Consider the following 72089-nt stretch of genomic DNA (forward strand, 5'->3'; position numbering starts at 1 on the left):
AAACAAAAAACAAAAATATTCAATACTTACCTTAAACCCTTACTTATTCTTACTTATGTGACTACAAAATTTCACCTTAGGGTTTAATTCCCTCTACCACTTCACATTTAGGGTTTTTCATTTTAGACATTTTAGATTTAAGGGTTTGTATACTTCCTATATATAGGGAATTTGACATATAAAGTAGGGGGATCACTTATTGAATTACTTCAAAACCATGCCATCCCTGTCCAATTTTTTAAATGGATATATGCTTTGTAGTGCATTAATGTAATATAACACACTTTTGCACCCTATGTAATACAACACACCGATATATTATAACATTGTCGATTATGTCAAGTATGTTCAGCGGTGCTCCCGGAGTAACATAATGCACTGATACACCCCTGCCAAATAACATTGCTAAGTCATTGTAGTGTGTTTATTGTTACAAATCACACTATCATAATTTAATTTATTTTTTAAATACTTTTTGCTGACGGTGCTGAACAATTAAACTCCCAGTGTGTTTAATGGCATAAATGCATCGGTGCATTTATTCAATTAAGTGCACTAGTTATATTTGGGGTTTTGGATCAAACCACATAGCTACAGGATTGTAAATTGGATCTGGCTGGTGATCAAAATACAAAAGAGATTGACAAATTGGAACCATAGGTTGCTTTCCAGAGCCGAATGCCTAGTTCTCATCAAATCTATTATGGAGGCCACACTGGTGTACTAGATGTTGCTAGCCTGGATCCCTCAGGGAATTCTTACCCGTATCTAGAGGATTTGCAGCAAATACCTCTAGAACGGACAAAAAGAAGGAAAAGTATTTGCTTGGGTTGGTTGGAAAAATATTGCTTTACCAAAAAGATGGGGTGGTTGGGGTTTAAAGGATATGGATGTCTTTGCACAAGCACTAGCAGCAAAGATGGGCTGGACTCTCCTCACTGCACAGAACCTCTGGACCACTGTCACATACCACAAATATGTCTGGCCACAACAGCTAATGGATTGGGTCTGAATGCGAGTTTGGCCGCGCGCTGGAATTTCTATTGTTTGGAAGGTGATTCTGCAAACTATGCCTTTTATCAGAGCAGGCCTGGCATGGAGAATAAATGATGGAAATTAGGTGTGCATTGGTATGGATCCATTGATCGAGGGAGGCAACAAATATCAGCTCCCTCCCGACCTGATACACCATCTACATCAAAGAGACATCAAGGTGGTCACACAGATAGCAGACAGGGAACACAACTCTTTATTCGAGCAAGCATGGTTATTAGCTCACAATATTGGCATCCATGTATAGTGGCAACAATATTGGGGAGGATATTTAAATGCTCTGACCAAAGCGCATGTTCGTATTAAAGATGGACCAAACGAACTTGTTTGGACCCCGACGGAACATGGAAAAGACACCCCAAAAATTGGCTACCTCTCTCTCCTATCATATCGCAAACCATAGGAATTATAGGAAGGGTGGCATCATCTTTGGAAGTTGAAAGCACCTCCTTGGGCTTGTCTATTTATGTGGAGTGTACTTAGCAATAAAACACCCATGAGAGAATACCTCACCCACAGATCTATATATGGGCCGCACTGGTGTGTAATGTGTAAACAGGAATCTGAAACAAATGAGCATTTGTTCCTTCGTTGTCCTACTATTGATCTTCTGTGGCAACTAATTTTTCACTCTCTATCCATTCAGGGAAGGTGGCAGGGACCCTCTATCAAACAAGCTTGGAACTCCTTGTTTGCTACTCACCATGGCACTAAAAAATTATGCTTACCCCTCCTCCTGTGTTGGACCATTTGGCTTACCCGAAATAATATCATTTTCAATGGAGTTGTGGCTTGATGGCCTCTTATCATTGTGAAGGTAGTGGTAGCATACCATGAAATATCGGAGGTTGTCCATCCCCCCACTCGGCGCACTCTTTCCTCAGGACCGATCGACAAATCCCACCCTTGGTCATTTTTTGGTGGCGATGCCCAATATCATGGCTATGGAGGTGGTTCCATCTTGCATATATCAGAACAACATTCATATAAAGTCCAGCTCAGTTTGGGGGAGGGGACAAACAACTTCGCTGAACTAATTACCCTCAAACACCTTTTGCATTTTGCCTTAGCACATGCATGCACAACCATACAGATTTTTGGGGACTCTAAGCTCACTATAAATTGGTTCAACAACACAAATCTCTGTCATGCTCATACACTTAGAAACATATTGGATGAAGTTACCACCTTCAAAGCAAATTTTAACTCAATTTCATGTCAACACATTTACAGGGAATATAACGAAAGTGCTGACAGGCTTTCCAAGGAGGCCACGATATTACCCCGAGGCCTGTGGATGATCCAAGAGCAGGACGGTGCTGAACAGTACCAATATTATCATCGCCCATATATAGATCAAGCATATCATAGGGTGGACAGGCCCTAATTTTTTTTGGTTTCTACATGTCTATTTATTTCAGTTGTCTTTTTTGAAAATATATATATATATATATATATATATATATATATATATATATATATATATGGCTCATCAGACTGAACTAGCTTTGAAACACCCTGTGAGGTGATTTTTGTATAGTTATTTACTATTTTTCTGGAAATGGTGATCGCCAAAACTTATCTACTGATATGTATCTAGTACTGGCAATGGGCCAACAATTATGCATATTCCATGGGAATATACTATATGTAATTTTTCAACATAAATGAAAGATTACGATTTTTCCTTTGGAAAAAAAAATTAAGTGCACCAGCTACCAGGGCTCTTTTTGGTTGAAAATAATTTGATTTATGTATAAAATATATTTAATGATTTTTTGTATTGAATGATACAGGTTGTATATTGATAAAAATGTTTGAAAAGGTGTCAAGTAACAAAAATACTGATCAACACAATGATAGTAGGGGAGCACTTCTTGTATCAGATCTAAGCCTTGTCAACCCTGTCTGTTTTTTTTTTAAACCAATTGTGTTTATTGGTGTGCCATGTGTAATATAATGCACTGGTGCGCCTATGCCAAATAACAACATTAAGTCCAAGAAACTTGTATTTATTTTTTTATGTTTTCAATTTTATTGTGACGGCAATGATTTTATTGTTACATATCACACTGTCATGATTTAAAGTTATTTAGAAAAAATCATTGTTTATGCTCAACAATTAAATGGCCCAGTGCATTTACTAAATTAAACGCACTGGTGTGTTTATGCACATAACCACAATAGTTACCATATCTCTATTTGGCTAAACATTACATGATTTATCTATAAAATATATTTAATGACTTTTGTATTGAATAGTATAGGTTGTATATTAATAAACAAATGTGTGAGAAGTTGTCAAGTAACAAAAATATTGATTGGCACAATGATAACAGATCCAAAAAAGAAAAAAATGAAAGTTCTTTAAAAATTATTTACAAAATTATTATGTTTGAATTATATGTAAGTTTAACTGATATGTATTGGTTAGTGCGTGTCATGCAGAGCCACAAAATGAAGAAGGTTGATAAGATTATTTGTAATCTAAGTGCAGAAGAGCATAAATCCTCATTGAAAGATTATAAATGATGAATTAGGTGAATGATAAAATACCATTCAATATGAGTTTTGTTTTGAATTTTCATTAATAATATACTTAAGAATATTAGATAACATGTTTCAAACAATATATTAATTCATATATGTTTAATGTTCTACAAGGAGCAACAATGAAGGAAAAGACAAATGTCGTTCTAAGAAAAGAAAAATTATAAAACATGTAAATGACGATGAATTGGTCCTTAACTCATCTAGAGTGGTGTTGGAAGATAATCAAAGGGGGATTTTTTTTTACAAAATTATGAGGGATCTAGTGGAACGTACATATAGATATACTTTCCACTTACAATACAAAAATCAATCCAATGATTCCAAGAACCAAATTATATCGAAACTATAGGAAGCATTTCTAGAGAAATGGTCAAGGAGACATATCAGACTTGCAATAGAAAAAGCATACAACAACAAAAAATAATGATGAAAAAGGTAATATTCCTAATTAACATGATTTTTTAGAATTATATGTATATATTACTACAAACTATTCATTTATTAATATCAATCTTGTTATATTTAGTTTTCATATAACAATATAAAAATAGTTTATTACCTTTTTCAAGAACATTATGGAAATCTTGAATGATCAATGAGCTTATATGTGAAACATGCTAGTAGGAATGTCCAAAAAAGTGTACAAGGATATGGTCAAAGAAATGGACATAATTGCATGATAGGAGGAGCCATCTCAACAGCAACGTGCTTCAAATGTATGTAATCATGATTGAATTTGTACATATAAAAATAACAATTTTACATTAAATATTAATTTTCAAGTATTTTCCTATTAAAAAAAAAAACAAAATGGAACACATTCAACACATAAAATAGGACCACAAGGAAGAAAATGGTTGATATAAAAATTTGTGAGTAATTGTTAATATTTCCTTATAACAACTCAAGATTTCATTTTTGCATATTTTAAGTTGTTTTACAACAACCATCCTTGGATGTCCTCAACTAGGTGCTAACATACAAATAAGAGTCATCGGAAGAATTGATTGACATTGGGTTAAATATGGGTTGTGAGTATTTGTTGGCATATCAAAAATTAATTGTGGAATTTGTAAGTATCTATGTTGTTTTACTTCTATGAGTTTATAATTAATAGAACAAAAAAATCCTTTATATTAAATCTATGATTTATAATGGGATTTAAAACATGTAGGAAACAAAGTATGGAACCACGCCAATAGAAGATTTGTTGCAACAAGGTATGAGACTTGGTTTTGAAACCATGTGTATAATTTATGAGTCACTTCTTGCAATGGTACATTGCTATTCGATTTACTTTGACGTATATTATTTATTTCAATTTTCATTATTCTCACCAATGTAGATAAATTCATTACACTTTATTTTTATGTTTGTAGATGGAACAAGATCAAGAAGATGAAAACAAATCGATGCAATAAACAAAACATTTATCCAAGTAAGCCAAGTCATGGAAGTAGCTTGAACACCGAAAACAGTTCAAACGAAGAACGATGATCTATTTCGATATCAATACAACTTGTTGTATTTTTTGAAATAATTGTCTATGAAATTCAAGCATTTTGTTTAATGTAATGGACATAGTATCCCAATTCAAAGACAAGGGGTTATCAATAACAATGCCACTTTGTATGACAAAGAGACTCTTATTGATATATAATAAAATACATTTTAATTTATTTTATTGTGTTATCTAATGTTGCTATGTGAAATATGATAATATAATAAATTAGTCCAAACATCATATACAAATGCACTAATCAAATTTTAATTTATATAAATAATGTTATAAGATATATGTTTATTTTTTTATGAATAATGAATTTAAAAAATTATAATAATTATTGTCACAAGTTGATGTTTCCAAAAATAGAAAATCTCATACAAAAAACAAGTGCATCCATAACAAAAAAAAGCATCGCTATGTTATGTTATATAAAGTCACCGTCACGACATTTTTTTGCATGACCAGTGCCTTTTCAAAAAACGACAACACCAAGGCATTTAGTTCTTCAAGCCCCAATATTGTTTCCGATTAACACCCCGCTGCATTGTAATTCTTAACGCACCAGTGCTTTCATAGAACTAACGCCCTGATCTTACAAAATATTATTTCCATTAATGGTGAATTATTAAAATTAACAACACTAGTCATTTTATATCCTTAGCGCATCAGTGTCTTTCTACAAGCAATGCGCATCGACGATGTGAGTTTAAATAAAATCACCGGAACTGCTATATTTTCTTGTATGCCTCGGTGTCATTCCTTAAAAGAACACCCCTAGGGATTTTTTTTATATATACGCATGAGGGTAGTATACATTTCAGGCGCTGATGTTCTTTGCATTCAATGTCTCAGTGCTTTTAGTTATGGATTCAATGTCAATGCTTTTATATATGTAGCGCACTAATGCTACTTGTTCCATGAAGCACACCGCAAAAAAAACATCCACTAAAACTTCTAGTTGCCCATATTTTTCCAGTTGTGATGAAGTTTTATTATCATCTTTGCTAAAACATCCACTATCACGAATGAATGTTTTAGTGGATGTTTTTTTGACAATTTTTGTCAATTTTATAGCACTAAAAACCTCCATCATAACCTCTGATAAAAGATATTTTCCTTGTAGTGAAATTAATATTTAATATTTAACCCTTAACCCTTAATATTTATGTTATCTTCAAATATTATTTACTCAAAGTATTTATTTATTTATTAATAATAATTTAATATTATTATATTTAATTATTACATAACAACTTTATATTTTATTAACCCTAAATGTTTAATTATTTCTATTCTAATAGTTTAATTAGTATTATTAGCATATACTATTAACCCTCAAATTATTAACTTATACTACTGAATATTATTGATTTATTTATAAATAGTATTTAAATACTACTTATATTTAATCTCTAATATTAATATCCTAAATTTATATTCCTTGGACTTAGGATATTTAAGTATTTATTTAATATTATTTAATTATTACATATTTTACCCTTAATATTTATTTAATTTAGGATATATTATACCTTTACTATTATTATGATTTACTTATTATAATCAATTATAATAAATTATTTTCATATTTTATTTCATGATGGCTATTTTCTTTGACCTAATCAAGTTAGCTGGTAGGAATTCTCCCTTTTTTTATACCCTTGTTGGATTAGATTCTCTTCAACTAATCATCCTAAAGATGAACCACATTAGCTAGTTCGAGATGCATCACCATTAAAATATTTATGTAATGGATTTGGAAGAAAAAATTCAAGATCATCTTAGGTTTGAAAATCTCATTATTCATCTCCTCCATAGCTCCATTTTTCTCTTTGAATGACAAAACTAACAAAGTACATTCATATATAGTGGGTAGACCAAAAAAATTAATAGTATCTTCATCTAATGAATTTAGACAAGCAATTATATGGTCTACTTCCTTTAGAATTTCATCCACTATAGGAGATATGTTTCTCATAACAATATTTCCATTTGAAATAATGATTGTCTCACATTGCAAGAGGATATCTACATAAGGCCTTATCCCAAGGATCCTTTAGTTTATCATTTCCCATAATTTATTTTTCGCTTCAATAAACATGGATCTTCCCAATGTAATGCTTTCTATACATTTCCGCAAAGGCTATACTTCATTTTCATTTGATTTCAACATTGATTGAACTCCTTTAATGACTTCATCTTTCTATTTAATTTAATTTTTCTAATTCTACTCAAGTTGTTTCCTTTCTACTTTTCCCTTGAATTCAGTAATTTTAATTTCAAATAATTTTAGTTTTTCTGGATCGAAATTTTCTATTGCATCCAGTTGAAGAGAACTATCAACAGTTATCTTATATTCATCTATTTTACTCATATATTTCCTATATTTTTCTTCAAACTCCTTAATCTGCTTAGCATTTTTTTCCTTTAGGTATTTTAACTGAGCTTCCTTTATATTTAATGTTCTTTTTAATTCTTGCATTTTTTCTGTTTCTTCTTCTTTGCGTTGTTATGTTTCAACCAAATATATCACCTCATAGTCACATAGTTTTTAAAATTTCTTTTGAGACTTTGATTTCCTTATCTGTTTATTCCATTAATTTCATGGTAGTAATTCCATATTTTGAAAAACCTAACAAATTGATTATTCTATTTTTCAAATATCTTATCTTGTTTGCTTTACCTTTAGTAGGCACCTTGGAATTTTTTAAATATGCTTCAACCCTGGACAAAATAGGTTGTAATTTTTTATTACTAGCAGTAGACTCCATTAATATTTTGGGCCACCACTTCCCCTGTTTACTTGTGCCATTCCACCATATTTGTATCAGGTACTTAGCTCAAATCAAGGTTAATGGAAGTGGTTCTAGAGCTGATAAGATCTATTCCAACATTTATTTCAGGCTAGACAATGATTAAATTGAATAATTTTTTTTATCAAGATCAATGGTAGATGAGAACCTGGGACCTGTACTTGAAGTCATTCCTTCGCCTGTAATTTCTTCAGTAAATTCTTCTCCCTTTGGAATCATCATCATCTCCTTACTTTTAGCTTTTGTAACATTTTTTGACATTTATAGTAGTAACGATCATCACAGCTAGACCAATATGATTTATTGGTTGCATTTTCTTCAATACATCGTGTACCTCTTTAGATAGTTCCTCACTAGCCTTTTGGAAAGAAATATCCTCATCATCATCATTTTTTCCTTTAACCACGTGACCTGGCTCGTCACGATATATCTCAATTTCCATTCTTTTTAATGAAGATTGTTGAGGGCTTCTGCCCATAGAGGATATTTTTTTCATAGTATCTGGCATCTGTCCAGTAACTGGATCTACTTCTTTTGCTACTTGAGATGGATTATTTTTAACTAAGTTCATATCCATTTGCAATGCTTCGGATGTAATTTATTTTGACACCTAGAAACTTGTTTGTTTATTCATTGTTTTTAGGCCATGCGCCAGTATTAACCAAATTATCAATTTATGGATTAGACACATGTGCATAAGCTGATAAGCATATATTTTTGTTTAATTTAGATGTTATATGAAATAGATCATATTTCCAAGAAGAAGCTTTTTCTAAACCATATAACATCAAATATTTTTCAATAATTTCTAATGTGGGCCCTTTTTTTATCAACAAGGATAATATTTCAAAAGACATCGCAATTTTTATTTTTTTACTTTCTGAAAAGAAATGAACGTCATCAACATGAAATATTTGTCTTTGTACATCTAAAACAAAGTGCTAAGGTGTAACAAATTTAGAAAGACAGTAAGTGAAAACATGAATAACTATTTTCTAATTTAATTATATCAAGCATTCACTTGATCATATACTTTATTTGTTGGATAATGTGGTAAGAAAGGCTCAATTTGACCTTAGGCTTAGCCAAATTGAGTAAATCAAATTTCCACATTAGCAGGATAACTTGGAGGAAATTAACTAGTGTGAAATGGATCTTGTCACTCAGTTAGCTTAGTAAATTTGAGTTAGAGGCCTTGGAGTTTAGTTATGCATGTGTGATTGTTGAATTTTAGTAATCTAGTTTAGTTATTTTCAGTTGTATTAAGTTAAATGAGCTCTAAGTATTGTTGGAATCAATTGAAGGACATTTGTGCAATGAGACAACAGTCTAACTCAAAGACTTGTTAGTTGATTGATCAATCAACCCAAAATAGCTAATGCATGCATGAAACTCGAATTCCTCAGCTGAAGTGAAGATGAAAAGGCAGTGTAACAAGAGTTATGTACTAGTTCTCAGTGTACAAGTGTTGCATGTAGTCAATGATCAATACTTGGGAATTGCGCAAGCAATTAGGTGGAAACTCCTATCTTTTAGGGGCTAATTTCCTCAGGAATTACGTAAGGAAATAGGAGGATGGTGGAGGCATAAAGTGGCTAAGTGTTGGCTAGAGGTCCTTGGTCAGTAGGAGAACAATTATTCTTTTGTAGGTTGTGCTCAGAGATGGAGCAAGCAATTGTAATAGTTTCTCAATTCAGCTGATTAATTCAAAGAGGCTTGATGGGTTTTTCCCAATTGGGTTCCCCTAGAAGTCACTGTGTATTTGTGGTTTTTCCTATTGCATGTCCATGCATGTTTTTCTAAATTGTGATTTACATTCCACAAAATTGTAGAGTACAAATGTGTCTCTTGTTTTTCAGTTTAAAATATTGAGCAGTTGCAATTTCTATCAAATATCTTCATGGTAGAAAAGCCCTAAAATCACATTAGAACCAATATTTTAAAATTGTTTCTCAAGAATTTTGAGTGTAGGTAGCGCAAGTGCCGGTAGTGTGAGTGCAGACAACATGAGTGCAGGTAGAGTGAGTGCAAACAAAGCGAGTGTAGGCAAAGCAAGTGCAACATTTTTTCTTTAGATTTGGGAGGATGTCTTTCAATGGTCTAATATTGAGGTATGCCCTGGAGGGTAGCTCGAATTTCATAGCCTGGAAGGATTGAATGAAGGTCGTGTTTGATGAAAATGGTGTGTTAGAATATGTGAAAATTGATATTACAAAACCCCAACAGTTGGATGGAAAACAATTAGCCCAATGGAAGAAGGATGTTGCAAAGGCGAGAAGAATTATTTTGGAAGGTGTGAGAGATCACGTGGTCTCAAATCTCCATGGAAAAGAGACACCATTTTCCATTTGGAAGACATTGAATGAGATATTTGCAAATAGCAGTGACCATAGAAAATTGGGCTTGAAAGAAAAACTTTGAAACATCAGGATGCAGAAAAATGACACTATTCCGCAGTATCTCTCCCGGTTTACACAAGTTCGAGATGAGATTAGAGGGGTCGGGGTGAATGTAGCAGAATATGATATGGTGATCCTAGCTCTTCTAGGCCTTCCAAAATCCTAGCAAAACTACCAGGACTCTATGAATGGAAGGGAAAAATTATCGAACTAAAAACGATTATGGTCAAATTTGGTTCAAGATGAATTCAGAAGAAATGTTGGGGATGCAGTAACATCCAAAGAAGAGAAAGAGGAATTTTATATAGTTGGAAAAGAAATGAATGCCAAGGGAAAGAAGTCCTACGGTGAGGCTGAGTCTAGTCAGAACAATGGCAAGAAGAAGGATTTAAGTAAGATGAAAAAAAATAACTTCCATGAATGCAGACACTGTGCAACAAAGTGTCTACAAAGGAAATCTTGCAAGGAGCCTATAATAGTAGCAGGAGGAGATGCCTTGGCTTCTCAATTTGAGCTATATTTCACCCCTCTTGCTTGCTTTACCAACACAATAAGAGAGAGTGATTGGTACCTAGATTTTGGTGCCTCTTACCATATAACATGAAACACATAATTTTTTAGTACCTTGGAGGAGAAGCATCTCCAAACGCATATTGAATTGGGGGATGATGAGAGGTACAATTATACAACAATTGGTATTGTAACCCTTAATAGGGAGCCTAGCTCCCATATGCACTTCAAATATTTTATGTGTGTACTTAGGTTGAAGAAGAACTTGATCGTTGTAGCAGTATTGGAGGATAGAGGCTATGACGTTATTTTCAGTAAGGGGAAAGACTTCTTGAAAAATGTAGCTACTTAGAAAGTGAAGCAATATGGAGCGAGAGTGAGAAAAATATACAAGCTAGATGGATATTTTTATATTCATGCAGCTATAACTCCAGGATTGATGTGGGGTGATGTATATCCTTAGTCCCAAAGTTGCGGAAATTTGGGTAGGGACCATTGAGGTTTTCTCCTCATGGATCATTACCTTGATACAGGGGCCCACAATATTCAGTGGTAGGGGGATCAGTGGTAGTCATATAGCAAGGAGTGTAGAGCAGCATTGATAGCAAAGCAGGAGCCTCAATAACAGAGTCAGCAGTAGCACAATTTTCCCAGTAGACAGTTGCATACATAATGGAGTCGGTTTTTTTGGATGCTTCTTAGTTGTAGGTGTTGTAGTAGAAACAAAAATAGTGATAGGTAGTCATACAATCAATTCCACAGGTGTTGGATAGGGGTGGTGAAAATCCCTTTCTTACTAAGAGGGAGTGTTGAAAAAAGTAGCAAGAAAGGCTCGATTTGACTTTAGCTTTAGTCAAATTGAATAAATTGAATTTCCACATAAGCAGGACAACTTGGAGGAAGCTAACTAGTGTAACATGTATTTTTTCACTCATGATTTAGCTCACTAAATTCAAGTTACAGGGCTTGGAGTTTAGTTAATCATGTGTGATTTCTAAACTTTAGTAATCCAATTCAGTTATTTTCAGTTATATTTAGTTAACTAAACTCTAATTATTGTTGGAGTCAGTTGAAGGTCAGTTGTGTAGTGAGACAACATTATAAATCAAAGATCTGTTAGTTAACTGATCAGTCAGCCAAAAATAGCTAATTCATGCATGAAATTTTAATGCCTCACCTGAAGTGAATATGACAAGGCAGTGTAACAAGAGTTGTAACTAGTTCTGAGTGTAAAGGAGTTGCATGCAGTCAACGATCAATCGTTGGGAATTGTGCAAGCAATTAGGAGGAAATTCCTATCTCTTAGTGTTTTGGAGATCTAGCATATATGGATAAATAATAATTCACTAGACAAGTAGTTGTGCCTAGAACAACAGTTTAAAGTGTTTTAGACTTTCCCTATAAGCAATAGATATGAAGATAGGATAGAAGGCCTACCTGTAGTTCCACTTTCCCCTCGTCTCCCTTGTATCGATTTCATCACTCCTTCTGTACTTAATCTACTTGAAAAGTACCCTGTCAACACAATAGAAGACAAAAACCTATCACAACATATGATCCATTGAATATAAATGAAAAGAATCAGAAGCAATTCATACATTTAAGCATTATGAAATAACACATCATATGGAAAAGGTTCAAACACTTTATTAGATAGAAGAAGGAATTACAACCATCAGTGTCTGATTCAAAGTCATTCCTCCAGCTTGGATCCCATCCACATCACATCAAAAGCAAGACAAGATTGTGGCATCACATCATTTGCTCCAAAGTCAAGTCTCATAGCAGCATTATCTCCTTACAATTCAACATAACTATCTAGCCCTTGATCACTTAGATGAGTGGTCAATTTATAGGAGGATGAAGGAGATTTTGTCATAAATGGTGGCATTGAATGGCCTTCCATACTTAGAATTAGTTCCATGGAGGAAGGGATGAGAGGATAGGATGCACCTTAACTCATTCCTCATCCATTTTCGAGCTCATAGGAGTAGATAACTGAGGGAAGCTTCTAGATGACTCCAAGAGATAAGAATATTCCCCAAACCCCAATTGAATTTTGCTCAAATTCGCCCAGTTTAGCCTAAATAGGGCTTAGGTGCTCTGTAGAGCACCTTGACAGTGTATCTACCTACTCTGCAGAGCACCCTGCCAATGTATCTACCTGCACTGGTCCCTTTAGAGACCATTTCTGGATGTCTAAGGTCATGAAACTTTCTGGGAAGGAGGCATTCAAAAGGGTGACTTTCTTAGGGCATGTAGCAACTGAATTTAGGGTTTGATGAGCCTTAAAACACTGATATGAATGTTGGGATTTGATGTGCCCAAATGGATCTATAACAACTACCCCCTAAAGCATGAAGTCGGAAAAATGCCAATGTCAAATGAAATTCTTTATAATGTGATGAGGAGGTATCGAAGTGGAAGGTGACTTGCATCAATTACAATACATATATCATGATATTTGATATTACATGAATTTCTGAGGGAAGACATACCCATGCTTAGCTTATAAACTTTCATTACATGTACATAAACAGTCATCTACAGTTTTAGACCCATGATCGGAATGACTATCAATGTAAAGCCATTCTAAATATGATTTAGTACTCCTGATATTGCATCCTGGATGGATGAAACTAGATATGGGATCTTCAATCTCATTCAACTGTTCGCTCAAGTACGAGTCTAACCATGTGAATATGTGATCTGAAGTCGAACATGGGAAGGCACCATCTGATTACTAGCTGATGATGTAAGTTGTTAACATATGTGAGAGAAATCACCGATAATGATAATGATCCTCAAGGTACTGCAGTACATTCTGCATGGTGTGAATGGATGATTTGATGTCGAACACCATATAAAGTCTTTTGGTCGAAGGCCATTGATGTATGCCTATCGCCAAAAGTGAGAAACCTGTCATTGATGCATGCAAGTCTCAAGGTACTGAATAGGTGTTTCTAAGTCAACTTCTTGGATAATGAGTCAATGTCGACAAGAAGTGACTCGTCGCAGGAGGGCCTTGATGTATCCCACATCAACGACACAAAATGAGTGTAGTGATTTTTAGAGATGGAGTTTGACTGACGACACAAAGTTCAGGAATGGCGATCATGAAAATGAAGGTTTATAATATAACAAAAGATGGATTTTGACTGAATGACATCTCTTGAACATGTCAGCAACACTAAATTGAATCGGTAGCATTAACCCAAAACAAAGCAATGGATGGTATGATAGACAAATGGTGTGATAACAATCAAGCTAATAACCCAACCCAGATAGTCATGGTGGTGGAGTGAAAGTGTCATGTTCAAGAGCGACCTGCTACCATAAAGTGGTTTTCCCCTTTTCCCATTTTCCCCAATAATTGCTGACCAATACCTCTTTATTTTTATCAAGCTTGAGGAGGATAACATATGCTTGTTGTATAATTTCACCCTTCGGGCGCATCCATCGCTATTTGATGTTTTAACGAGTCTAGCAAAGGTGAAACTCGGTCTTGTCTAGATGGACAAGTTTGTCGCTATTTGATGTTTTTAACGAGTTTAACGACAAAGATAACTCGGTCCTTTTCATGTTTAGAGAGTTTTAAAAGGTACAAAAAGAAAAATCCACAAGTTCTTTTTCGTAAATTAATATCTCAAGCCTTAAAAGCATAAAATAATAAAAGAGAGATATCGCTTCCAATTCGTTAACGAGCTGGAAAGGACAAGTGCTAAACAATCTTTTCATATTTAGAGAGTCTGAAAAGAGCTTAAACAGGACTCCAATTTGAGGAACGAGTGGTGTCTAGGGTAGCAACTGGTTCCGGTGATGTTGGAACTTCAAAAAAAATGTTGATTTATGTGAAGAGGCTGGCTAATAAGACCACTCATGAGATGGTGGTGATGGAATGAAACAACCAAGGCTCATCTGATAGAAAAGGCTGATAGAATGGCAATCATAAGGGTTAAACTGAAGATGGGTTCATTTTTACACAAGCTTGAACCATAGGGAACTATGCTTGGATTCAGTTTCATTTTTACACAAGCTTGAAACGAACAACTATGCTTGGATTCAGTTTCATTTTTACACAAGCTTGAAATGAACAACTATGCTTGGATTCAGTTTCATTTTTACACAATCTTGAAATGAAAAACTATGCTTGAATTCATTTTCATTTTTACGCAAGCTTGAAATGAAGAACTATGCTTGAGATTGGTTTACATGCCCCTAACATGATGAAAGAGAGAGTCTCTTGTAACCAGATGGAAGTCGCTGCGGTGAAGCATGAGGTTATCCAACACCTTTTTGACTTCGTCCAGATAGGGAAAAAGGTGAATGGGGTGATTCCCTTCACATAACATGCAGGAAAACTTAACTTTACCATTAGGTGCATGCCCCCCAAGCTTCAAGTAGACTACTCGTGGCTATCAGGTGGATGGAATGAAGGTTCTTTTATGAGATCGAGTGAAAGACTCGACGGGTATTTTACAAGATCTACTCAAAGATTCAACTTGGAACTGTTCTCCAGGGAACCTTGTTTCATTTTTTAATGAGCTTGAAACAAGACAAGGAATTCTGCTCATATTCCTTGTTTCATTTTTTAACGAGCTTGACACAAGACAAGGAACTCTACTCATATTCCTTGTTTCATTTTTTAACAAGGTCGACACAAGACCAGGAACTATCCTCATATCCTTGGTTTCATTTTTTAACAAGGTTGATACAAGACAAGGAACTATCCTCATATTCCTTGTTTCATTTTTTAACGAGGTTGACACAAGACTAGGAAGTATCCTCATAGGCTTGTTTCATTTTTTAACGAGGTTGAAACAGTAAAAGAACTACCTAGGAACTATCCTCACGGGCCTGTTTCATTTTTTAATGAGGTTGATACAGTAAAAAAACTATCCTCGTGGGAACTGTTTCACTTTTTACTGAGGTTGAGACAGTAAAAGAACTATCCTCATCTTCCTTGTTTTCACGACCCATGATAGGAGGTCATGACTTCCAAGAGGTTCTCATCTGATGGGAGGACAATGCTTTGGAAAGATAGATCTGGTTCTAATTCCCCTAGTACATAATGTACAACATCATGGAATTGATCGTCTGTTGATGTAGGCAAGGAACGAGTTACCACATAATGAACCCATGGTGAGGATGATACCATTGGTACAAAAGGACCATTTACGGAAGATGGCTGACTGGGAGCCATGTTTGGACCGGGAAATGAAAGCTAGTCAACAGTAACAATTCTGCCTTCATGCGGGAAATAAATTACTCGAAAGAGTGTTGAAACAATAGCTCCCATGTCATAAAAATAGTCGCGCCCAAGAAGTAAATTGTAATATAAAGGGCCTTGGACTACCATCACATCTAGATAAACGATTTTTCCTCCCAAAGTAATAGGAAATTGAGGGAGGATCCCTAATTGTTGACTGGTTCCTTTGTTAAAACCCAACAGATTCTCGGTAACAGACACAAGTGGCGGTGAACCAAGTGCTTGCCAAGTAGTTGAGGAAAGGATACTCACAGATGCACCTTCATCTATAATTGTGCCAGATACAATCATATTACAAACCTATACTATGATCTAGAAAGGCACATAAGAAGGAAGACGAAATCCTGCGAGTCGATTCCAATCAAAGAAGTGACTAGACTACTTGGAGGGGGTACCATAGAAATGGGAGGATTAACCCCTTGAGTTACGAGAGTGGGATGATTTCCCTCCAATCTTGATGGAACAAGAGGATTTCCCCCAAACTCATTGGAATATGAAGAAAAAAAAGGAACTTGAGTGGTATCATACTCACTCTCTATGGGAAAGGTACGATTTATCGAAGGTGAAATCGGGTCAATTGTTACCTCAACCTGTTGATTTGGGTCGGGTATCGACTCATATGATTCACTTTCAGGGAGAGTGGGTTTGACCAACAGTTGATTTTGGTCAGTAAATTCATCAACTAGTGAAGGATTTAGGAAGAGTTTCTTGTAACCAGATGGAAGTCGCTGCGGTGAAGCAGGATGGTTATCCAACATTTTTTTGGCTTCATCTAGATAGCGACAAAGGTGAATCGGGTGATTCACTTCACATAACCTATAGGAAAACTTAACTTTACCCTTGCTTACATGAACTTTTCTACCACTAGTTGATGGTGTGTCACCAACATGATCTCCAGAAGTTGATGACACAAGATGATGTGAATGAGAAGACCATTCTTTTAAGATCTGAGGAATATTAGGACAATTTTGAAGAAGATGGTCTCTCGCACAAAGTTTGCATGGATATCGAACTTTTTGAGGCTTGATGTATGGTTTCTCATCAGATGTTGCATTCAAAGCAATGGTTGCTTGGTTTCCCCTCTGCTGAATTTTCTTCTTCTTGTTCTTCTTCCCTTTCTTATTCTTCTTAGCCACCTAGTTACTAGCACCAATACTTTCACTAGGAGAAGAGGAAGAAGGGGAGGAAGAAAAAACCGAGGAAGAAGGAAAAGGGTCAACTTTACAATCATCTGGAGGTTGATTTTGTCCAGTTGGAGGTGTACTCAGAGAAATCACGATATTTTGAACCAAGGAGGTTGAAAACAACCATACTAGCAAGCCAATGGTAAATCCCAGAAGGGACAATGTAGCCATATATGGAGCAACAATATTTCCAAAAGAAGGAAAAGGACTAGGATTCCCATCAAAAGGAATTCCTTGATCAATGGACTCTGGATTTGTCGCCATATGTTTCAACCTATGATCAAGTAAGGAGTGAGCGTGGAGGATGTTATCCACGGTAAATTAAATTTATTTTAATCAAAGTAACATAACAAAACAAAAGAGGGATAATCTAGGAAAAATGTTTACCAAGAAACTGTGAAATACAGAATACCTCCTGGCGAACCAAGAAGTACGGGCAAGCAATCTCCCCAAATATTGTGTTCAGTGTATCATAGTGTACAAGGTGGCTGACTCAGTTACCTAAGGATGGATAGCAACCTAGTGTTGTCCTCCAATATATAGCCGAAAGCACGTGGAGGCCCAATCTGTATAAGTGTTATCTAATGGAAAACCACACAGTGAAAGCATTCCCATATACTTTATGTACTGTAACACCGCCCTATATACTCGAAGGTACATGGACGAGCTATGATATAATCACATACATGGAATGAGGTATCACACTCGGGATGTATTCCAGACAAGTTAGCGACAACTGCTTTGTTTTACAATGTCAGAACACGTCTGTAGCCTAGAACCACTAAATGTTATCATTAATGAAAATGCTCCATTCAATAAAATGATGTTTATTTTAAGTTGATCTTGCTTAGGATTTTGCCTTTCAAGTTCACCACATGATGTATTATGAAATTCCTAGGAATGAAACTATCATGATAAGCATTCTTTCCATTCAATTTAACGATGAAAATCCTAGCCACTTAGGGATAGAGCAATCATATTTCTTTTTTATCAAAGAGCAAAGAGCACAATCTAAATGCAATTTCCCTACACTATTCCTATCAACACACACAAAATTTTTCAATGCAACATGCATGCATTTCTTTACGATTCCCTTAATGTGAATATGAAAAAAAAGGAAATATGCACATACAATCAATCAATCTTTCATATGAACAAAGACTTTTATGACAGTTCAAATTTGAAGGAAAAGAAGACTTTACGACACTTTATTTCAAATGAAGATTAATCAATTATATTCTAACTTTGACTATAGATTTATAATGACAAAGAAAACATTAAAGAAACATTAATCAATCAAATCAAAGTAGGGCTAGCAAAGGAGATAAAAAAAATTTCTCCGAGACATGACATTCATTGATCAATCTACAAGCAAACAAATAGGGAAAAGTTGGCAAAAACACTTTCCAAAGGTGGGAATTTGACCTAAGGTTGATCATCGCGGGTCAAAGAGGGCCTAACTGCACTGTAGAGTACCGTCTCTCAGCCAGGGATGATCTGCAGTGCACTGTGTCCCTCACAAGCCTGCGCTGGTGACAGTAAGCCATTTTAAGAGGCAATTTGACATAGTTTTGACCAATTATTCAATGTAAACAACTGAATTACAATCTATGAACACAAATAGAGTCTACAAGGATGTCTTAGGAGGTGGATAAGCTACTAGGAAAGAGGATTCTTCCCCAGTGGAGTCGCCAATTTGTTTTGGAGAATTTAGCATCTATGGATAAATATGAATTCACTAGACAAGTAGTTGTGTCTAAAACAACAATTTAAAGTGTTTTAGACTTTGCCTATAAGCAATAGATAAGAAGAGAAGATAGAAGGCCTACTTGTAGTTCCGTTTTCCCCTCGTCTCCCTTATATTGATTCCGTCACTCCTTCCCGTACTTAATCTGCTTAAAAAGTACCCTGTCAACACAACAGAAGATGAAAACTGATCAAAGCATATGATCCATTGAATATAAATGAAAAGAATCAGAACAAATTCATACATATAAGCATTATGAAATAACACATCATATGGAAAAAGGTTCAAACACTTTATTAGATAGAAGAAGGAATTACAACCATCAGTGTCTGATTAAAAGTCATTTCTCCAGCTTGGATTCCATCCACATCACATCAAAAGCAAGACAAGCTTGTGGCATCACATAATTTGCTCCAAAGTCAAGTCTCATAGTAGCATTATCTCACAATTCAACATAATCTAGGCAGACCTTGATCACTTAGATGAGTGGTCAATTTATAGGAGGATGAAGGAGGTGTTGTCATAAATGGTGGCATTGAATGGCTTTCCATACTTATAATTAGTTCCATGGAGGAAGGGATGAGAGGATAGGATGCACGTTAATTCATTCCTCATCCATTTTCGAGCTCATAGGAGTAGATAACTAAGGGAAGCTTCTATATGACTCCAAGAGATAAGAATATTCCCCAAACTGTTGTTGGGAAAAGTATCTATTCAGAACGCCCCTATCCCACTCTAAGGTGTGATAGTGCCTTAGCAACAAACAAGGAAAACTAATTGAGTATTCTTCTTCATGAAATGTAAATGAGGAGGAAGGATGTAACTAACCTGTGTCTTTCGCTAGTTTGTTGATCCAATTGCTCCTCTCTTCAATAGCTCCCAGCTCCCTACTCTCTTACCGGCCCAGCTTCACCGAATTCCTGCAAGATCACAAGAGAGAGAAACTACACGAAGATATAGATATACATTCATAAAAAGCTCAAGATCAGATTAAGCTAAACATGCAAATATAACAAAACATCATTGATACACAACATGTAGGAGAAACTCAAATAGTTTATTGATAGAATAAGAAAGTCCAAGAGGAGATACAACCAAGTGAGTTCTGATCCAACATCTACCTCCCAGCAAAGGAATCCCTTCCTCTCCTCCAACAAAGCATAAATCACCCAATGTACTAATATCAATCTCAAACCAACAACAATTCTCTGTAAAGTACAAAATTCCAACCTCTGGATCTCTGGGATGAGGGATCCATATATAGATGTAAGCAGAGAGGATGAGTCAGCTTATGTTTTGACTTGTGGCTTCTCTCTGTCAGTTCTTGCTTCCACTTGGAGGCTGAGAGCCTCTTACTCATCACTTGGTCGAATTCAGTGAGGCAAGTGTCATTGGAGAAGATTCTGGAAGCTTCCATGGTCTTTCCACCTCGTTGAATGACTTTGCCACTTGTCCTTTCCCGCTCAACGCACCTGGGTAGTGCATTCAAGTGCGTTGCAACGCACCTAGACAGTGCACTGGGGTGCTTTGCAATGCAGGCAGCTAGTGGAGCACTTGAATTGATCCTCAATTGACTGTTTCTGAGAGGTTTTTGGTGGAGAACTTCTGGGAGAAGCTGTCATTGGTTTACCTTGTTCCTTTAGGAGCTGTAACAACATCTTTAGGGACTTTGGATCCCTTGAATTATGGACATTTCATGCTTATAGCTGTAAGGCACAAAAATGTCTATAACAGTTGCCCCCTAAAGTATGAGGTCGTTTATCGGGTGAAATGCTTTATTAGGAGGATCCGAAGTTCATTCAATGCTGGGAGGAGACCTGTAATAAGATACAATACAATACATTATTTTTCATATTGTTTTCATGATCTAGCTGAGGCGGGCATTCCCATGCTCAGCTTTATAAATTCATTTTTATGTACATAGGACAGACAATCGTGCATGGTAGACTGATGATTCTGATGAAATCATCATCCTTTTGGTAGGATGATTATCTGTTCTGCAGTGCTGTACATGTCAATGTCTTTATTTTTCCTGAATATATATCGCAGCCCGGATGGATGAAACTAGATCCGGGGTCTTCAATCTCGTCCGATCTTCACTCTAAGTACAAGTCGATCCATGTGAGAAATGTTTTGAAGTCGAACATGGAAAGACATCGCTTGATTACCAGTCAATGATGTAAACTGTTAACAAGCGCGAGAGGAATCACCGATAACGATAATGACCCTCAAGGTACTGCAGTACAATTCATGTGGTGTGAATAAAGGACTTGGCGTCGAACACCACGCAAAATCTTTCGGTCGAAGGTCATTGATGTATACCTGTCGCCGGAAGTGAGAAACTTGCCATTGAAGCATGCAAGCTTCAAAGTACTGAAGGGGGTGTTCCTAGATCAACTTCTTGGATAATGAGCTGATGTCGACAAGAAGCGATCCATCAAAGGAGGGCCTTGATTTATCCCACATCAATGACATGGAACGGAGCAAATGATTTTGATGGAGGTGAAAACGATCTGATGATATATGGCTCAGGGTGGCAGTCATGAAAGAATGAAGTATAATGTATGGTAGTGGATGGGACACGGTTGACTTCTCTGGATGACTTCTCTTGAATATATCGGCGACACTTATATGATGGATTGGTAGCATTTACCCCAAAGATGGATGGTATGGCGAGACCATGGTGATGTGACCGGTGAATGAAACAACCCAACCCAACTCAGGCACGGAGTGGAAGTGTCATGTTCAAGAGCGACTTGCTACCAATAAAGGTTCTTTGAGTTTCTTCCCAATTTTTCCCCAGTCATTGCTGACCAGTACCTCTTTATTTTTGTCAAGCTTGAGGAGGATAACATATGCTTGTTCTATAATTTGCCCTTCGGGCAAACCCATCGCTATGTTTTAACGAGCCTATTGATTGTGAAACTCGTTCTCGTCTAAAGACAAGTTTGTCGCTATTAATGTTTTTAATGAGTCTAACGACAAAGATAACTCGGTCCTTTTCATTTTTAGAGAGTCTGAAAAGGTACGTAAAGTTAACTCCGAAAGTCCTTTTTCGTCATCTAATCCCTTAGGTCCGAAAAAGTATAAAACAATATAGAAGGGATGAATTTTCGATAGTTTTAACGAGCCGAACAAAACAAGCGCTTGATCTTTTTGTGCAATAATCCCTCAGGTCCAAAAAGATTAAAATCTAGAGGAGGGATAGCTCTTCCGGTCGCTTTAACGAGCTCGTAGACCAAAACTCGGCAATCTTTTCATATTTTACGAGTCAGATGAAAAGAGCTTAAAGAAGACTCGTCTTTTGAGGAACGAGTGATAAAATGGGTAGCAGTTGATTCCAGGTAAGGGTTGGAATTTTCCAAGCACGGCAGTGTCACAAGGATGGCTAGTGAAATCACTCTTCACAGCTGTTCCTCAAAATGGGTAAACAATCATATGGAGGTGAATGATCGGCCAATAGAAAAGTGGAGGTGACGGTGCAAACATGACCAAGGCTTTAATGGCTGACAATGTTACCTTCACGGTGGTTATTTACCGGAGGATAGTTCATTTTTTAACGAGCTTAAACGCGGGTTGAAACACTTGCTCGATCTTATGTTTATTTTTTAACGAGCATGAACTATGTGCTAAAACTGCTCGATTATCCAGTCATATGATAAGAATGTCTCATGTAAGATGCCATTTTTTATGGAGCTTGTGCCTTACAAAGCTATGCCCCGCATCCTTTCGTTATGCAAGTTCGGAAACGACTAATCCTACGAGTTTAAAGGGTTAGACCTACGGGTTTAAAGGGAGGACCTAAAAGTTTAAAAAATAAATAGCCGCCCCTTGCTTGCACTCCAAAAGGTTTTCATGCCCCCAGGTATAAAATAGGGTTTCAAGGTTACCTCTACTTCACTTCCGCCAAAACAATTGTTTTACCGAGAGAGGCCTACCTCTTTCAGGTTACCCAAAGATTGTTCTGTTAATCTTTCAAACAAAACACTTCTTCGGCGATGTCTACTGAGATAAACAAAGGTGAGTGATGATGCCCGCCAACTCACATAACTTTGACAAAAGAATCTTATTCCATAACAACCCCTCTTCCAATCACGGACGGGGTACGGACTAGTCATATTCTCCCGCGGAAACCTACCCTATACCCAAAGTTTTCCTGCCGAAGCAGACCAGGACGCATGCTCCCTGGGTTCCAGTCATATCCCTCTGGATTACTCACGCTCATCGGGAGGACGGACCGTAGGTTGAGACATTTCTTGCGTGAAGAGACCATTTAGGGATGGTATATGACTATTTTCGATGCGTGATCTGGGAAATGAAAGCTGGTCCACGAGTTTGACCACTCTTCCTTCGTGCGGAAAGCACATTACTCTAAAGAGTGAGGAGACGATGGCTCCCATGCAATATATATAGTCTCGTCCAAGGAGTAGGTTATAATCCAAGGGTCCTTGAACGACCATCACATTCATTTGAACGGTCTTCCCTTTTAATGTTATGGGCACATTGGGGAGGATCCCTAAAGGTCGACTGGTTCCTTTATTAAAGCCTGTCAGATTTCTCATTTCAGGCAAAAACGATGGCGAACCAAGCGCTTTCCAAGCAGTAGAGGAAAGGATACTCACAGATGCCCCCTCATCAATGATGGTGCCAGCCATGACCATTTTGTATATTTGGACGATAATTCTGAATGGTATGCTTGCTAGCAAACGGGGTCTGCCTAGTTGGTTCCAGTCGAAGGAGACAACTAGGTTGCTTGGTGGTGGGACCGAGTAGACGGTCGGGTATCGCTCTGACGAACTTCCTTCCTACGATAAAGGAATGGGGGGATTGCCCCCGTGCACGTCGGAATCTGTGTTGATGAAGAGAATTTGGATGGTGTCATCTTTATCCTCTTCAGTGACTGTGTCATTTGAAGATAAATCCTCTGAAGGCAAGACCGGGTCAACTGCCGCCTCGACCTTTTGACTTTCATCGGGTATGGATTCAACTGGTTCATCTTCAATGACCGGCGCTTCAGCTGACCACTTGAGCGGGCCAGTTGGATTTTCAACTAACGAAGGACTCGACAAGAGTTTTTTATATCCAGGAGGAAGTCGTAACAGTGAAACCGGACGATCATCCAAAACTCTTTTCGCTTCGTCTAAGAAGGGACAACGGTGGATGGCGTGGTTGCCTTCGCATAGTTTACAGGGAGATCTAGCTCTCCCTTTTTGTCCTGGGACTTCACTTTCGCTAGTTTACGGTATGCTTTCAACATGGCTATCAGAGGTTGACGCCACCGAATTGTGCAAATGGGGAGACCAGTCCCTTAGTATCCGAGGGATGCAGGGACAATCTCTGTGAAAGTGGTCTCCCTTTCATATGACACATGGCGATTTAGGCCTGGTCAGTGCGGTGTGTGGATTTTTTTTAGACGACACTCATTTGCCCCCAGTCGCTTTTGGCTCCTTCTTCTTCTTCTCTTTCTTCTTCTTTTCTTTCTTCTCCTTAGGAACTTGGTTTTTAGTTTTACCAGTTCCGTCAAGCGAAGAGGAAGGGAGAGAGGAAGAATTAGAGGAAGTAGAAGGCTGGTGGGTAACTCTAGACTGGTCTAACTGCTGATTCGACTGTTCAGGAATAGTGGTGTTCTAAACGACATTGGTTGAGAAGAGCCAGACTGGCAAGCCAATTGTCAGTCCTGGAAGCGACAACGTGGCCATATGGGGCACACCAACATCTCCCCAAGAGGAGAAGGGACTAGGATTTCCACCAAGGGGAATTCCTTGGTTGGTAGGCTCCATTTTCTCAACCTAAAGATCAACGTAGGAAAAAGGGTATGAATATTCCGTTTAAAATAAATTTTAACGACGCTTGGACACAACTTGCTTTTTCAATTTTAAAGAGTCGAGAAAAAGCAAAAGATGACTCTAGTCTCCTTCGATTTTTAATGAGCCTGAAGTGACAAGTGCTCAGATGGACCTTTTCCGTTAAGGAGTCTGAAAAGGAACGAAAGGGACTACTCTGGAGTTCTAGGTAGAGGGTGTGCCAAACTTTTCGCAAAATCGCAAAATACTTTTTAAGGTACGAGCGGTCAATCTTCCCGAATGCTGTGTTCAGTGCATTGCAATCAGTAGGGCGACTGACACGGCTTCCTATGGATAAAGGTTTTATGCCTATGGGGGTCTCCCAATATATACTCGACGGTACGTGGGAGCACAATCCGTACTGGTGCTTATCGTCTCTCAGGATGAATCACCCAACCATCAGCGAGATCGACAGTCACCAGGTTTTACGACGCCGGAACACGTCTCTAGCCTAGACCTCTATGTTGTGCGTTAAGTTACAAAGCGTTGTTAAGTTCATTCAATTTATTTTAGGTTGATCTTTCTTATAAGTTTGCCTTTTTGGATCACCACGAGATGTATATACAATTCCTAAATGCAGTCTAAAGATGATAAGCAAGCATTTATCTCTTTTCAACAATGAAAATCCTAGCTACAAGGGGAAAAGAAAGACACAAAATTTTCTCAAAGAGCATAGAGCACACTGTAAATGCACTTTTCCTAAATCAAACCATACAAACTATCAATATGCAAATGCACAAATGCATGTATTTGTTTTCACTTTCTTAATATTGATGCCTAAAAAGAAAGCTGTTGTACAAATTTGAATTCGATTTCAAGTGAAAACACAAACAAGTTTCTTTTTGAAATCAAAAAGATGATTAAGAAACTTTATGATTTTGAAGTAAACACTTGTTTCGACACTAGAAATTCATAAATTCAAACCAAAAGACAAAAGTAAAAGCGCAATCAACTGCCAACAGCAAACAAACTTACTCCTAAGATCAAAACGACACTTATGACAGGTCTAGATCTAAGGGCGACAGTATGACTAGTTTACTTTTGTAATGGGAAACTGCAAATGATATAACAAATACACAAAAACAAATATAGTTTCTTTATACAACTGAGGCGGAATTAAGGTAGAGAAAAGGGGTTTTCAGATAGGTACACACACTGATAACAGGCTGCAAAAAACAGAGATAAAACTGAACACAAGGATGCAAAGAACCACAGCTGCACAGGGCAAAGGCTGATCAGCGCACCTGCAGCACAGAGAAACTGAATTGCAGCGCAGGTAGCCCTCTCGAGACCTGCGTTGAAATGCAGAGTCTCTTCACAGAGCCTGCGCTGAAGCAGAAACGAGAATTGTCTCTGGGTTCTGGGTCACGGTTTGCAGTTTGATCTGAGGTTTTTGGCCGGATAAAAGCTATCAATAAGGTACAATTAGAAGGATGATTTAAAGGAGGACTAAGAGCTATCACAAAGGGTAGTTAGAGCATTTATGGATCAGTTTGTTCAGATCATAAACAGGCCCAGTGAGTGGACTAGAGTGGCAGATCTCTACTTTGCATTTGTAAATGGCAAATGCAGTTCGATTCAACACTCCTAAGTTTATGAGAAGAACAACAATAGAAACAAAAATAAACTAACTAGATACGATCCCCAGCAAAGGCGCCAATTTGTTGTTGGGAAAAGTATCTATTCAGAACGCCCCTATCGCACTCTAAGGTGTGATAGTGCCTTAGCAACAAACAAGGAAAACTAATTGAGTATTCTTCTTCATGAAATGTAAATGAGGAGGAAGGATGTAACTAACCTGTGTCTTTCGCTAGTTTGTTGATCCAATTGCTCCTCTCTTCAATAGCTCCCAGCTCCCTGCTCTCTTACCGGTCCAGCTTCACCAAATTCCTGCAAGATCACAAGAGAGAGAAACTACACGAAGATATAGATATACATTCATAAAAATCTCAAGATCAGATTAAGCTAAACATGCAAATATAACAAAACATCATTGATACACAGCATGTAGGAGAAACTCAAATAGTTTATTGATAGAATAAGAAAGTCCAAGAGGAGATACAACCAAGTGAGTTTCGATCCAGCATCTACCTCCCAACAAAGGAATCCCTTCCTCTCCTCCAACAAAGCATAAACCACCCAATTTACTAATCTCAATCTCAAACCAACAGCAATTCTCTGCAAAGTACAAAATTCCAGCCTTTGGATCTCTGGGATGAGGGATCCATATATAGATGTAAGTAGAGAGCATGAGTCAGCTTATGTTTTGACTTGTGGCTTCTCTCTGTCAGTTCTTGCTTCCACTTGGAGGCTGAGAGCCTCTTACTCATCACTTGGTCGAATTCAGTGGGGCAAGTGTCATTGGAGAAGATTCTGGAAGCTTCCATGGTCTTTCCACCTCGTTGAATGACTCTGCCACTTGTCCTTTCCAACTCAACGCACCTGGGTAGTGCATTCAAGTGCGTTGCAACGCACCTAGACAGTGCACTGGGGTGCTTTGCAACGCAGGCAGCTAGTGGAGCACTTGAATTGATCCTGAATTGACTGTTTCTGAGAGGTTTTTGGTGGAGAACTTCTGGGAGAAGCTGTCATTGGTTGACCTTGTTCCTTTAGGAGCTGTAACAACATCTTTAGGGACTTTGGATCCCTTGATTTATGGACATTTCATGCTTATAGCTGTAAGGCACAAAAATTTCTATAACACAAACCCCAATTGAATTTCGCTCAAATTCGCCCAGCGCAGCCTAAAGAGGGCTTAGGTGCTCTGTAGAGCAACCTGACAGTGTATCTACCTGCTTTGCAGAGCACCCTGGCAGTGTATCTACCTACACTGGTCCCTTTAGAGACCATTTCTGGATGTCTAAGTTCATGAAACTTTCTGGGAAGGAGGCATTCAAAAGGGTGACTTGTTTAGGGCATGTAGCAACTAAATTTAGGGTTTGATGAGCCCTAAAACACTAATCTGAATGTTGGGATTTGATGTGCCCAAATGGATCTATAACACTTAGGGGCTAATTTCGTCAGGAATTATGTAAGGAAATAAGAGGTTGGTGGAGGCATAAAGTGACTAAGTGTTGGCCATAGGTCCTTAGTCAATAGGATAACAATTATTCTTTTGTAGGTTGTGCTCAGAGCTAGAACAAACAATTGTAATAGTTTCTCAAATCAATTGATTAATGCAAAGGTTTTTCCTAGTTGGGTTCCCTTAGAAATCACTGTGTATTTGTGGTTTTCTTATTGCATGTCTATGCATGTTTTTCTAAATTGTGATTTACTTTTTGCATAATTATAGAGTAGAATTATGTCTCTTGTTTTTTAGTTTGAAACCTTGAGCAGTTGCATTTGTATCAATTTTATACATTATCAATCCAGGGCCTATTTGACTTACGAGGATCTTTATGTGGCATACACAAGCATAAAAATTCATAGAAATCCTATATGCCAAGAAAGGAAACCTACAGGAAATGCAGAACCTAATCCCACTTAGAGCCTTAACATCTCTATCTCGGTTTAGTCACATGGTACCTTATGTATTGACTTCCTAGTCAACACCTAACCCTAAGTCATTTTTCCTATTAGAGTTAGGAAAATTTGTAGGGCTATAGTTTCAAAGCAACTACAAATCTTTTCAAAACATTGTTTCCAATTTCATAAAAATTACTGCTAGTTTTGTATAAGTTGAACCCTCACCTTTTACACTCGTGAAATCAAAACATGGCCCAAGAAATACAGAAAAGGAAAATGTAATAAACTTTAACAATTTGCAGTAAGCGATACACACACTTGCGTGAATTAATTAGGTTGATTCTACTTAATCTATAATCAAACCAAAACACATAACTTGTAGAATAAAAAAACAAAATCTGTAAAGAAATGAACACATTGCACCTTGAGTGGACAAACTCACTGTTTGGCTTGCGCCTCTGAACTCATAAATTCACTAATTCAAATTTAGTAGGAAATCCAACACATCTACGAACAAGATTTATATAAAAATGAGAAAATTTACAATAAAGTGCATGTACTACTCTATGCATAAGAATACATATGTTTTTAGCTAGGAGCTTAAGCTAATTCCCAATAGACTATCTCAAATTAGAGGTCACACTTAACCAATCAATTTACCACATGATACATCAGTTTTCTAATTATAGAGTGTTAAATTTTCTTAGGGCTATATTGTTATTTGATTTAGATAATTTCATTTCTTCATTTACATATTAAATCTTTTATCACTCCTATTTTCCTTAAAGTTGTTGGGAAGAGGAAAGGGGTCCGAGGTAACCACAAACCAACTTTTAGGTACAAAATCTAGCCAATCTGTACCCAAAGAGGGCTCTCTCTTTAAGTTTTAGCTTTGTTTTGAAAGATATTAGGCTAGTTATGAAGTTTAGGGGTTTTGATTGTGTTTGGGTGGTGAAATTCAATAGCAGAGGGGTAGAACTGAGAAGTTTAGGTCATTGGGCTAATGGATTCAAAGAAGATGGCTTACCTGGATTTGGTTTCTTAACAAGGGATGGTTTCACAGGGCAAGGTAGCTAAACAGGGAACAAATAGAGACTTAAAAAAGATGGAATGGACTCAAAGGGATGAAGGGAAATTAAGAATCCTTCATCATATTTAAGAGAGGGAGCTTGGATGATTACTAATAAAGAGCAGTTAAGAATTCTTTACTGAATAATCAAAGTGAATAAACAAGGAAACAGGAGCAATTAAGAATTCATTGTTTATGCAAGTTTAAAGGAAAACATTAAGAACAAAAATGATTGAAAACATATTGCACTCAAGCACTTTCTGAATTGTTATTTTTCATTTATCATTTAGTTATGAAACACAGATGATATAATAAACAAGAAAAATTTAAAACATGAGATATAGAAGACTTATTGATCCGGTGTCTGACTCAAGAATCCTGTGAAAAGTCCTTTGCATTAATTCTTCATCCAGCTAGCCATACAAAATTTTGTCCAACAACAATTTATTCAAAAATAATCAGTTTTACAGCAATGTCTAAGAATCCACCCAAAATACTTCAAATGAAAAAGTATTTATACTAATTGTAAACTGAAATATCTTGAAAAAATACCAAGATTAGTTTCACAAATATCTCCAACGGTTTACATTAATAGAACTTAAATAAAGGACATTCAAAACTAATGAATCTATTTGGCACTATTTCTATGGATTAATGGTGACAAAGAAGAGAAAGTCGAATTTGATAGCAACTCTTAGTTGATGATGAGGCATCCCAGTCACTAACTGCATCCTTCCTTTGTGCATTCTGCCCTAGAAATTCTGCAAACTTAGGGTCCAATGATACGCTTGTATATCTCAATCCGTAATAGATATGTAAAACGTGAAAGAGGTTTTTGTAGATAGGAATGTTTTTGAGATAAACCTCTCTCAGTTTCCCAAAATTCATCTCCAACTGTTCACAATATTCTCTGCAAAAAGATGTCAAAAACAGGACTTTGCACAAACTGAAAAATAGGCTGTGAAGACATGCACTTATCTCCCTCTTGGTAATACCTGTGTAAAAAGTGAGAGAGGTTTTTGTATATGAGCCTTTTTGGAACCAAAACCTCCTCTAGTTTCTCAAAATAATTCTTGGATTGGACACAATAGTTTCTGAAAAACTATGACGTAAACAAGAAATTTCTGAAAAATGTACCATTTCTATTCTGATTTCATCTTTTAACCTTAAATTCCTTTCAACTGCTTTTCACTTTTACTTTGGATAAAATTCATTTAGCTGGTGAAAGTGTTTTAATTTTTGTTTAGCCCTTAATGCCTTCATGTTTACTTTTACGGTTTACTGTTTACTTTTTTACTTTTACCGCTCTATTTTTTCATCTGTCTTCACTTTGACATGAATTTGTATACTCTGTTTTGTAACTGTCTTCCCTGCTGTTTACCTTCATGCTAGCTTATTTACTTGAATTTGTCTTCAATTTTATACTCTTTAATCCTGATACACTTTGACTGTTCTTTACTGTGTCCCTTTACCTTCACTGTATATTTTAGGTTTTTACTGTCTATTTCAACAGTAAATCGTTTAATTTCCTGTTTCCTTTGCTTGTCTTTCAACTGTATGTTTTATCTTCTATCTCTGTTTGAATATATTTGATAACAATCTTGGAGTAAATAGGTCTTATGACTAGTATTAAGACTGTTTATCCAAGGATGTGGTCTTCTGATCACTTGTAAAACAAAACAAATTGTTAAGAAAGCATTGGTTTGCAGGGGAGGTCGAAAATGTTTCATTTGAGCTGGAGAGGTCTGCGAAGTGAGTCCAGAATGATTTTCAAGAGGTAAACCATGCTTGAATCAGTTAATGGAGGCTTCAGGTGGCGCAGTTGGGTTACATAGGGTTTTACTACACAATCAGGTGAAAACAAGCAAAACTGGGGTTTTTGTGTTTAAACAGGTAAATAGTTGGTATTGGCGGGTGAATGAAAATCACAATTGGCAGCAGCTGAATGATGAGACATTTTGTCGCTTAGTAGAAGGTGGTAAGCAGTTTCTATCGCACTGCTATTGGAGAAAGGTGGTAATCGACCTCGAGCTAGCGATTCCATAGAACATTCGACGCGTGGCGGAGGTGCTGTGATATTGATAATAGCCATTAGATCTTGAGGACCTCGTCGGATGGTTGACACAAGATGCAATATGCGGATTTTTAACAAAGGCGGGCCCGATACATTAAGATTTAATTTAATCATATCGGGAGCGGCAGGATTTTGCTAGTAAGGTTATTAATTAACCGTGAGGGCTAATTATTCCTGTTTTTTGCAACGATGAGTTAAGGTTCTTAATGAATTACGGATTAATTCATTAATCCTATTTTAAACGTTGATTATGGCTGTATTCAACCGGGGGTGGGGTATATAACAATTTGGGGATATTTAATATATTAAATAATACAGGAAAGGGAAAATATTGTAAGGGATTTATACAATATAAGTTAAAAGTTAATATGACAATAAAACAAAAGTGCTAAGTATAAAAAACATTTGACATGTCTAGTTAAACTTAGGCTTAGGATGAAAAGGGTTTATATGAGAAATATTTGCACTTTTCCTAAATAAAATAGGATTTTACTTAGGAAAAGAATTATGAAGGTGAATGAGTGTTCTTATGAATATTTTTAAGTGCTTTAGGCTTTATAAACTATTGGGCCAAGGGTCTGGTCCCTCCAGAAGTCAGAGAAATGCTCTGAGCCCCTCTAATTTAGCAAATGCCTTAGTACTTAGGGGAAATTAGTGAGAATTTAGGGAAAAATGAAGGGGGGGAAGTTAAGTATTTGACCTTGCTTAGCTTGAAATGCTTTCGGTGTAAAGTCTGCCTTGTACTTGCGATGAAAGTAAATATTAACACATTTAGAGTCATTATTCATCACATGTAATTCTGCAACATCATCTACCTACCCTACTTACTTTAACCTAACATTTTTTCTTCTTTATTTGGTTGCACGTAGACTGGAAAACCCTTATCACACTTTCTTTTCTTTTACATGTAGATATCTATCTAAGTCTAACCTCATTACATCCAAGGGCTCAGATTAAACTGTTGAGCTCCTTTTATTTACTCTACCTATCTACTTATCTGCCAAGTTTAAATAGTTTGGTCAGATTTTATTCTCTATCTCTAAAGCATAAAATTCAAATATGAACTTGCCAAGCTTAAGCTGTTTGACTGTTCATCAATTGTGGCATAAGTTAACAAGATGCACACAATTGTTTATTTGTACAAAAGTACAAGAGTAAAAAGTAATAGCATTTATACTTGCACACTTTCCTTGGTATTTCTTTTGGTGGGGCTCTTTTTCTTCTTCTTTTTTTGACCATCTTATTATTTTTACCCTTTGATTTTTATTTTAGGGTATACCCTCTTTACTTTTTTTAAATTTTTAGATTTTTTTGAAAATATGGAAAACCTTTGCAACAAGTAAAGGTATGAACACATTACATATATCATCTAGTCAATCATGATATATGACACCTATTGATATAGGAGCATAACACTTGCTCCACTTGGGGATGGATTTTCTTGGTGAAAAGTCAAGAACAACAAATCAGATGGCCTCCGAATGATTTTGACTGAACTATGGAATCTTCTTTTTCTTGTTGCTTTATTGTATGTATGACAATGACACTTCTGAAGCTTAGGGCCTTCTCTTCGGGCTTCAACTCCAACAAGTTACTATCCAATCAACACCAAACCTTTATTCTTCCTACTTGAATCCCACTTGAGCACCTTGTAACTTAGGTAGGAATCTTTAGTCTTGGTCTTTTTATCAAAAATCTTTTTAACCTTTTCCTGCACAATTTGAGATCTGACCTGAAACTAAAAGGTGCTGCAACCTTCAAACCAAATTAGTAAATCATCAAGATCTTAGGGCATTTTCATTGGATTCAAATCTTTTAGGATTTATTTCATAATCTAATTAAATCCTACCTACTCTATATTGTTTGAGAATTAGGCTGATTTAAATAATACAAAAATGCCAATGAAGCCAATCAAGCAACTGCAAAAACAAATGAACTGCTTGACTGATTGTCAGTAAAATCAGAAGCATAATTTGATCATGTACCCACATAATCAAAATTGTGATATATAAAGGCCACTATTGATGTATTTGGTCCTTATAGAGAAAACATGTTAAAGAATTTGAGTTGAGAAGAACCTCCATATAATCTGCTATAGGATCAACAAAAGCATAAAGTGTGATAGTTTCTTCTGGGCCTTCATTGTCTAATTTATCAGCTGTATCCTCAATACTAAACCCTACAACTACTTCTTCAGTCTTTCTCTTGAAAGCATAATCATCCTCAATCTGCAAATCAAAAGGTAGTACAATTTCCTCATGGTTTGGAGAAGGAAGATTTTGTAAGAATTCTTTAGGATCTCAGAAATTATATGACTGAATTTGAGAATGCAAAAGTTTAATTTCATTTTCCTATTTTTCAACAACTAAATTAAGAAAACACATTTTAGTTGCATGAGAGTATTTTCTTATTTTGACAATTATAAATACAACTCTTAAAAAATCTTCATCAAGCAGAAATTTTGATAACTCATCCCTGAATTCAATTAAAATTTCATCAAATGAAAGATTTTCCACAAACCTGGTCATCCTGTCTCATTATTAATGCTTTGGAATATGGATTATTTGGTTGTGGAATTTCTCTAAAATTTGAAGCTTTGGATATTTGAACAATGGAGTCTTGACTGTTTGAGGCTTCTTGATTGGAAAATTATCATCAAAAGAATCAAAAGAATGATGCTCAAATGTGAAAGGATATTTTATATTTACAATTTTAAAAAGAGAATAATTAAAAAAATAATCTAAAATCTTCTGTAAAATACAATATACATTGGAAAACTCTATCAATTTAGAAAGAACATAATGTCTTGGATAGCAATCCAAGTTAAAAGCCTGATCTTTTTGTATTTTTCTTTCAGGTTCATTCCTCCAGTGGAGTCTTAGTAGTGAAATTGATTTTGGAGTCGCCAGGTGGATGATTTTAACCTTCATGTGTCTAATCCTTGTCCACCATCATAGATCATATCTAAACCTATAAAACAATTCTGAAGAAAAAGTTAGTTCTCCCGGAAGCCAAATTTTGAGTATTTTATGATTATTTTGCTTTTTTATGAATTTTCAAAACAACTTCTAAAATTTCTTTAATAGGCTTTAAATATGAGATTCAAACTTTCCTAAAGATTTATTTGACATGAGGAACTAGTCGAATGTTTGGAAACCAGATGTTTAGTCCATAAACTAGACTGGAGATAGACTGAAGCAACATTCATCTAATATGCAATTACAAAGCAAGAGCAGTTCAAAGGCTTCCTGGCTAACTTCAGGCTCCGTCTGTAGTTTATAAAGCAAACAATAATAACAAACAAATAAACATTTCTTCCCCAGGGGAGTCGCCACTATGTTATCACTCAGATTTTCCATGAAGTTGTTGGGAAGAGGAAAGGGGTCCGAGGTAACCACAAACAAACTTTTAGGTACAGAATCTAGCCAATCTGTACCCAGAGTGGGCTCTCTCTTTAAGTTTTAGCTTTATTTTGAAAGATATTAGGCTAGTTATGAAGTTTAGGGGTTTTGATTGTGTTTGGGTGGTGAAATTCAATGGTAGAGGGGTAGAACTGAGTAGTTTAGGCCATTGGGCTAATGGAGTCAAAGAAGATGGCTTAACTGGATTTGGTTTCTTAACAAGGGATGGTCTCACAGGGCAAGGTAGCTAAACAGGGAACAAATAGAGACTTAAAAAAGATGGAATGGAATCAAAGGGATGAAGGGAAATTAAGAATCCTTCATCATATTTAAGAGAGGGAACTTGGATGATTACTAATAAAGAGAAGTTAAGAATTCTTTACTAAATAATCAAAGTGAATAAACTAGGAAACAGGAGCAATTAAGAATTTACTGTTTATGCCAGTTTAGAGGAAAACATTAAGAACAAAACCGATTGAAAACAGATTGCACTCAAGCACTTTATGAATTATTCTTTTTCTTTTATCATTCAGTTATGAAACACATATGATATAATAAACAAGAAAACTTTAAAACATGAGATATAGAAGACTTATTGATCCGGTGTCTAACTCAAGAATCATGTGAAAAGTCCTTTGCATTAATTCTTCATCCAGCTAGCCATACAAAATTTTGTCCAACAACACTTTATTCCAAAATAATCAGTTTTATAGCAATGTCTAAGAATCCACCCAAAATACTTCAAATCAAAAAGTATTTGTACTAATTGTAAACTGAAATATCTTGAAAAATATCAAGATTAGTTTCACAAATATCTCCAACTGTTTACATTGATAGAACTTAAATAAAGGACATTCAAAAATAATGAATCTATTTGGCACTATCTCTATGGATTAATGGTGAAAAATAAGAGAGAGTTGAATTTGATAGCAACTCTTAGTTGATGATGAGGCATCCCAGTCACTAACTGCATCCTTCCTTTGTGCATTCTGCCCCGAAAATTCTGCAAACTTAGGGTCCAATGATACGCTTGTATATTTCAATGCGTAATATATATGTAAACATTGAAAGAATATTTTGTAGATAGGAATGATTTTGAGATAAACCTCTCTCTGTTTTCCAAAATTCATCTCCAGCTGTTCACAATATTCTCTACCAAAAGATGTCAAAAACAAGACTTTGCACAAATTGAAAATAGGCTATGAAGACATGCATTTATCTCCCTCTTGGTAATACCTCTATAAAAAGTGAGAGAGGTTTTTGTAGATGAGACTTTTGGGAACTAAAGCCTCCTATAGTTTCTCAAAATAATTCTTGGATTGGCCACAATAGTTTCTGAAAAACTATGACGTAAACAGGGAATTTCTGAAGAATGTACCATTTCTATTCTGATTTCATCTTTTAACCTTAAATTCCTTTCAAGTGTTTTTCACTTTTACTTTGGATAAACTTCATTGTAGCTGGTGAAAGTGTTTCATTTTTGTTTAACCCTTAATGCCTTCATGTTTACTTTTACTGTTTACTATTTACTTTTTACTTTTACTGCTCTGGTTTTTCATTTGTCTTCACTTTGACATGAATTTGTATACTCTGTTTTGTAACTGTCTTCCCTGCTGTTTACCTTCATGTTAGATGATTTAATTGATTTGGTATTCAATCTGATACTCTTTAATCCTGATACACTTTGACTATTCTTTACTGTGTCCTTTTACCTTCACTATATATTTTAGGTTTTTACTATCTATCTCAATAGTAAATCGTTTAATTTCCTTTTTTGTTTTCTTGTCTTTCAACTGTATATTTTATCTTCTATCTCTGTTTGAATAGATTTGATAACAATATTGTAGTAAACAGGTCTTATGACTAGTATTAAGACTATTTATCCAAGGATTTGGTCTTCTGATCACCTGTAAAACAAAACAAATTGTTAAGAAAGCATTGGTTTTCAAGGGAGGTCGAAAATGTTTCATTTGGGCTTGAGAGGTCTGCGGAGTGAGTCTAGAATGCTTTTCAGGAGGTAAACCATGCTCGAATTGGTTAATAGAGGCTTCAGGTGGCGCCGCTGGGTTACATAGGGTTTTACTACACAATCAAGTGAAAATGAGAAAAACTGGGGTTTTTGTGTTTAAACGGGTAAATAGTTGGTATTGGCGGTGACTAAAAATGACAATTGGCGGCAACTGAATGATGAGACATTTTGTCACTTATTAGAAGGCGGTAAGAGATTTCTATCACACTGCTATTAGAGAAAGGCAGTAATCGACCTCGAGCCAACGATTCCATAGAACATTCGATGCGTGGTAGAGGTGCTGTGAGAAAACCGCTTTGTGATCGCGTGCTAACGCGCAGTCACAAAGGGTTGCGCGATATTGATAATAGCCGTCAGATCTTGAGGACCTGATCAGATGGCAAGGGCTAACCAGCCATATATTGTGCCATTAATGCCCTTGCCAGCTATGTATGGGCAGCGGATGGCATAAGATGGATACATGACTCCGGCCGGCGGCACTTCGCGTTTCCGATGACCCACGCGGGACCCACCCCGTCTCGTTGGTAAACCTAATTCTGGCGTCGGTCGTTCAATAACATAATTGTGATAACTATTTTCGCGCCACCATAACTCTGCAACCAGAACCAGTTTGCTCTGCAACCCATTGCCCGCAGGACTGAAGCGCATTGCTGGCCACCGAAACTCTACACATCCAGTATCCGCCGGACTGAGCTCTGTTACCTCCTGGTAAATTCCTGCACCTTCTCTGCAAATGACAAATCGTGGTTTTAACCATTCATTGAGTTTTAAATCTGTTTTAAAGACTGCTAAAACCCTCGAATTCTCTCAACATACTTTCATGGCTACTGAACTTAAACAAATAGCATGGTCGTGGATATATGAATATTGATTCTGTAATCATTTTCTATCACCTTTTATTTGAAGTATATTGAATGTGATAAGAACAGGAGAGGGTATAAATGTACAAGGAAATATATTATTGGATCTTGTTGGTATCTGCACAATGTATATAGTACAAGTCAGAACAGGAGTATTTTCTCTTTCGAAAATGGTCCACACACTGAAAACCTGATCTGGAATACAGATTATATGATTGTTTTGTCATTGTTATTTTTGATGACGTGTCTCAAAGTTTGGAATTTCATGGAAGAAACAAGATCCAATAAGATTTCAAGCATGTCTGGAGCTGATTTGTTATTAGATTTGTCTGGCATAGTTAATGCTAAATGACTGAGACAAGTATGCATTATGCAAAAATATGCCTGCCATTTTTATGAAATACACAAGGGACATCTATCTTTTCGTAGTAACCAACTTACTTAAAACAACCCTGAACCAACTTACTTAAAACAACCCTACTTTACTACAAGATCATAAAAAAGAAGATATGTCTTAACATTCTCCGAGACAAAATAAATATTGACAGTTTAAGTTAGTGCTATTAAGCCCAGTCAACTTAACTCAGGAAGTTAGACCAGGTTTTGAGCAAAAACAGTCAGAACCAGTGTTTGACTTAAACATTAACCTCGTATAGGTCTCATTAACCAAGTCAGACAAAAATTGGCCACTCAGTCTCATAAAACATAACTCAGCTGCAGCCATATAATAATTGTAGAATTGTTCAAGGGGTAATCACAACCAATAATTTATAGCACCAACATTTACAAGCCATCATAAAATAAGAGGTAGGAAACATCCTTTGACCAGAAACCTATGACCTAAAATGGATAAGATATAGTAACATACTTGAGGTTGCTCATTATTATGATGCAACATGTGATTGTTGGAATGGTGGAAAATGGAAAATATTCTTTAATGTAGATTAAAATCAATATTCTTTTTTGAACATTCATTTTTAATTTTTTATTATTATCATTGGAAAAATTCTTGTGGATGTTTGTCTATTTTCTACTAAGTCCTTGTTGAGTTCTGACTTCTATGCTAGCAGACCTTTATTTTCTTATTGGTCATATGCAGGGTGTTAGATTATGCCATTGACCATCTGTAACTGACAGCACCAAGAAATATGCAATAGCATTTGGTCCCATAGGACTTTGAATTTTGATTGTAAGATAAATTGAAGTCAAATTAAAAGCATTTTAATATTCTAATTGTAATATTAAAGTTAATTCCATCGTTTTTAATTGATGGTTAATTCAAGGTGGTGATTGTTAATTATGGATAATCTCTAGTCATAATACAATCAGGGTCAGAACTGAAGTTACAGTATTGAAAGAATCTGCTCTGGAATAGACAGTTTTGGCTGTCAGATACAGATTACAAGTCAACTTGATGATAAAAGGCCATTGGTAATGGATTTTCCTCTCATCATTGCTATGATTACGGGCAGGCTGTGTTGGAACCCAATGTGGAGGGGGATGAATTAGAAGCCTAGTGCTACATTAAACAGGCCAAGCTGTGCTATGTTGATCCTTAAAGATTAGCAAGTCAGACGTTTGATGTAGGATATAAGGGTAATAGGTCAAGGTTTTCGTTCATCATTAACTCATACGGTAGTATGGTTGGGTTCAATTGGATGGTTTAGTTGGAAGTGCCAAACTTGAATCCAAATTAAGCTGGGTAGAATCAGATTCCTAGTAATAGAGTAGATCCTTAACAAAAGGATTTTCTCTTCATTGTGAAGTATGGATAGTCAATGTGAACAACAGATGCCATAATCAAAAACAGCTAGTCTTGAGTCAAGATACAAGTTTTACAGAATTGATAAAGTTGAATTTGTCAGTAAAGTAGAACAGTCATCAAGGGTTATGTTGACTATCAAATAGTGACAAGTTAACTTTTTGTTTCATATGTGGAAGTGCATAGTTTCAGATTTCCGACTATCATTTTCTAGTTTCTTATACATATTTATAGAATGTTAGTTCAGATGGTCTTGAATTCAAGACCAGCTTGAATAAAGCTTTTGAATTAGAAGCAAGAGTACAGCCTCCACAAAGGGCTTCCTCTTATCATGATGAGGCTAATGACCCCAGATTTATCATTACAGAGGAACCTTTAGTGCCATTCAATTCAGTGGTCTTCAACTTAGAAACCATAAGTGGGGGTATCTATTTGGGCCAAGTCACCTGGGACATGCACCTGGCCCCAGCTGCTGTTGGGTGCACTGCTTACATTCAAAAGCATGGGGCATATCACTTGGTAGAACTTGAGCCCTCTTGGGGTCTATATTAGCTATCCACTTTTGTCAACCCAGCAAGCCATCATTGACACAACTGTCTTTTTTAATTTATGAAACACTTACAAGTGAACTTCTAGCACATTCTCTTATTCTAGACTGAACTTGGAAATGCTGCTACCATAAGTAGTTCTGCATATCTTTCTCCGTACAAAGGAAAGGCTCGTCCAACAAATGGTAATCCATAAATCACTATCATTATCCATAGAAATGAAAGGCTCATCTAACAAATAGTATTTCATAAATTTTGCCATGGTTTGTTATCATCATACTATATCCAAGGATAGCCACTAGCGGCCTTCCACCTCAAAGAATCCAGGAAGAGGAGTGGATTTATTTATTTATTTAATCAACCTCTAGATGACTTGAGACACTTTATATTGCAATGTATGCTTGATAGTTTCCTTTTTTATGACAAACTACACATAATCCCTATGTTATCCCTGATTGATGTATCTTAGGATTAATTTCCAGATGGTGATTAATCATCTGCCCTATCACTTGTGATTTGAAAGAACACTTGTTTTTCCAAACAGACCAACAAGACTTTCCTCAGCTTTCCTCAGCTTTTTGCAGTCCCCTTCTCTCTCTCTGTGCAATTGCAGTTCTTGGACTATAATGAAACATTTCCCTTCCTTTTACAAACTTTTATTGATTGATATTTCCCTTCTTGCCAGTTGCTGCCTTAGCTTCCTGGCACTTCAAATGCTGAGCTTCTTTAGTTTCTATATATCTTGATGGATGTATTCTGTCCTTTGCTGTTGGCGACAAGGCTAGACTTCTTTGGTCCTTTCAGCATACAAATGTCCTCAAGGAGCAATGCAAAAAGCAAACAAGAGTCGACCATCAGTCCCATAATTAATAAGGCATTTGAGAATGAAATTATTTTCAGACTCAGGTTTCAGCATGTGGAGTCTGAAACAGGGCAGCCACTGAGAATGAACTTAGAGAACTTAGCAACAATCCTCATGAACAAACCAAGTTCCAGGAAATTATAATTTAACACTGAAATGCAACTTACATAGAGTGTTGCGATGACTCTAGCATAACAAAGTGGAACAAACTGATTAAAGTTGTATAACATTTTTTTCTTTGCAACAGATTTTGCATGTTATTATGTTTCTTTCAGCAATGTATTGATTATACCAAGATGAAGCATTTGAAAGTCTATAATACTGTTTTGTGCATGGGTAGGAAATATTGAAGGGGAGATAGGGAATTATGCTGTAAATGTGTTTATATCTGGTGGGAACTCTCAGTGTAAATTCTACACACTACAAAAAATTTCATAGTATGAACTGTTGCTCATATGTGTTCCCTCATTTGTATAGGGATTTGAAGAATGACGAAGTGGGAATTGATCAATGAGTTGGAGGTTGAGGACCCAGAAGGGATGATAGAGTTTTCAGCGGAAGATTTGACATGGACAGAAGTAGCAGGAGACCAAGTCGCAATTATTCCATATTGTCGACTTGAGGATTTTATAAGGGGAGAGCAAATGAGGGAACCCGCACCTACTCAATTTGTTGCTAAAATTCGAAAAATTAAAGATGTGAAGGATATCAAGAGGACAAATTATTCAACATATCTAGAATATGTTGTGTGAGTCTCTCTCTTTCTCTCTCTCTATCTATATTAAATTTTGATTTTAAGTTCACTATGTCAAACATGCATAAATATTTTATTTAATTTTTGGTGAATTGCTGATCGCAGATATAGGTGTGCCTATGGTCCAAATCGTGTACAATCCAGCGATGTGGCTGAACCTGGATCCACAACTAAGAAACGTCTTCCACGTCACAGCATCAAAGTTGGTTGTCAGTGTCACTTTATTATGCGACGACTTGCTATTAGACCAAATGATGCCGTTCTAATATATACAGCATGCAGACATATTGATGACAAAAATGTGGTTTGTCATGGAAATGAGGCAAATGACATGCCCAAGAAATTCAATTTTGCGCCGCATTTAACACAGCATATACGAACTATTGTTGAAGATTTGGTTCGTGATGGTTTTAATGCTACGATGATTTGGGAAAAATTTATCTTTGATTTAAGGTATGGATCTGGTGAGCTTTTCACAGGGGCACCTCGAGATTCTTTCATGACAAGAAAGGATGTGTCAAACATGTACAATAATATCAAGAGGCTAGAGTATGTGAAGCATGAAAATGATCCAATGAGTGTGGATTGTTGGGTTAGTGAGTGCCCAGAGAGCTTTTTCTTCTACCAACAACAAGATGTTGTTAAAAACATTCCTTTCATTATAGGCATACAAACTAAGTGGATGCTTTCAATGATGGTGAGATACTCACACAACAACATGTTATCAATGGACTCCACTTTTAGCACTAACAAATATGGGGTAAATATATTTACCAAAACTTCATTTATTCTACTTTATTTCAATGTCGTCCTCTTATATGCTTATAATCTTGTTTTCTTATTGTAATGCAGTATCAACTGTACACCATAATGGCTTTTGATGATCATCACAATGGGATTCCAGTGGCATGGGTAATATCATCACGGAATGGTACTCCTGATATTTGTAAATGGATGTCGCAATTATTTGCAAATGGGAAAAAGGAAAACCCAGATTGGCATGTCCGAGCTGTCATCACAGATGATGCAGCAGCGGAAATCGAGGCATTAAGGTGAACCAGTTTTTTATTTTTAGAATAGTTAAAAAGTAATAATGTTCAAGGATATTCTCTTATAATGTTATATTATTTCAGGTCTTGCACAAACTGTACACTATTGTTGTGTGTATGGCATGTCCGTAGAGCCTGGTTGAAAAATGTTGGAACGAAAGTCAGGGGAAAGGAAAATAAAGTCCGTATCTTCGTGCTCTGGGATTAATCATGCATTCGTGTGAAGGTGAATGATGCATCTGTGCAACATGAAATTCAAAGTTTTTTGATGAATTCAAAGAAGAAACAGTGTTTTTGGATTATTTTGCAACCAACTGGTTAAACAACAACAAGCTATGTAAGTTTCCTAAGGTTGCATTTTATCAATTTATTTTGTAATTCACAATTTCCTATTGTTTTTTCGCATCTAATATATGTTTTTTTTTCAGATATGTGGGCAAAAGCATATAGGGACTTCCCACATTCCAACCAGGATACTAATAATGCTATCGAATCTTATCACCGGTATCTAAAGCAAAGGTACCTCTGTGAGAAGAATAATGCGTCCCATAGAAGGGTGGATTGGCTGTTGCACCTTTTATTAAAAAAGGTTGAGTTGTATTACATTCACATGCAACGTCTAAAAAATGCTGGTTTTGTCCGAGCTTCAAAAATTGAGCAACAAATAAATTTAAGTAAGTTCAAAGCAAAGAATATCCCAGATGAAGATTGTATGGCTGATGGAAACAGGGAAAGTGAGTATTTGGTTCGTAGCCAAACTACGGCAACTCGTGATACATGGTATCATGTCATCTATAAAGGGCAGAACCTGCACTTTTGTAATTGCAAATGGGCCCTAAATGGCAATATTTGCAAGCATATTCTAAAAGTTGAGATGGTAGTGACTAGTAAGGTTTCAAGTGGCAATGAATTGCCTAATGTCTATAGGTCTATTATAGAAAGACCTGGATATTTACTTGATTTAAATGAATCGTTTGTAATGAGCCCAGAAATTGAAATGAGCCTTCCGGCTTCTCCTTCCACTGATCCAACCATGGTAAGGCAAGATAGCGCCCTAACAATCGATGAGGAAATTGAACTTGTGATGTCATCAACTCATAAGATATTGAGGGGTTTATTACAAATAACACCCAAATCTTTGGAGCAGGCATATGCACTAAATGAATTGGTAAAAAATGTCAGCGAAGAGTACAATAATAAGAAATTTGATGTTCTAACTCCATCCAAGGTCACTACCAAGAGGCGACATAGTTTCTTGAGCCCAACAAAAAAGGGGGGCAAAGTGTTCCTTGCGTTGAAATCAAGAAAATGTGGACCACAGTTTCTAAAGTTGGACGGTGTCGTGGAAGGAAAAGAAGCCTGAATGAACAATTGGAGATTTCTTCTACAAAAGAAATCAAGGTGGACCACACATCTAGAAGGGTACAAGGTTCTATTCTGCAAAATACTGGTATGGAAATATTAATTGATCTACCATTTATTGTGAAATTCAAAACTTTAAGATAAGGCTAAACTTATACTCTAGATGAAATTCTGGATTGAAAACTTTAAGGTAAGGCTAAACTTGTACTCTATGGATGAAATTCTGGATTGTCAACTTGAAAGTGAGGATAAGCATCTACTTAATAGATAAAATTTTGGTTTCACATAAACTTATGTGAATGATCAGTAGCCCCTTGTGCAGATTCTGGAACCGGCATACCAGATAAGAATGTTACCCTTGAAACTGCCATAAGGGATTTCTCAGGCAAATTGGAAGGATCTATTTGTGAGGAAAACAAGGAGGCAGAGATTTTCCAAAGCTTCACTTCCCATACCTGCCATTGTAAATTTAGAATTCAGTTCTTTGATAGTAATAGCTCAGTTCTTTGACAATACTACTATTAGCCCTTAATGATACTTGCATCCGCAATGGAGGAGGAAAAAGATATTGGTTATTGAATTAACCATAAACAACAAATCATGACAGATAAAAAGAGATCATCTAAACTATAGATGATTTAAAATGGTTAGTTTAGTTGAGGATACTGGACTTTCCAATAGAAAATAAGCTTTACAAATATTTATATAGGACAAGGATGTGACTTTTCATCTCTACTATTCATCTTGCAGGCAGTCTCGCTGATGATATCAAAGGATTTGCAGAATTTTGCAGTGGCACTAATCCTTTGACATGAGGAACTGTACCCTTGATTTGACAGGAAATATTTGAAGCTTTGCTGATTGAGAGCTTCAAAGTCTATTCATGGTTCCTCCAATACGAAGAACCACCTGTAGGCATAAAAAATGGAGTGCAGCGTGAAATCAACATGATCAAAATCCCTGGAAACAAGCTACAATCTCAGTAAACAGTTTAATACAGGAACTCCAGAAATATCATAAAACAAACAGCTATATTGAAGGGAAAATCATATGCAATTACAGATGTAAAGAAGTTTTTCTTGATAACCTTTTTTACTTCTACGATGAAATATGTTTTTTCAACTTCATCTAGTGCCCTAAGCTCATATGGAGTTTTATCATTTAAATATTTTATCATTTCTTTTGTTGTTAGGACTTTGTTTTCCAACTCATTATTAATTATTTTGATGACTGTATATGACTTTGAGATATATGACTGTATATGACTGTATTTTGATGACTGTATATGACTTTATATGACTGTATATGACTGTATTTTGATGACTGTATATGACTTTTGATGACTGTATATGACTTTTGATGACTGTATATGACTGTATATGACTGTATTTTGATGACTGTATATGACTTTGTTTTCCAACTCATTATTAATTAGTTTTGTTTCTTTCATTTTATGAATTGAGATGCCTTTCTTTGATATTAAATTGTACTTTTGCCTCTACTAGAGTGCCCATGTTTCCTCAATTCTATTTCAAATAATCTAAGATCTGATAATGCTTTGGACATTTGTTCTACAAGATCCTAAGTATATATGGCATTTGAAGTGGAAGCAACACAGACATGAGCCTTCTGAGATAGTTCTAAATGCTAAATCTTCTCTTGCAGATATTCAATTTCATTGTTTCTTCATATAAACTCTTATAGCAGTTGCGCCTTTTCTTTTTCTACTTGTAAAAGTTTTGTTGTTTGTACATGTTCAATTCCTAGGATTTTCAACTTTTTCCTCAAGGACTGCATTTTTGTTTATGTGTTTTGAAGGAGAATATTGATAGCCTTTATGTTAATTGGATTCACTCCCATATTCATTGTTAACTTCTTATATTCTTGTTTTTTTTCTTTTTTGTACAGCTGAAGCTCCTCCTGGTGCTTTGTTATTGCGTGAGGAGATCAAGGATCAACAGACCTTGGCTCAATCTACAGTTGCAATAGTTGCTCAATCTACAGGACTAGTATCTCTGTCTCAATCTACTGGGTTACATGTTCCTCTATCTATGAGTTCACAGTCAGCCAACAATATAAATTTTCAAACGCCTTTGCAAGGAGTCAAACAGAGTGAGTTGAAATCAGCTTCATCAATTGCTAAATCCAGTGAAGTCAATCTGGCAGGTGCAAAATTTACCTCAAATGTATCCCAGTCAAAATTGCTTGAGATTGTCTCCAGAAGTAACCGACTTATGCAATGGGCATCTGCCAAACCAGCTGAACATGTGCAACCTGTTTCAAGTGTCCAGACGACAACTTCTGGCAGCACTGGTTTTGATAGAAGGTTGGATGGTAATTCCAATTGTGTGGCCAGGGAACCATATGGTGATACAAAACTATCAGGCATTTCTAGTAGTGTTCCTCAATTTATTCAACAGCAGGCACCCATGGACATGCCTCTGTATATGCGTTCACAGCTGAGCTGGATGCATCCTCAGAATCTGTCATCTCATGCCACTTCTCAGGGAGGTGTAAACTCGATGTTAGAATTGCCGAATTCAACCACACAGAGTCCTTTTAATTGCAGGCAGATACCAATGGGAGTTGATACATCCCAATCTCAAAAACAACTATGGAAGTCTTTACCTTCAAAACAGCCTTCTCAACAGACATCTGAATTTTCAAATTCGATTCCACCAGATTTGAATGTAGAAAAACAGTCTCCAAGGTCTCCAGTTAGGCAGTCTTCTGGAATGCTGGTTGATTCACAGCCTGATTTGGCCCTCCAGCTTTGATTTATTGAGCATTTAAAAGGTTGACAGGGAACATAATTATGTGTGAATCTCTTGGGACAGTTTTGAATAACTTGAACTTCTTAGTGGTTGGTGAAATTTGTTGGCTAGTTAGGGCATTGAAACTGGTTTCCTTCTATTTGTATTTAGCTATGCTTGTGGTTCCTTTGCAGGCAAACCAACTTGGTCTTTGTAATATCAAAAGCTCTGCATTTTTGCGACCATTGAAACAGTTCTGTTAATATTATTAAGGGAAAAATTCATGAACTCTTAATTATTTCAAATTCTGAGTTTTTCTTGTTTTCATTAATTATACACAATTCCCACTTGGTCCTGAACTTTGGCTGCTGATGACCTGTGATTCTCCAAGCAAGTTTCTAGGAGTACTGCACTGTTTCTAGTCTATTCTGTCAGCATTGTCGTCAAATCTATATCAAACCTCTTTTTCCATCCATATTTTCAGGCCTTAAAAGAAGTGTGGATTGATAGCACAGCATAATTCAGGTGGAGATTGAGAGGCACAGAAATGTCTAAAATATAGCATTTGAAGCTGTCAAGGCAGACAATATATTACAAAACCTAATAAACTCTGGAATTGTTGATAAGGAAGTAATTTTGTAATTATTGAGGAAGATAATGCTTCCTTGACAGTACCCTCATGCTATGAAACTCTCGGTAGGCACAACCATCAGCAATATAAACTACAATCCAGCACTGTAAAATGATTGGCATCATTAATCTCTTGGTTGACTAGAAAGTCTATGCATCTCTGCATATGATGTTGCAGGAAACAACTTAACGATACCAGTGTCATATTGGTGTGATAAGAACTAGTGTATTATGGCAACTCTGACATTCTATTGGAAGTCTGAATCACTGTAACAGAATTTTTGCAAGGTTCCAGAATGACCAAAGAAATTGTGCTTCCCAATGCTATATGAAATGAGGACAGTGGGATCTTTGAAACATTCAGAGGCATACAAAGTGAACGGGCTTCCCATTGTTGTGCATCAATGGACATGATTATCACAGCTCGTTTAACCATTTATGTCATATTGGTTCTTCCAGAGACCCTGAAAACCCTTGGGACATGGTCGAATATAAAATTGTCATAGATCCAAACAGAACCATGATTAAAGTTCTGAATTTCAGTTGAACTGACACACAGTAAATGGCTGATTCACGTTGATGAAAAACTCACCTGTTCTTGAATCATTTCAATTTTCACTATATGTGACATTTGGTTATTCCCTGGGTACTAATATTTCTCGTTGTATGGAGGGAATAGAAATCCCATCTAATTAAAATAACTGAATGGAACGCAAAAGGAAGAAGCATCAGTCAGTTTCTCAAAACAAATTGTTGGAAGCACATTGGAGGAGATTTCAAGAGGGTGTGCTCCATTAAGGAAAACTGTTGAATGGAACATCAGTTTGAGATGACGGTATACACATTAAATCAGAGATCAGTTTCAATGGTAGACATGAACAGCACCAATCTGTTGTCAATTTTCGGTAACACTGGTTTTCCTATCAATTGAGTGGCCAGTTTCTGCAAATTAATAATCACTTAATTTACAGATTAAATTGAAATGATGATTTTTCAAAAGTGAGTACAATTTCTAGGTGAGGCCTAAGATCAAATCTAGGGATTGCCATTATAATTGCAAGGGTATATTCAATAGCCAAATATACCAGGAATTTTTTATTTAGCAAGATTTGAGACTCCACGACAGTGGGGGAGCCTACTCTTTGAGCCTTATCACAAGGAGCTAAAGATACCCCTGTGTGATTTGAAACCGGGTGGAGAGGATAACATCCCATTGTGCCAACCACTGAAAAGAGGATTTGAAATTTTGAAACTGGATAAAGGGGACAATATATCCCATTGTGTCAACCACTAGATCGTCCCATCAAGAAAAAACAAACTCGTCCCATGAAGAGAAAACAAATCCAAATTTTTAAGCATGTTTTGAAGACATAAATTTTTAAGCATGTTTTGAAGACATAAAAGGTTCATGGTAACTGATTTGGTTTGGCAGGATATGATAAAAGAGGCATGCAATTGAAGAGATTAAAAACTCAACAGCAGGCATTAAGTTTTATTTTGTGAAACAATACTTTATCTTTTAGTTAACGAGAGAGCAAAAGAATAAGAAAGGTCATTTGGGTTGTTATCCTGCCCCTGAAGATAAGTGAGAGATCAGAATGTGAGGGCAGGTGACTGAGACTCCTGGTTAAGATATTCTAGCCAAAAGCAAAAGGAAAAATTCTCGAGAGAATTCACACTAACAGTAATGTAAGTTATTATCACCAATCAGAATCATAATGTTCATATTGTTGCAGGATAAACTTAATTGGAATTAATTTTGAATAAAAACCACCAAAAGCACAGACAACCCAGATAATGTATAATTGCCCCTTTACTATACTTGTATGGTAAAATTGTGCAGTGCATATATTACTACAACAGGGGCAGTAAACTGTCCCTTCCCGAGTGGTAGAGGTCCACTTATCATCAAAGATATGAAATGTAAATGTTTCTCCAAGTACTGATCTGTTATAGATGCCAGGATCACCACCAGCAATGCTCTGATTATATTGCTGTGTATGCTCGGATTAGTTTCTCCAAGTACTGATCTGTTATAGATGCCAGGATCACCACCAGCAATGCTCTGATTATATTGCTGTGTATGCTCGGATGCTGTGTATTGCTGTGTATGCTCGGATTAAGCATAATCAATCTCCCCCCCAATGACATCCATTTATGTTTCCAACTATCTAATTTATATTTAAACTTGCCAATTAACCATTCCCATTTCTTAATTTTGAATCCACACAGTTTTAAAATGAATCCCAAGTAGTTGAAACCATCATCTATATGGTTGGAAGATATCCCAAAAAGCTACCTTATTTCCTCCAATACTGATTCATCTTTTCCATTATGTATTAATTTTGACTTTGTTTCATTGATTAACAGTTCAGAGGTATCCCCAAATATCTTAATTCTTTTATGAAAGATGGACCATTCAGCAATAGAAATCTATCCCCCAAATAAAATATCATCTACGAACATAAGATGTGTTACCTATAGGTAATTGGAAACTCTGACCCCTTTGATGTGGCCTGTGTCCCATGAATCCTTCAATTTCCTGCTTAATGTGTCTATTTGCAGAAGGAATAGTAAGGGTGACAATGCATATGCCTGTCTCAACCCCTTATAGGCTGAGAAGAACTTAGAAGGTAAACCATTGATAACCACAACAAAATGTGTAGATTTAATACATCCCATGATCCATTTTGAGTTATGTCTACTCATACCCATTTTGATCAACATTAATAACAAAAATTATCAATCAATGAAGTCATAGGCTTTAACCAAATCCAAAGTAGACATGATTTATGATCTCTATATTTAATTGAATGGATCATCTCCTGTGCTATTCCAATGGTGTCTTGTATCTTCCTTCCTTCCATAAATTAAAATTGTTCTTGAGTAATAAAATTCGATAAAATCAATTTAACTCTTCTGGAAATCAATTTATATATCACTTTATAAACCCATTTACAAAGGGATATGGGCCTAAAATCAACAAAATTCTACAGATTCTTCTTCTTAGGAATCAATACAATAAACTTGCCATTTATGGCCCCCAAGATATATCCCATGTCATTATCTCTATATATGTAATTATCAGGAACAACCTCAATTCAGTGGAGCTGGTGGAATAATTTTCTTTAAGAGGTGCTTATTTTTTCAGTCTAAAGCCGGTCTAGAGAAAGAACTAACCATTAACAAATTTCAGAGTTCAATTAACAAATTTTCAAAGCTCGTGACCTTAAAGTTGACTCTCTTTCTTGCTGATGGAAAAATGTGTAAACAACATCCAAATTTATGTGATTCATAAATGGTAATAAACTAGATGAAGAGTGCATGCACTATGGAAAGACAAATGTTAAGATCGATTTTGAGGAAGTCTAGTTCATCACAAAACAATTTTACCATATTTTTTCAACATGTGTAACAGGAAAAGGATTGAGATGACAGATGGTCTTTCCAAAACTGTTAAAGATCCATTTTAAGTCGAGTTCATCACAACCAATCTCTTTTCAACATGAGTACAGGGAAAGGATTGAGATGGCAGATGGTCTTTCCATAACTACTTTCTGGTTGATTCATGGTCGTTGGCACATTATTCAAGAGAATTAATACTTACATGTTCCAAGTCATCAGCATTCTAAGTTTATATGTAGGTGTAAGGATTCCAACTTCTCGTGTCAAGCAACAAGTTGAAGGAAATAAATATGTGGTGAGTGCATATAGTATGGAAAGCAAGGAAAAGAAAGGATACATTACCTAGAATTGCTTGTGTGTTGCAAACCCTACTCAACAAAAATGCTTCAAATGAAGGAAATCAGATTGCTTGTGCAGATAGTTGTGTTGTTTTATGGAGCAGCTGCAAGTATGTGGATGGAATTAACAGGTGTAGATAACAAGGTAACTATGAGCCTTTGGTACCCTCCAAGTATTAATAGGCAATCATGAATGATGCTTGAAGAAGATTGTGCATACATATTATTAAGCTGAGGAGTTATAATTCCATGTCCAATAGTAGTCTAGTCAAGTTTGAAAAATATTAAATGGACATAATTAAAACCAATCAAACATTCACATATTCATATGCACTGAAAGCAATGATCCACACATTTGCCAACTTGTGGATGGCCTTCAGAATCACCAGTAGGTTAAGAATAATTAGTTCACCTCAAATATAATGTACATAATTGGAAACATGAATTCAGTTATAACATGATTGGACATCCAAGGTGAATGATATTACAAAACCAAAAAAAAGTACATTAACGAGTACTTTACTGAAAGAACCACGGTATCAGAATCCCAATAAAAATGACAACCATGGTGTATACACATAGTCGAGACCTATATTGATGCTGATCAATGTTTGCCAATGGAATGAACGATGATCCTGAATCATCTCTGGCACCTGCATCTACACTTGAGATTGCTCCAACCATTAGATCAGAAGAGATTTTATGGATCTTCGCAACGTGCTTTATCGAAAAAGAATTAAATCGAGCACTCCAGATTTTTGCCTCTCTGTAGAGGGGCCTCAAATTGTCTGCGCGAACATTGTAGATGCCTTCCATGTGATTGCAGATTAATTCTGAGTTTGTCAGCACTGTTATGTTATTCACCCCATTGTGTTTTGCCTCTTTTAAACCTGCAACGAGTGTAATGTAGTATGCTTCGTTATTGGTTGTCTTTCCCTGCACTTCCCATATTCTATAAATCACATGATTTTTTGCCCCATTGTGAAGGACAATTTTTAAAGATGCTGGACCCGGATTGGGGCGGCATGATACTTCAATGCATAGTGTCCACTTTTCCACCATTCCGTGGGCTTAGAAGCACTGCATAGTGACAACAACAAAATAGATTCATGTTAGAATACTTTAACATGACAAAATATCCTGATTGAAATTGATTATTTTTATGCTGCCTCAAGTCTGAATGCACATCCTTGAAAAATAACAGAAAATACCATATCAGTGATAAGACTTAGAGGATGCACATCCTCAGCATCAGCAAGTGTCAGAGGATGAGTCCTCTACCACAATTTGGCTTGACAGCTCTTCAGGTTAATTTTGTTTGGTTTATCCTTCGGTAGATTAACTAAAAATTAGTTAATGGTTTGTTTGTGTTGTTGTAAAACTTTGAGAAAACCCATACGAAACAGAGAAGTAGAGCAACAGATCTCCCGCCCGAGAAAAACAAAGATCAAACAAAGATCTCACCCTTCAAAACTTCTAACAGAGATATCACCATTCAAGACTTCTGCAGTGGAGAGCCCTACTCATACCCACCTTTCAGACACCCTACTGGTTTGAAGTTTGAGGAGGTAGGAAGATGAGCAGCACAGCATTAGCAATGAGCAATGTGAAGGCATAGTAATACCCATGTAACAAGATTTTAAAAATCTATCAACATGGCATGTTGCATTTGCACATCAGTGGAAACTTTCATAACTAATTATGAGCAGCATTTCAGAGTAACAACCTCCATATGAGAGGTCAAAGAATATGGCAAGCTGTGATGGAAGATCTTTTGGCACAGGGGATGAACAAAGCCAATCAGGTAAGCTCTACTAGTTTTCTCTGATGCATATTCATATATCAGAAAAGTGTTGAAACTTGGAAGCCATGAAAATGGAATGTGATCTATGAATTGATTTTTTGCAGGCCATTCTTACTGGTTGCTCAGCAGGTGGCCTGGCTACATTTATTCATTGCGATGATTTTCATGATCTTCTGCCCAAGGGTGCCATAGTCAAGTGCATGCCAGACGCTGGATTTTTACTGGATTCGTATGTCCTCAATAACATCCTATTTGATATCATGCACACCCATGCTTTATTTCTATTCTAAATTTTATGCACATTTTGATAGATGTCATAAATTTCATGATGCAGGAAGGACGTGTCACAACAAAAACAATTTAGATTTTACAGTAATCAGATCATCACATTTCATGTATATATCTGACTCTGATATTTCCTTAAGTTCATTAAAGGATTTTTTTTGCTTTCTTCATATCTATTTTTCATTCTCATTGTATTGTTAAATTTGATATTTTATTGTAGGGATCTTTAAAACATTTTCCAGGGGCTTGCACTTCAAAAATGAATCCTCCAACTCTGGTACTATGATGTTCATATAAAGTTACTGTCACTTGAAATTATGTTATAATTGCACTTCCCTCTAAGAGTTGTTACTAACATTGGATGATACAAAATGGCAGTGCTTCTTTCCACAATACCTCTTACAGATCATCAAAACACCACTTTTGGTTGTTAATTCTGCATATGATCCATTACAGGATAGATACAATTTGTTCTGTCACTCATACTTATTTTCTCTGTAGAATATAACATATTGAATAATACTGGATATGTTTTCAAGGCTGGTATTTTGTTTCTACAGATTGGAAATATTTTGGTACCTGTTTCAGCAGATCCAACTAATAGTTGGCAGAACTGCAAGAGGAGTATTTCGAACTGCGGTCCATCGCAATTGAAAATAATGGAAGGTTGAATTTTAAGCAATATACAAGTCCCTTGTTTCTAGCAACATCATGCATTTGACCATGCAATTTCAAATTCTGTTAAGAACTTAACTACACAAGATTGAAGATTGAAGAATTATTGTTTCAACAATATTTTGCACAGGGTTGAGGAATGATATGATCAATGCACTGACACCAGAGTCCAAATCAACTACAGAAGCTTAACCCACAGCTGCTTAACCCGCAGCTTAAGTAATTTATAATCTGTAATTTATAATCAAATGTCCAAAGTCAGAGAAAAAGAAGCTGCCTTGTCAACATACAAATGTTGAACCGACAACCCCACCAGGTTAGGAAAATTGGATGCAGCAATGCATATACTTAACAAACATTGCAACCAAACAACGAAGTAAATAGTCACAGGATCTTCGAGACATAGTCTCCACCATTTTAAATCTATTTGACTGCCCACAGAAGCTTAACCCACAGCTGCTTAACCCGCAGCTTAAGTAATTTATAATCTGTAATTTATAATCAAATGTCCAAAGTCAGAAATACCTGAACTCGGATGCAGCGGATGGTTGCAGCGGATGCGCAGAGCAGTCTTAGAGCACGTTGCAGAGGGTTCGCGAAGCAGGATGCAGCGGTTGTTAGCAACGGATGCGCAGAGCAGGTTGCAGAGCAGGTTGCAAATCAATTTTAATGAAATGGGCGCGAGGGAAGGCGAGTTTCATTTGAAAATGGATCCGTGCGCTGACGTGGATAGCGGGAGGCGGGCGGGCAATCGTGTGGTGGGTCCCGGGTATGTCGCCGGAGAATACAATGTCGCCGGCCGGAGTCATGTATCCATCTTATGCCATCCGCTGCCCATACATAGCTGGCAAGGGCATTAATGGCACAATATATGGCTGGTTAGCCCTTGCCCTGATCAGATGGTTGACATAGGATGCGATATGTGGAGTTTTAACAAAGGCGGGCCCGATACATTAAGAGTTAATTTAATCATATCGGGAGCGGCGGGATTTGGGTTGTAAGGTTATTAATTAACCATGAGGGTTAATTAATCCCGTTTTGTGCCGTAGGGAGTTAAGGTTCTTAATGAATAATGGATTAATTCATTAATCCTATTTTAAACGTTGATTATGGTTGTATTCAACCGAGGGCGGGGTATATAACAATTTGGGGATATTTAATATATTAAATAATACGGGAAAGGGAAAATATTGTAAGGGATTTATACAATATAAGTTAAAATTTAATATGAAAATAAAACGAAAGCACTAGGTATAAAAAACATTTGACATGTGTAGTTAAACTTAGGCTTAGGATGAAAAGTGTTTATATGAGAAATATTTTCAATTTTCCTAAGTAAAATAGGATTTTACTTAGGAAAAGAATTATGAAGGTGAATGAGTGTTCTTATGAATAGTTTTAAGTGCTTTAGGCTTTACAAACTATTAGGCCGAAGGTTCGATCCCTCCAGAAGTCAAAGAAATGCTCTGAGCCCCTCTAATTTAGCAAATGCCTTAGTACTTAGGGGAAATTAGTGAGAATTTAGGGAAAAATGAAGGGGGGGGGAAGTTAAGTATTTGACCTTGCTTAGCTTGAAATGCTTTCGGTGTAAAGTCTGCCTTGTACTTGCGATGAAAGTAAAGATTAACACATTTAGAGTCATTATTCATCACATGTAATTCTACAACATCATCTACCTACCCTACCTACTTTAACCTAGCATTTTTTCTTCTTTATTTGGGTGCACTTAGACTGGAAAACCCTTATCACACTTTCTTTTCTTTTACATGTAGATATCTATCTAAGTCTAACCTTATTATATCCAAGGGCTCAGATTAAATTGTTGAGCTTCTTTTATTCACTCTACCTATCTACTTATCTACCAAGTTTAAACAGTTTTATCAGATTTTATTCTCTATCTCTAAAGCATGAAATTCAAATATGAACTTGCCAAGCTTAAGCTGTGTGACTGTTCATCAATTGTGGCATAAGTTAACAAGCTGCACACAATTGTTTATTTGTAGAAGAGTAAGTACAAGAGTAAAAAGTAGTGGCATTTAGACTTGCACACTTTCCTTGGTCTCTCTTTTGGTGGGGTTCTTTTTCTTTTTCTTTTTTTTTTGACCATCTTATTCTTTTTACCCTTTGATTTTTCTTTTAGGGTATACCCTCTTTACATTTTTAAAATTTTTAGATTTTTTTGAAAATATGGAAAACCTTTGCAACAAGTAAAGGTATGAACATATTACATAGATCATCTAGTCAATCATGATATATGACACCTATTGATATAGTAGCATAACAAAATCCATCCCACAACATCATAACATTATTCAATTTTACAACATTATTCAACAACATATGCAATTATATAGAAATAACAATATCATTGTGAATGTAGCAGAACGTAAAGGAACAATAGAAGAAAAGAATTCACACATAGAGACACCTGGCTTGGTCAGAAACTAGGGAAAAACCCCACAAGGGGGAAACCCTTCCAAATTATTCTTCTTATTAGATTGTCTTTGAATGTTTAAGCAAAGATAGTACAATGATCCCTATCTTCATCCACAAAAATACCTAGAAAAATCAACTAAACAATATCCAAAATATGAACCCAACAATGCTAATAATCAAAAACCTAATTTAGAAGCATCTGTCAACTATCATCAACTGTCAGAACTTACAGTCAACTGTTAAAATCAAACCCTAGGTTCCAACCAGAGAGAGAGAGATAGAGAGAGAGAGAGAGAGAGAGAGAGATGTGTGTGCGTTGAAACCCTCCAACCACACTCATAGGCTTGTGTGCTTGTGGTTGCAACCGAAAATATCTGGTAGCATCCCTACAGCTAAGAACAAAAACCCTATATCTCACGTGCAAGATCTAGACCCTACAATTTCAAACTTGTACAAACCAATCTCCACGAACCACTTCAGACTTGTGCAAGCCAAACCAAAGAAATAACAATGATTGATGATGTCTAAATGAGCATCACTTGACTTGTATTTATATCCATCCAAGGGTTTCCAAATTCCTTTTGGGTGAACTTGTCCTTTTTATACACATGGGGGTTTCCATATTAAAATATATTTTTCCTTATCCAAATTAAATTATTCCAAGGGCTAGTAGGGGTCTTCCTTGATGAGGAAGATTGTTCAAAGGAGGGAATTTTTCCTGGAGCTATCAAAATTAACACTCCCTCTCAGCTAGGGAGAAATTACTGACTGCAACATATGTCCTATCAGAAACTTCTCGTATCGTCTCTCCTCATGTGCTCATCCATGCTGGTTTTCCCATCTGTTCTTATGCTACTCTTCTCTTTTTCTTTGTAACTATGCTCATATGCTAAACACTGAAATCTAAAAGAAGACAAATTTGAAATTGGAGGGGATTCCAAGCTAACCCCTCTATTTATCTGCCAATGGGGAGCCCAATTCTCCTACCCAAAGAATAAACATGAGAGAGCTTATCATTAGGGAGATCTACTCGACTTGGAACCATATTGGGGAGCACATCTCGTCCTAGAATCCAATGAAAATGAGGAAGGTCCTATGGGACACTCTCACCTCATGTTTATGACAGTGGGGAAGGTCCTATGGGACACTCTCGCCCCAAGTCATCTCATAGGAGAGCATATGTCTTCCACCCTATGTCGATAAATAGGAGAGATACAATATCTCATCCATCCTATCGCCTGCTAATATTCCCAACAATGACCCTAAAAATTCATGTGGCAGAACACCTTGCATCACAAACTTGGGTGAGATACCCAACTTACCAAAGGTAATGATCACACACCCCCAATCCCTCTCAACTTTTTGGTCAAACTGGGAGTGACAATCCCAACAAGCCTGGCTTGTGGGTATGATGCAAACTAGGGTATACTCTATTAGAACAAGATAGGGGAGCAACATATTCTACCCTATGGGTAATAGATAGGGATGATACCCTATTATCCAGAGATCCCTCAACCCCAATAGCTCTACATATCAATTTCTTACCTTGGGAGCTCAGACAGGGGGAAAGAGCTAGCCTAGTTTCCTCGATTAGCCCTACTCTCTGTAGATCAGAAACATATCAACGTCATCATATCTAGTATTGGCTTCAACATCTCACTAAATAGCTCAATCAAACTACCTCATATATCATAAAGAGCATCAATCCTTTGATTTTGTTGGGTGTGGAGCTTGATTATCTTCTTTATTTAGAGGTATCACCACATTGGACCCTAGTTCGTAATGTGGAAACAACGCTGCCTATAAAATATACACTGCAGGGGGGGTCCAGGGGGGGCGATGCCCCTAAAGCTAAAAATTGATGTAAAATTTCCTTGTAAAATGTTGTAATTTCATAGTCAATCTGGGTCATTCATTAGGCAGAGATATGACAGTAGAAGTTATGTGTAATTTAGGGATTTTTTTCCATAGAAGGAAACCCCTCGCTATATATGAGGGAATTGTATTGCGTCTATGTAGATTTGTATTCTGAGTGAGAAGAGAGAGGATATTGAGTGAGAGAGAAGAGGGAATTACAACGGATCTGTTGTAGGTTGTATCTCTTCAATTTGTTGGATAATATAAAAGGAAGGACTAGTTGTTTCTCTATGGATGTAGCCCAAATTTGGTGAACCACGTATATCTATGTCTCTCTTGTTTTATGCGTTTTCTATGTTTATATTTCTACAATATTTTATGTGTTCCATTGCTCTGTAATATATAATTTTCTAACAAATTTCCTATTCATGTAGGACATTACATCAAATATTATTTTAAAATAAATACATCTCAAAATGATACCTTATTCTTCCTCCCTCTCATGGAGGTATCAACCACAAGCCTAAGCTTGTCTCATATAGCAGCATTGTCTCAACACAAGGAGATATCTTAGTCCCAAAAATATACGAGATTCTCTGCCAATCATATCCCACTCTTGTTGTCGCAGTATATCATTGTCATATCTAGAACCTACTCAAACAACTCTCCAAAGAGATTCCTCAACCAAACTTCCCCACAACTAGTCATGCTAGCAACAATCTACTCAACCTCAACCATACTTAAAGCTACGAACTTATATTTCATGCTCATCAAAATGTCATGGCATATCTCAAGCTAAAGCAACAACCAGATCATAGATGTTCTCTTTTTGTCAATAATGCTTTCCAACATAGTCAACATTAGTGCATCCATGCAATCATATTTCTCCTATAGTATATCTTTGATCAAGAATGACCATCCCACGTAAATATTTCAAAATGTGCTTGTCAGTAACCCAATGTGTATGAAGTGACTTAGTCATGAATTAACTCAGGTCATTCTCTGAACAACATATATCTAGATGGGTGTTCACAAGGAACATCAATGCCTCAATCAACTGTCGGTTTCTAATTCAGGTTCAACAATATATTTCAATTCCATCAAGGTGTCCAATGATTTTTAATCTCGTAAATAACTTCACGATATATTGTCCTTTTCCAAACTTCATCATGTCGAGATTATTCATATCGAACTTTAGAGGCAAACCCCCTCTTACTTTAATCACTAGAGGCTCATTACCTCTTAAGAATAGATCGCCAGCATATAAAACCAAAATCAAAGGCATACCTTGGACCACTTTTGAAGTATAGGTTCAAATTCCAAGCTTCACTAAGTAACTATCAATGTGGACACGCCAGGCTCGGGAAGCTTGCTTCAAACCATACAATGTTATCTACAAACATAATTCTGACCAAAACCAATAGGTTAAACCTTAAACAAATTAATATTGTGCAATCAAATCAACTAATTAATTTGCTTTATCAATCCTTAAATTTCAAATCAATACTAATATCAAATCCATTAAATTTCCTGCTAGTATCATTGTCAAACTCTTTAGTCTAGGAGCCAAGTAGAGCTCACACCCAAATATCAAGTTATAAAATTATCTATTGACATGTCAACAATTGTCATTAAGCAATATCAAAATTCATCAAGCCATCCACATAATCATAGTATTAATTATTTATGTCCCTAGATGTGAATGCATACACCAAGGATAGGTCGTATAAGTTTCATCTATTCATTGTGAGATCACTGCATACTGAATCATAATTGTTTACATTTTAACTAATGTGCCAAGTGCCAATGATGCAAATACAGAATCAATAATGAATACCAATATTAGTCACTGAAAGTCACTATGCCCTCATAGCACTATTATTTCACATCAAAGAAAAGCATCATTATCAAGTGCCAAATCAAAACCCTAACTTGTTATCATTGTGAATTCAATCAATCCATAAGCTAAAACATATCTTTGAATTGTCAATCATCATGTCAAAATATTAATACTGCTCATCTATATTAAGTCAAGCCAATAAGCCAAATCTTGTCAAACCTTTGCAACTGTGGTCAAATATTGTCATATACTACCTCAAGTGATCAAGTCAGGGTGAACAACATACGGATATGAATATTTCAGTCCCATACAAACACAATATTAACTATGTCATTCACATACTCTATAATAAGTCAAATATTATGTAGATATTAAAAACTTCCCTGCTCCTAGAACTCTCCATCATTTGTTCCGTGTCTGTAGGTCTATCATACTCCTAGTGCACGCATGCATAACATTTTAGCTTTTGTGTCCTATAGGCTCAACTACACCCGTAGGCCTTCTTCTGTGAAGTTGGGAGGCTTATAACTGTACCCTTAAGCCTTTCTCCCAGTAGTTGGGGCTTGGACTAGGAGAAACCTTCTCTGCTCAGTTCAAAACTTTCCAAAACCTTTTCCCACAACATTAAATAATTATTCATGTAAATGATTGTTAGTGATCCGAATTGGATCTATAAAGAACTGTCAAGGGAACCATGGCTGTACTAGGTCAAGGCAGACACCAAAGAATTCAGAACATCGATCAAACACACCTTGAAACCAGTGGCAATGGCAGCCAGCGTGGAATGAAGAGGACCCCAATCGAAGTGCGCTGGCCGAGGCCCATGGAGACTGCGCGGGAGGCGAAATTAGCCCCTGGGAGGCCCAGATTGGGAAACAGAGAAGGTTTTTGATGCACGATTAGCGCTTGCGTGAAAACCCTCAAAATGGAGAAGCCCCAAGCGCATGGTCATGTGGAGAGCTGGAGAACCGTAGGGTAAAAGGCGAAAAGGCTAAAAGCTAAAAGGTGGGACCCACTCCAAAACCGGCGGTATTGATTGGGGGCTCCTTGAACGGTAAGTGGTTTTGGATGAAAGCGGAGCGATTCCACTTAGTGCCCGACACATGGCAAATGGAGGAGAGAGAAAACTTCCACTCATCGCGCACTGAAAGCGGAGCGATTCCACTTAGTGCCCGACGCATGGCAAATGGAGGAGAGAGAAAACCGCCACTCATCGTGCACTAATGGTCAAGCAAGTCAACCGCGCGAAATGAGCGAACGGCATTGGATCTAGGGGGTCTAGATCTAACGATTGACATCGTGCCCGATAGCTAGACCAGATTTAACAAGGGAATAAGCTGTGATCTAGAAGAATTTGAGGTCCCCTTTGATCGCCATGGTGGAGGAAGACTCATTCCACGATGTAACCAAAGAATTGAACCGACAAAGCAGGTTGGCGCAGTTACAAGAGGACATGTGGCCACTCCCTGTGAGCCTGATGATGACACCGAATAGGGAACTCCAAGCGCAGCTGTAGTAGGCGATTCGATGGAGGGAAGAGGAAATGAACAAAAATGGGAACGAATGGCTTTAAAGCCATGAACAGAAGATAGAAAACACTGGGAACACAGAGAGAAAGAACATAGAACAGTAGAAGACAGTAGAGCAAAAGCAGAACGGAAGACAGAGGACCAAGCTAACCAAAGGCAGCATCAAGCACCAGAGAGCTTGAAAGATTCAAGCCATCCTAGAGAGGATCTGTCCGGACTGAGCACCGCATTGGGCTCTCTCCATTGTAGGCCAGAAGGTCATAGAGTTGGTAAGGAAAAGAGTATGTGCACTCTAGTGGCTTGGGGCATCCAAGAACCACCCTGCCAAAAAAATTTCCATTTCAGGAGACTCACATTGAGCTCTTGCGTTGTAATTCTCTGCTTAAGACACAATAAAATAAGGCCACCACTGAGAGCTGGACCGGAGATGTAGCCCTGGAGGATAGGGTGAATCCTCATTAATTTCTTGTGTTCTTGTATTTGCTTACTGTATTTCTTGTTGTCATTCCATTTCAAGTGTCTGTGTATTTGCAATCTAATCAATCCGTTGCTTAAATAACATAGAAACACACACCAGCACATGAGTCTGTAATACCTTTATTCAATAAATCTTTAGTTGAGGTCACTCATAGGGTGATTATCAAATCAAGTGGTATAAGAGCTTTAGGCTGTAAGGTTAAACAAGCTTGTGTTGGTTTAGCTATTGAATGCTCACTAGATCAAAGATTAAATTAGGAGAAGGAGAGTTGGTGGAAACTAATCCTGAAATTGGGAGAGTCTATCCTCAAAAGACAATGTCAGAGGAAGGTTCTGTGGGGCCAAACCCTCAATTCATAGAAATTTTCCTAGCTATAAATTCTATGGTAGAAGAAATGTATAAGTACTTTAGAAAGCATAAGGATGAAGACTGCTCAGGTTCTAAACAAGATAAAGAAGAAGATGAGTCTCACTTCCGTGACCACTCCAAAGGAAACAGGAAAGAGGAAAGCTTTCTCACACCTCCTAATAGCCCTGTGCATAACAATAAAGCATCTTTGATCAAGCTAGATGTTAAATTTGACTTGCCTATATATGATGGAGAGCTAAATGTTGAAAAGTTGGACAATTAGATTAGACAAATTGATGTGTATTGCAGAGTATAGAACATAGACTCAGACAAGAGCAAGATTCAGCTGGAAAGCCTACACCTAGGAGGCACTGCCTTGGTTTGGTGGGAAGGTAGAGCTCAAGCTGATATGAAAAGACATGGTAAGACCATCTCTGTCTGGAGTGAATTTGTTTTTGTAATCAAAAAGCAGTTCTATCCATTGGCCTACATGCAACAAGCCATGATGAGTTGGCAAACTCTTCGGTAGTTGAAAGGGAAAAGTGTGCAAGGGTATACTCAAGAATTTAGAAAGAGAGCATTGATGCTGGGTATCTCATTAGACTCACCAAAGACTCTTTTGAAGTACATTGGTGGTCTACACAGCTACATGAGGCATACCATCCTAATGTTTAATCCCACTAGTATAAATGAGGTATTTGTACAAGCTACTCATCTAGAAGTTAGAGGAAAGAATGGAAATCCAGAAGTTGGGGGACCATCCCAACCCACTGCAAGCAAGAGAAAGGAGAAAAGAAAGCAAAAGTGGAAAGCAAGGAAGGCTAACACTACACAGAAAAGAAAAGCTTCATGCACTCATTGTAAAAAGGATGGGCATGATGATGAACAATGTTGGATTCTGCATCTAGAGCTGAGACCTAAGAAGTCTGAGGGAAAGAAGAAGAAGACTGTTGCAGCTATTCAGAAAGACTTGGGGTCAGACTCAAGAGATGAAACAACTATTGAAGCCACAGGTATAAAAGGTAAGAATTCTGAAGCATCTACTAGCAATTCAGCTCAATCTGTTATTGATGAAGAAAATGAGAGAAAAATACATGATCTTTTCCATATTCGAGTTGTTTCCAAAAATCAAAAGATTGATACTTTGTTTGATAGTGGCTCACAAGTAAATTTTATTTCTGAAGCAATTGTAAAGAAATTGGGATTAGCAACTACACCTCATAAGAAACCATACCCATTAGGATGGTTGAATGATAAAGCACAGTTACAAGTGACTAGACAGTGCAAACTCAAGTTTTCTTTTGGGTCAGCATTTGTAGATGAGGTGGAGTTAGACATAATTCCTTTGGATATATGTGGAATTGTTTTAGGAAGTCCATACTTGTATGATAGGAAGGCTATTTTCTATAGAGATGAGAACAAGTATCTGCTTGTTAAAGATGGAATCTAATAGTTTGTAAGAGCTCACAAGCTCAAGAACAATTATACTATCATAAACTCAGGGCAGATGAAAAGAATGATAAATTCATGCAAACAATTCTCACTGATGGTTGTAAAGGAAAAGAAACCTGATAAAACCAATGTATTTGAGGGCTGTAATGTTGAACAACAAGTTGATATAGAAAAGGTTGTTTCAGAGTATGATGTCTTATTTCAAGAACCTAAAGGTCTGCCACCCAAAAAGGGAATAGTACATGATATTATTTTGTAGCAGGATGTTCCATTGCCTAACATTGGAATGTACAGGTTGTCTGCTTTAGAGAATGCTGAAATCAAGAAGCAAGTGCAGGAGTTGCTCGAGAAAGGGTTCATCAGGCCTAGCACATCACCATGTGGGTCAACAATCATTTTGGTGAGAAAGAAAGATGGCTCGTGGAGAATATGCATTGATTACTGAGCACTGAATAAGATAACAATCAAAAATCGTTATCCCCTTCCTCACATAGATGATCTTTTAGATCAATTGAAAGAAGTTGTTTATTTCACCAAGCTGGATTTGCATTGTGGATAGCATCAGGTCAGCATTGCAGAGAAAGATGCATGGAAGACTGCTTTCAAAACAAAGCAAGGATTGTATGAGTGGCTGGTTATGCCTTTTGGCTTGACCAATGCTCCTGATACTTTCATGAGATTAATGAATGATGTACTCGACCTTTTCTTGATGATTTTGTTATTGTGTACCTGGATGACATTCTGATTTTTAGTAAATGTGGGAAGAACATTTAAATCATGTTAAGCAGACATTAGATGTTTTGAAAAGAGAAAAACTTTACGTTAAACTCTCAAAATGTGAATTTGGCAAAACATCTCTAAACTACTTGGGTCATATAGTAGGGGGAGGTGAATTGAAAATAGATCCCTCTAAAGTGGAAGTCATTGTAAACTGGCCTAAACCCAAGTCTGCTACAGAAGTGAGAAGCTTCTTAGGAGCAGCGCAATATTGGAGGAATTTCATTTCTAACTATTCCTCAATTGCATCTCCCTTACACGCTTTAACAGGATTGAACAAGGTGTTTCAGTGGGGAGGCAAACATCAGAAAGCCTCCGACGCCTTGAAAGAAAAGATTAGTACAACACCTGTATTAGCACTGCCAGATCTACAAAGACCATTTGAGATCTAAACTGATGCCAGTGACTACACCATGCGAGCAGTGTTGACACAGCACAATAAACCCATAACTTATCATACTGAGACTTTTAATCTTACAGTGGTTAACTATCCTACCTATGATAAAGAATTGTATGCATTAGTTCAAAGAGTGAAAAAGTGGAAACATTACTTAATGGGTAAGGAGACAGTAATACATACTGATCATCAACCACTTCAATATTTGCACTCCCAAACTAAATTATAGCAATCAAGACATTACAGATGGATGGGTTTTCTACAATAGTTTCATTTAGTCATCAGGTATAAAAGGGGCATACATAACAAAGTTGTAGACATGTTATCTAGACCCATTATAAATGCATCTACCATACTTAAGCATAATTATGTAATACATGAAAGCTACATTGAACAATATGCTCAGGATATGGACTTTAAAGATGTATATGCAACTTTGAGTCAAGGCAAAAGAGTAGAAGAATTGGATTATCATGTGAAGGACCGACTCTTATATCATTGTGCGAAACTCTACATTCCACAAATTGAGAGAGTAAAGATAATTAGGGAAGCACACACTTCTCTGATATCAGGTCACTTTGGGGTAAGTAAAACAGTTGCACATCTGCAAAGATTTTTTTATTGGCCGAAAATGAATGAGACAGTTTCTAAATATGTAAGAGGGTGTGTTATGTGTGCTAAAAGCAAGCCCAGCAACAGAAAACTAGGCTTGTACACTCCATTTCCAGTTCCTTCTCACCCTTGGGTAAGTGTTTCCATGGATTTTGTTGGAGGACTGCCTAAATCTAGGAAAGGTCATGATTATCTATATGTTGTTGTGGATAGGTTCAGCAAAATGTGTATTTTGATACCTTGTAATAAACAGATTACAGCTGAACAGACTGCAAAACTATTCTTTGAACATGTATGGGTTCATTTTGGATTACCCAGTTCCATTGTATCTGATCGAGACACCCGATTTGTGGGGAAGTTTTGGTTGAGTCTGTGGGAACTGATGGACACCAAACTAAAGAAAAGCACAATTTTTCATCCACAAACAGATGGCCAGATAGAAGTAGTTAACAGAAGAGTGATCCAGTTACTGAGAGGTTATTGCAACAAACATCCTAAGCTTTGGGATGAACACTTGTGTTATGTGCAGCATGCTTACAACAGAGCAAAACACTCTTCTACACAGAGATCTCCTTTTGAGACCTGTTTTGGTTTCACACCAAGGTATCCTTTTGATTTTGTCTTTGGTAAAGATACCATGGTTGATGGACACAGTGATGTGAACAGGGCAACTAGGTTCATTGAACAGATCCAGGAGATCCACCAGATAGTATAGGAACAGTTGGAAAGAGCCAAGCCAAATATAAGGCTAGGCATGACAAGCATCAGATGGAGCATAGTTTTCAATTTGGTGACCAGGTCTGGCTATATATCAGCAAGGACAGAATGCAAGGTGATTGTAAAAAGCTAAAGCCTATCAGGTATGGAACCTTTAGGATACTTGAGAAGATTGGTGAAAATGCTTTTCACCTTGATCTACCAGCTTACATGCACATCTACTCAGTCGTAAATGCAGATTGCTTGAGATTGTTTGAACCTTCAATGATTGAGGACCCTGAAGAGTAGAGTCAATTGCCTTCTATTGATGACCTGCTACCTGAATATCTTAATGAATTGCAGGAAGACACAGTGTTGGAAAGGAAGGTGAGGACGACGCACAGGGGAGATGTGGAGTACCTCAGAGTTGGTCTCAAAGGTTCAAAGTCGAGCAGTACGAAGTGGATTGAGATTGGGCAAGTGAGAAAACAATACCCTCAATTAGTCGATGCTTGAAAACAAACTTTTGGTGGTCCAAAAGCTTTTTCAATGGGAAGGCCATGATCCAAATTAGATCCATAAAGAACTATCAAGGGAACCATGGCTATACCAGGTCGGGACAGACACCAAAGAATTCAGAACAATGATAAAAAACACCTCGAAACCAGTGGCAATGGTAGCCAGCGTGGAACGACGAGGACCCCGGTTAAAGAACGTTGACCGAGGCCCATGGAGACTGCGTGGGAGGCAAAATTAGCCCCTGGGAGGCCCAGATCGGGAAACGGAGGAGGTTTTTGATGCGCAATGGAGAAGCCCCGAGCGCATGGTCGCGTGGAGAGCTAGAGAACCGTAGGGCAAAAGGCGAAAAGGCTAAAACCTAAAAGGCGGGACCCACTCTGAAACCGGTGATATTGATTGGGGGCTCCTTGAACGGTAAGCGGTTTTGGATGAAAGTGGAGCAATTCCACTCAGTGCTCGATTCGTGGTGAGTGGAGGAGAGAGAAAACCGCGCTCATCGTGCACCAATAGTCGAGCAAGTCAATCGCGTGAAATGAGCGGACGACATTGGATCTGGGGGGTCTAGATCTGACGGTTGACATCGCTCGACAGCTAGACTGGATTAAATGAGGGAATAAGCTATGATCTAGAAGAATTTGAGGTCTGCTTTGACCGCCATGGTGGAGGAAGACTCATTCCAAGACGTAACCGTAGAATTGAACTGACGAAGTAGGCTGGTGCAGTTACAGGAGGACATGTGACCACTCCCTGTGAGCCTAATGATGACATCGAACAGGGAACTCCAAGCGCAGCTGCAGTAGGCGATTCGACGGAGGGAAGAGGAACTGAACAGACATGGGAATGAATGGCTTTAAAGCCATGAACAGAAGACAAAAGACATAGGGAACACAGAGAGAAAGAACAGAGAACAACAGAAGATAATAGATCAAAAGAAGAATAGAAGATAGAGGGCCGAGCTGACCAAAGGCAGCATCGAGCATGAGAGAGATTGAAAGATTCAAGCCATCCCAGAGAGGATCTGTCCGGACTAAGCACCACATTGGGATCTCTCCATTGTAGATCAGAAGGTCACAGAGCTGGTAAGGAAAAGAGTCTGTGCACTCTAGTGGCTTGGGGCATCCAAGAACCACCCTGCCAAGAAAATTTTCGTTTCAGGAGACTCACATTGAGCTCCTACATTGTAATTCTCTGCTTAAGACACAATAAAATAAGGCCACCACTGAGATCTGGACCGAAGATGTAGCCCTAGAGGATAGGGTGAACTCCTTATTAATTTCTTGTATTCTTATATTTGCTTACTATATTTCTCTTCTGTCTTTCCATTTCAGGTGTCTGTGTATTTGCAATCTGATTGATCCGTTGCTTAAATAACATAGACACACACACCAGCACATGAGTCTGTAATACCTTTATTCAATAAATCTTTAGCTGAGGTCACTCATAGGGTGATTATCATATCAGTTAGATCGTCAAACTATATCAGATCCTTAGACATATATGCATCATAGTCATAACATATTATCATAAGCTACTTCATCATCACATATGAACATGACATCAAACATTCATCAAGGGTTACCTTCATATAATTAGGGCAACTGACAAGTGTATCATCATACTTCAAGGATCATAATCACTATATCACTTCTAGGGCATCCATTCATATTTACTAAGATTAATAAAAAACAAGGTCAACAAGAAGATCCTAAGTATCCATATTATTGTTACACTTTTATCATTAAGGTTACCATGCTTATCAAAAGTAGTATCAAGTTACAATATATAAAAAAAATAATGCATCTAGGAAACTCATCATGTATAAAGTGTAAAATACTTGCCAAATATCAAGAGCACCAATATATCACACGTGTTAGGAATCAAACTTACTTTCATTTGCATGAGTCATTTATGAAGGTGATATTCTTGACATACCTTAGGGCTTAAATTGCCTTACAATCTTGCAGATAATTCATAACATATAAAAAATACACTATACATACCTCAAAGTATTTAGATACCTTAGCAATTTCTAGCTCTTATTTTCTTCGCAGCTAAAGCACTTGCATATTGTAAAAACTTTGGAGAAACCCTCATCAGGTACTTCACTGGCTCTTGTCTTCTTGCACTAGCTTTCTTTTCCTGCACCTTATATGATTCTCAAGAAGGATATTCTTATCACATCTCATATATAGGTTATAAGTATTCACATACTCAAATATGCATAAAGGAAGTATAAGCAATAATCAAATCAATAAATCCAAACAAGAATAGTATCACAAAGAAATAACATAAATCTAAAAAGGTACTTATTTTTAGCAAGAAGTGATCATCTACTTCTTGAACCAACCTTCAAGATTATTACCATTCATAATCCATATAACAATGTTGCCTTCAATATATCCATAGACTTCATCAATAATCAAGGCCTAATTGAGACTAGCCCAACTAGGGTTATGTTCAATCTGTCACAAATGTTATAACAACTCTTTATTGATCATGCTAGGTTTTCAAGGCTGCAAAACTCAATCCTTTATCTTATCCATGATTTCCTCCAAACCCTAACCTCATGATATCCATAAACCCTAATAACCAAATTACCTAGGGTTTCCTTCAAACCCTAGTATTATTTTAGGTATCCTCCATCTTCTCTTGCTCCCATCAATGGTGTCTTTATAGTGGTGATCTTCAATGACTTTTCTTTTGCCCAACTTTGATACCATGTTGTTTTTTATTAGGGATATATTGTTATTTTCTTTAGATAATATCATTTCTTAATTTACATAATAAATCCACCTCACAACATCAAAACATTATTAAGTTTTACAACATTATTTTGCAAAATATGCTACTATATAGAAATAACAATATCTTCACCAATGCAGTCGAACGTAAAGGAACAATAAAAAAAATCACACAAAGACATCAGGATTGGTCAGAGACCAAGGAAAAACCCCACAAGGGGGAAAACCCTTTCAATTTCTTCTTCTTATTAGATTTTCATTAAATGTTTCAGCAAAGAGAGAGTACAATGATCCATATCTTCAACCACAAAACTACCTAGCAAAATCAATTGAATAATATCCAAAAGATGAATCCAACAATGCTAATAATCAAAACCCTGATTCAAAAGCCTATGGTCAACTATCATCAACTGTCAGAATCTATGGTCAACTGTGGTCAAATGTCAAAATCAAACCCCAGGTCTCAACCGCATGGAGAGAGAGATTTGCATTGTGGTTGAAACCCTCCAACCACACTCATAGGCTTGTGTTCTTATGGTTTCAACTGAAAATTTCCTGTAGCATCCATGTAGCTAAGAACCAAAACCCTAGATCTCACTTGTGAACTTCAGACCCTACAATTTTTTACTTGTACGAACCAACCTTTGCGAACCACTTCAAGCTTATGCTAGCCAAACCAAAGAAAGAAGAATGATTGATGATTTCTAAATGAGGATCACTTGATTTGTATTTATAGCCATCCAAGGGTGTCAAATTTCCTTTTTGGATGGCCTATCCTTTTTGTTCACATGGGGGTTTCCATAATAAAATATATTTTTCCTTATCCAAATTAAATTCTTCCAAGGGCTAATAGGGGTCTTCCTTGATGAGGAATATTGTCCGAAGGAGGGAAGTTTTCCCTGAGCTGCTAAAATTAACATAGAGTAGAAATAATAAGAAAATTGTACAAGCTATTATTTTCCTCGAGGCATCTTAGATACAACTTTAGTCATTAGCATGGCAACTTGCGAACATGAAATGGTTTTCTCATGCTTCGGATGAGATCCATGGAATGGATCACTTTGTTATTGGTATTGTATGCAACATCCATGGAATAATATGTAAGTGGTTCAATTATGTGTCTAGAATATTTGTATATGCCTAAACCAAAACCATTTCCCCTTTATACAATGTGGTTAAATCCATAGGTTCCATCTATTTCTTCCTATGATTTCTACATTCTTGCAACTACATCATACTAAATGCACACCTTCACAAACTTAAATTATCCCTCTTTATTTATGCATACACATATATTTATATATATCAAACTACTCTTTAATCATCCTATAATTATGATCTAAAAACACAATAAGAAAACTAGTGAAACATTTTCATACATGAAGATGCCTATGGAATATGTACAAGGTTTTAGGGATAATTTTGGGAAAAAAGAGTAAATTGGTAAAAAAACAAAGTAAGTTATTTCACAACAAATAGCTCATTTTTGTAGCTCATCATCTCCCCCTTGCTAATTCTAATGCATGTCCTCATGCATCCTCATCTTGTCATTGAAGGAGATCAGTGTGTATATCATTCTACTAGTACAAGGGATGGCCAAATTCTCAAGTATAATAGTATCCCAAAGAATGTTCCAATTCATTCCATTATGTGTGGTAAAAATTATTGGGGCACAAAATAATTTGGAAATGAAACTGTAATCCAATCCATCTGGCTCCAAATTTCAGTATAGTGCTAGTATAATAAGAAACTCAATTGAGAGCTAATCATAAATAGGAATATCCCAAAGGATGCATATGTTGAATTTATTTTGGAATACCAACCTAGATATCTTGAAGAATAAGGAGATCTCTAAAAAATTCAATTCTAACCAACTCTTGGTACTCTAAGACAATGAGCCTTTGATTATGTTGAAATGTAACAATGTTTGAGGGGTCCATTCTAAGCCTATTTAAATCATCCTAGATAGGCCATGTAAGAGGGTATTTCTCCCTAACAACTAGGCTTGTTGTGGCATCCAAAGATCCAAATAAATTGTGATACTTCCTCTAATGAATGAGCTTGGTTATGTAGGACATCAGAGACCTAAGTTGCACATCTACAACAAACAAATTTGGATTCCACGTCGAATATTCTGCTAGAAGAAAATTAAAAAGGTACAAATCAGACAAGAGATTATGATCAGTGCACTCGGCATTAAAGTATACATCTATGAATTCCCAAGGTTGCGTTACCACATGAGGTTGTCTTTCTGAGACCTATTTAATCTAAAAGGTTACCCAACACCCGTGTAAATATATTGTTTACATCCTTGACAGAATTTGACATGTAATGGCTTGTAATCCTAGGTCATTCATAGTATTTTTAAGTTTCTCCTCCCATATAGCTTTATCATTCCAATTTT

The 72089-nt window shown here is 36.7% G+C and overlaps 2 protein-coding genes across 2 annotated transcripts; both read left to right on the forward strand.

Moving 5' to 3' along the window:
• The first annotated feature begins 37319 nt into the window (after positions 1–37319).
• Positions 37320–47027, forward strand: LOC149168007 (uncharacterized). The gene is made up of 2 exons (XM_089431622.1): positions 37320–37624; positions 46022–47027. Exon 2 carries the CDS (start codon positions 46165–46167, stop codon positions 46888–46890), a length of 726 nt encoding a protein of 241 aa, XP_089287748.1. The 5' UTR covers positions 37320–37624; positions 46022–46164; the 3' UTR covers positions 46891–47027.
• On the forward strand, positions 41437–42959 carry LOC149168008 (uncharacterized). The gene is made up of 4 exons (XM_089430665.1): positions 41437–41696; positions 41808–42399; positions 42555–42754; positions 42836–42959. Exons 1-4 carry the CDS (start codon positions 41437–41439, stop codon positions 42957–42959), a joined length of 1176 nt encoding a protein of 391 aa, XP_089286791.1.
• Positions 47028–72089: the final 25062 nt, after the last annotated feature.

Source organism: Pinus tabuliformis, chromosome 5_1, assembly GCF_031772625.1.
Source record: "Pinus tabuliformis cultivar Carrire ecotype Pingquan chromosome 5_1, CPIR1, whole genome shotgun sequence".
In the NCBI taxonomy this organism is placed as follows: domain Eukaryota; kingdom Viridiplantae; phylum Streptophyta; class Pinopsida; order Pinales; family Pinaceae; genus Pinus; species Pinus tabuliformis.

What these genes read in the sequence shown, in the direction of transcription:
- LOC149168007 (XM_089431622.1), top strand. Translation starts at nt 46,165, where the DNA reads ATGAGTTCACAGTCAGCCAACAATATAAATTTTCAAACGCCTTTGCAA.
- LOC149168008 (XM_089430665.1), top strand. Translation starts at nt 41,437, where the DNA reads ATGACGAAGTGGGAATTGATCAATGAGTTGGAGGTTGAGGACCCAGAA. An exon ending in ACATATCTAGAATATGTTGT is followed by an intron (nt 41,697 to 41,807) that starts GTGAGTCTCTCT and finishes TGCTGATCGCAG; the next exon opens with ATATAGGTGTGCCTATGGTC. An exon ending in AGTGGATGCTTTCAATGATG is followed by an intron (nt 42,400 to 42,554) that starts GTGAGATACTCA and finishes ATTGTAATGCAG; the next exon opens with TATCAACTGTACACCATAAT.